The 72,089-nt window shown below is 40.9% G+C and overlaps 9 non-coding genes across 9 annotated transcripts; all 9 read left to right on the forward strand.

Annotated features, from left to right (window-relative positions):
- The first annotated feature begins 12,032 nt into the window (after positions 1-12,032).
- On the forward strand, positions 12,033-12,115 carry TRNAL-CAG (transfer RNA leucine (anticodon CAG)). The gene has a single exon. It is a non-coding gene; the product is annotated as a tRNA-Leu (tRNA).
- A 5,303-nt stretch (positions 12,116-17,418) lies between these two features.
- TRNAR-CCU (transfer RNA arginine (anticodon CCU)) lies at positions 17,419-17,491 on the forward strand. The gene has a single exon. It is a non-coding gene; the product is annotated as a tRNA-Arg (tRNA).
- Positions 17,492-20,990: 3,499 nt separating this feature from the next.
- TRNAF-GAA (transfer RNA phenylalanine (anticodon GAA)) lies at positions 20,991-21,063 on the forward strand. The gene has a single exon. It is a non-coding gene; the product is annotated as a tRNA-Phe (tRNA).
- Positions 21,064-23,138: 2,075 nt separating this feature from the next.
- Positions 23,139-23,221, forward strand: TRNAL-CAG (transfer RNA leucine (anticodon CAG)). Its single transcript has one exon. It is a non-coding gene; the product is annotated as a tRNA-Leu (tRNA).
- Positions 23,222-23,792: 571 nt separating this feature from the next.
- TRNAR-CCU (transfer RNA arginine (anticodon CCU)) lies at positions 23,793-23,865 on the forward strand. The gene has a single exon. It is a non-coding gene; the product is annotated as a tRNA-Arg (tRNA).
- A 31,616-nt stretch (positions 23,866-55,481) lies between these two features.
- Positions 55,482-55,554, forward strand: TRNAF-GAA (transfer RNA phenylalanine (anticodon GAA)). Its single transcript has one exon. It is a non-coding gene; the product is annotated as a tRNA-Phe (tRNA).
- A 6,749-nt stretch (positions 55,555-62,303) lies between these two features.
- On the forward strand, positions 62,304-62,376 carry TRNAR-CCU (transfer RNA arginine (anticodon CCU)). Its single transcript has one exon. It is a non-coding gene; the product is annotated as a tRNA-Arg (tRNA).
- Positions 62,377-66,502: 4,126 nt separating this feature from the next.
- TRNAL-CAG (transfer RNA leucine (anticodon CAG)) lies at positions 66,503-66,585 on the forward strand. Its single transcript has one exon. It is a non-coding gene; the product is annotated as a tRNA-Leu (tRNA).
- Positions 66,586-67,157: 572 nt separating this feature from the next.
- Positions 67,158-67,230, forward strand: TRNAR-CCU (transfer RNA arginine (anticodon CCU)). The gene has a single exon. It is a non-coding gene; the product is annotated as a tRNA-Arg (tRNA).
- The last annotated feature ends 4,859 nt before the right edge of the window (positions 67,231-72,089 follow it).

Below are 72,089 nucleotides of genomic sequence, written 5' to 3' on the forward strand. Positions count from 1 at the left end.
TGGCCTATACCAGAAACTTTTAAACAGATATATTTGTGTCTGAACAGTCAGGGAGACACTATTACTGTTTTTTTTTTACTTAAAAAAAGGCCAAAAGCTGGATAATACAGAGATTTGAACCGTGGAACTGCAGAACCGCAGTTCTTGTTTCCTGGCTTACACCAGCATCTTTTAACCAGATATATTTGTGTCTGAACAGTCAGGGAGACACAATACTGTTTTTTTTTATGGAAAAAAGGCCAAAAGCAGGAAAATACAGAGTTTTGAACCGTGGAACTGCAAAACCACAGTTATAGTTATGTGGCCTACACCAGAATCTTTTAAACAGATATATTTGTGTCTGAACAGTCAGGGAGACACTATTACTGTTTTTTTTATGGAAAAAAAGCCAAAAGCTGGATAATACTGAGATTTGAGCCGTGGAACTGCAAAACCAAAGTTCTAATTATCTGGCTTATACCAGAATCTTTTAACCTGATAAATTTGTGTCTGAACAGTCAGGGAGACACTATTACTGTTTTTTTTACGGAAAAAAGGCCAAAAGTTGGATAATACTGAGATTTGATCCGTGGAACAGAAAAAACACAGTTCTATTTCTCTGGCCTACACCAGAATCTTTTAAACAGATATATTTGTGTCTGAACATCCAGAGAGACACTATTACTGATTTTTTTTACGGAAAAAAGGCCAAAAGCTAGATAATACAGAGATTTGAACCATGGAACTGCAAAACCACAGTTCTAGTTATCTGGCCCACACCAGAATCTTTTAAACAGATATATTTCTCTCTGAACAGTCAGGGAGACACTATTACTGTTTTTTTTACTGAAAAAAGGCCAAAAGCTGGATAATACAGAGATTTGTACTGTGGAACTGCAAAACCACAGTTTTAGTTATCTGGCCTACACCAGAATCTTTTAAACAGATATATTTGTGTCTGAACAGTCAGCGAGACACTTTTACTGTTATTTTTAATGGAAAAAAGGCCAAAAGCTGGATAATACAGAGATTTGAACCGTGGAACTTCAAAACAGATATATTTGTGTCCGAACAGTCAGCGAGACACTATTACTGTTTTTTTTTACGGAAAAAAGGCCAAAAGCTGGACAATACGGATTATACTAAAATTTTAACCATGGAATTGCAAAACCAAAGCTCTAGTTATCTGGCCTACACCAAAATCTTTTATACAGATATATTTGTGTCTGAACAGTCAGCGAGACACAATTTTTTTTTTTTTTTACGGAAAAAAGCCAAAAGCTGGATAATACAGAGATTTGAACCTTGGAATAGCAAAGCTAAAGTTATACTCATCTGGCCTACACCAGAATCTTTTAAACAGATATATTTGTGTCTGAACAGTCAGTGAAACACTATTACTGTTTTTTTTACGGAAAAAAGGCCAAAACCTGGATAATACGGATAAAACTAAGATTTTAACCGAGGAATTGCAAAACCAAAATTCTAGTTATCTGGCCTACACCAGAATCTTTTAAACAGATATATTTGTGTCTGAACAGTCAGCGAGACACTTTTACTGTTTTTTTTAAAGGAAAAAAAGGCCAAAAGCTGGATAATACAGATATTTGAACCGTGGAACTTCAAAACCACAGTTCTAGTTATCTGGCCTACACCAGAATCTTTTAAACAGATATATTTGTGTCTGAACAGTCAGCGAGACAATATTACTGTTTTTATTTCCGGAAAAAAGGCCAAAAGCTGGATAATACTGAGGTTTGAACCGTGGAACTGCAAAACCACAGTTCTAGTTATCTGGCCTACACCAGAATCTTTTAAACATATATATTTGTGTCTGAACAGTCAGCGAGACACTATTACTGTTTTTTCTTACGGAAAAAAGGCCAAAAGCTGGATAATACTGAGATTTGAACCGTGGAACTGCAAAACCAAAGTTCTAGTTTTCTGGCGTACACCAGAATCTTTTAAATAGATATATTTGTGTCTGAACAGTCAGGGAGACACTATTACTGTTTTTTTTTGCGGAAAAATGGCCAAAAGCTGGACAATACTGAGATTTGAACCGTGGAACTGCAAAACCAAAGTTCTAGTTATCTGGCCTACACCAGAATCTTTTAAACCGATATATTTGTGTCTGAACTGTCAGCGAGACACTATTACTGTTTTTTTTTACGGAGAAAAAGGCCAAAAGCTGAATAATACAGAGATTTGAACCGTGGAACTGCAAAACCAAAGTTTTATTTATCTGGCCTACACCAGAATCTTTTAAACAGATATATTTGTGTCTGAACAGTCAGGGAGACTCCATTACTGTTTTATTTATGAAAAAATGGCCAAAAGCTGGATAATACTGAGATTTGAACCGTGGAACTGCAAAACCAAAGTTCTAGTTATCTGGCCTACAACACAATCTTTTAAACAGATATATTTGTGTCTGAACAGTCAGCGAGACACTATTACTGTTTTTTTTTATGGAAAAAAGGCCAAAAGCTGGATAATACTGAGATTTGAACCGTGGAACTGCAAAACCAAAGTTCTAGTTATCTGGCCTACACCAGAATCTTTTAAACCAATATATTTGTGTCTGAACAGTCTGCGAGACACTATTACTGTTTTTTTTTCACGGAAAAAAGGAAAAAAGCTGAATAATACAGAGATTTGAACCGTGGAACTGCAAAACCAAAGTTCTAGTTATCTGGCCTACACCAGGATCTTTTAAAGAGATATATTGGTGTCTGAACAGTCAGTGAGAAATTATTTCTGTTTTTTTTTTACGGAAAACAGGTCAAAAGCTGGATAATTCAGAGATTTGAACCGTGGTACTGCAAATCCACAGTTCTAGTTATCTAGCCTACACCAGAATCTTTTAACCAGATATATTTGTGTCTGAACAGTCAAGGAGACACTTTTACTGTTTTTTTTTACGGAAAGAAGGCAAAAAGCTGGATAATACAGAGATTTGAACCATGGAACTTCAAAACCACAGTTCTAGTTATCTGGCCTACACCAGAATCTTTTAAACAGATATATTTGTGTCTGAACAGTCAGGGAGACCCCATTACTGTTTTTTTTTATGGAAAAAAGGCAAAAAGCTGGATAATACTGAGATTTGAACCGTGGAAATGCAAAACAAAAGTTCTAGTTATCTGGCCTACTCCAGAATCTTTTAAACAGATATATTTGTGTCTGAACAGTCAGGGAGACACTATTACTGGGGATTTTTTTTACGGAAAAAAGGCCAAAAGCTGGATAATACAGAGATTTGAACCGTGGAACTGCAAAACCAAAGTTTTAGTTATCTGGCCTACAGCAGAATCTTTTAAATAGAAATATTTGTGTCTGAACAATCAGGGAGATTCTATTACTGTTCATTTTACTGAAAAAAGACCAAAAGCTGGATAATACAGAGATTAGAACCGTGGAACTGCAAAACCACAGTTCTAGTTATCTGGTCTACACCAGAATTTTTAAATGGATATATTTGTGTCTGAACAATCAGGGAGATACTAGTACTGTTTTTTTATACGGAAAAAAGGCCAAAAGCTGGATAATACAAAGATTTGAACCGTGGAACTGCAAAACCAAAGTTCTAGTTATCTGGCCTACACCACAATTTTTTAAACAGATATAGTTCTGTCTGAATAGTCAGCGAGAAACTATTTTTTTTTTTTTTACGGAAAGAAGGCCAAAAGCTGGATAATACAGAGATTTGAACCGTGGAACTGCAAAACCAAAGTTCTAGTTATCTGGCCTATACCAGAAACTTTTAAACAGATATATTTGTGTCTGAACAGTCAGGGAGACACTATTACTGTTTTTTTTTACTTAAAAAAAGGCCAAAAGTTGGATAATACAGAGATTTGAACCGTGGAACTGCAGAACCGCAGTTCTTGTTTTCTGGCTTACACCAGCATCTTTTAAACAGATATATTTGTGTCTGAACAGTCAGGGAGACACATTACTGTTTTTTTTTATGGAAAAAAGGCCAAAAGCAGGAAAATACAGAGATTTGAACCGTGGAACTGCAAAACCACAGTTATAGTTATGTGGCCTACACCAGAATCTTTTAAACAGATATATTTGTGTCTGAACAGTCAGCGAGACACTATTACTGTTTTTTTTTACGGAAAAAAGGCCAAAAGCAGAATATTACAGAGATTTGAACCGTGGAACTGCAAAACCACAGTTATAGTTATATGGCCTACACCAGAATGTTTTAAACAGATATATTTGTGTCTGAACAGTCAGGGAGACACTAATACTGTTTTTTTTCATGGAAAAAGGCCAAAAGCAGAATAATACAGAGATTTGAACCGTGGAACTGCAAAACCACAGTTCTAGTTATCTGGCCTACACCAGAATCTTTTAAACAGATAAATTTGTGTCTGAACAGTCAGGGAGACACTATTACTGTTTTTTTATACGGAAAAAAAGCGAAAAGATGAATAATACATAGATTTGAACCGTGGAACTGCAAAACCAAATTTCAAGTTATCTGGCCTACACCAGAATCTTTTAAACAGATATTTTTGTGTCTGAACAGTCAGCGAGATACTATTACTGTTTTTTTATATGGAAAAAAGGCCAAAAGATGGGTAATACATAGATTTGAACCGTGGAACTGCAGAACTGCAGTTCTTGTTATCTGGCCTACACCAGAATCTTTTAAACAGATATATTTGTGTCTGAACAGTCAGCGAGACATTATTACTGTTTTTTTTTTATGGAAAAAAGGCCAAGAGCTGGATAATACTGAGCTTTGAACCGTGGAACTGCAAAGCCAAAGTTCTAGTTATCTGACCTACACCAGAATCTTTTAAACAGATATATTTGTGTCTGAATAGTCAGTGAGACACTATTTTTTGTTTTTTACGGAAAAAAGGCCAAAAGCTGGATAATACAGAGATTTGAACCGTTGAACTGCAAAACCAAAGTTACAGTTATCTGGCCTAAACCAGTATCTTTTAAACAGATATATTTGTGTCTGAACAGTCAGCGAGACACTATTACTGTTTTTTTTACGGAAAAAGGCCAAAAGCAGAATAATACAGAGATTTGAACCGTGGAACTGCAAAACCACAGTTATAGTTATGTGGCCTACACCAGAATGTTTTAAACAGATATATTTGTGTCTGAATAGTCAGGGAGACACTATTACTGTTTTTTTTCATGGAAAAAGGCCAAAAGCAGAATAATACAGAGATTTGAACCGTGGAACTGCAAAACCACAGTTCTAGTTATCTGGCCTACACCAGAATATTTTAAACAGATATATTTGTGTCTGAACAGTCAGGGAGGCACTATTACTGTTTTATTTTATGGAAAAAAGGCCAAAAGCAGGATAATACAGAGATTTGAACCGTGGAACTGCAAAACCACTGTTCTAGCTCTCTAGCCTACACCAGAATCTTTTAAACAGATATATCTGTGTCTGATCAGTCAGGGAGGCACTATTACTGTTTTTTTTATGGAAAAAAGGCCAAAGGCTGGATAATACAGAGATTTGAACCGTGGAACTGTGAAACCACAGTTATAGTTATCTGGCCTACATCAGAATCTTTTAAACGGATATATTTGCGTCTGAACAGTCAGGGAGGCACTATTACTGTTTTTTTTTACGGAAAAAAGGCCAAAAGCTGGATAATACAAAGATTTGAACCATGGAACTGCAAATCCACAGTTCTAGTTATCTGGCTTACACCAGAGTCTTTTAAACAGATATATTTGTGTCTGAACAGTCAGGGAGACACTATTACTGTTTTTTTTTACGTAAAAAAGGCCAAAACCAGTAAAATACAGAGATTTGAACCGTGGAACTGCAAAATCACAGTGATAGTTATGTGGCCTACACCAGAATCTTTTAAAACAGACATATTTGTGTCTGAACAGTCAGGGAGACACTATTACTGTTTTTTTTTTTACGGAAAAACGGCCAAAAGCCGTATAATACAGAGATTTGAACAATGGGACTGCAAAACTAAAGTTCTAGTTATCTGGCCTACACCAGACTCATTTAAACAGATATATTGGTGTCTGATCGGTCACAGACACACTCAATTTTTTGGGGGGTGGGGGAATACCAAAAGGTTAATAAGACGCGTATTTGTACAGTTTGACTGAGAAAAAATAAATAAATACAGGATTTAGATGAAAAAAAAAAGGATTTTTCCTGGCCCCTGAGACCAGGGGATAAGTCTAGCAATTTGACCAACAGGAGCACACAGTACTGTAATGCAGTGTTTGTTGGTGTAACCACTGCGTCTCCTATACAGCCTGCCTGCCTGCCCGATATCTGGGATGGATATTAGTCCTGAGAAGGACTGTTTGTTTGATTTGGCAGCCTTTAGAGACCCTACACTACCTATTTCGCACTATATATCTCTCCCTAACTCAGCAGCACTGACCCTACACTCTCTGATCCCGGGCGACTGTGTCCAAGATGGCGGCGCCCAGTTTTAAATACTCGAGGTGACGCTGTGCGTCCAGCCAATCACTGCAATGCACACAAACAACATGGCTGCGGCATTACAGTGACTGGCTGGCAATCCCTGCATGTTCATTGGCTCTGTAAAGAGCGCCAAACGTGCAGGGCGGAGACGCGAGCTCCCGCCCGAGTAACCCGGAAATGCTCGGTGCTCGCCGAACATCCCGAGTAGTGAGATGCTCGGGCGAGTACCGAGCAGTGTCGAGCATGCTCGCTCAACACTAATCTTAGTACAAAATGTAAGGCGAGAAGGTCCAGTTTTATAGTTGTTATCCGCTACTGGAAAATCCCTTTTCAATGCTCTCGGTGTACAGAATAAAAGAAGAAAAAGATGTAAATCCCAAGCAAGCCCAACTTCTTCTTTCCGAGCGCTATGTTACCTGGGGATCGGGTTACTTTGCTTGTCAAGTGAACGCTGCAGCCCATCAGCAGATCAGATAGATTTTCTTTGCTTTCCGATCTGCAGATTACTATGGATCTTCTCCAGAACTGGGAAAAATTCAAAATGATTCCAGCCAAAAAATCTAGTTTTTTGGTTTCATCACAGATTTCCAATTCAGGCCTCAATTTTCCCCTTTGCAACAAAAGAAAGAATTCTGATGGGTGAAAATTTCACCCTGTTTCCATTCGCACCCAGAGTAAGACATGTGAGTGAGACATTGGCCCCATTAGTGCTGACATTTAGCTTTTCCTAAAATTTACACAAAGGAAAATCACTGGAAGGAATAGCAAAAGCAGATTTATTGCCAAACAGCATCTTAATGTTACCTGGATCCCTGCAAATAATTACACTGAAACCAGGAATATTGCTTTTAAAGGGAACCTCTCATCAGGTTTTATACCCCAATCTAATGCTTTCTATACAAAGTGCCCAGAATGCCTGATAATAGGCATGCTATTATTTTGAAAATCTGGGTTTCATTTTAGAGAAATATACTGTTTCATTGTTATGCAAATGAGCCGCAAGTGCAATGGGCGGGCCCTGCACTTACACTGCTGCCTCTCTTCCCTATTCCCTTCCATGGGGAATGATGGCACTGGATCTAGGGTGGGAGAGACAGGTTACCTAATAAATAGTGACCTGCCAATCACTGTCACAAGACAGGCAGTGGGTGTGCAAGGATTTGATTGCATTAACTCAGCCCAGTCATAAAATCTAAAACCTCCTCCAGAAAGGACAGTGAAGCTGGATCAGTCCTTAAAGGGAATCTGTCACCAGGTGGACAACCCCTTTTAGAGGACAAACTATACATACTGTAACTTACAAACCCATGCAAGGAAAGAGGTATCTCCAAGAAGGGAACCAAGGCTTTGTGCATGTCAAGGAACAGGAGCATGACTGCCTGCAGCAATGAATATTCTTGTACCGTCTTAGCCAGTACATAGAAAAATATTAAGATTTGAGAGTCATCAGTGGTTGATACCTTTTAATGGCTAACTGAAAAGATGGTAACAAGTTGCAAGCTTTCGAGACTACTCAGGCCTCTTCATCAGGCATAGTATAACACAAAATCTGAAGAGTCACATATTTATAGACAATGGGACACAGAAATAATGTAATAGGTGAGACAGGTAACATAAATGTCATTCTACATCAACTAAGGAATGTGGTCCTTAGAACTTTGGGGTCATCATAAACCTGGACCAGACTTTAATCATCGGACAATAAAACTTTCACAGTCCTTATCTATGAAATAATCCAATATTTACAGCCAGAACTGTTTATCTTTCTCCCACAGTAACAGCTCTGCTGTATGCTACCTGTCTCATCTATTACATTATTTCTGTGTCCCATTGTGTATAACTATGTGACTGTTATACTATGCCTGATGAAGAGGCCTGAGTAATCTCTGAAGCTTGCAACTTGCTACCATCTTTTCAGTTAGCCATTAAAAGGTATCAACCACTGAGGACTCTCAAATCTTAATATTTTGCAGCAATGAATAGTGGGAAAGACATCGGCTTAACAGCAACCAAGACATCTATGTGGTCCCTGCCAATAATCCCAAATCCAGGATGAGATAAATAGTGAATATTTTGCCAGTAAGGTTAACATCAATATTGATGACAGATATGCGCCTATAATAGGTCAATTAGGTATTGTCCATCCCTGGCTTTTGGCGCACTGAAATGGTTGCTAGTGGTATACTGGGATTGGGCAGAGTGCCAGATTTCAAAACTGTAAAGAAAATCTGGTGAGGGATGAAAACATCAACGAATTCTGTATCATAGCTGGCTGCTGCTTGTTTGTCGGTTTTATAGAATTTAAAGGGAATCTGTGAGCAGTTTTTTGGGGGGCTTTTTTATCTAAGAATAGCATGATATAATAACAATAATCTTTATTTATATAGCGCCAACATATTCCACAGCACTTTGCAATTCAGACGTTCATATACAACAGTCATAAGTAACAGTTAAAGATAATGCAATAATTAAAGCAAAAATAATGACGACCCTGCTCGTAAGAGCTTACAATCTACAATGATGGATAAGAGCCCCTGATTCCAGTAATGTATCACATACTGTGCAGCTTGTTGCAATTTCAATAAAATCAATGTTTTATCAGCAGGAGATTATCACTATAGGACATGTAATTCTAATAACCACACTCAAACCGCTGAATGGCAGCTTTCTGCCTATACAGTGTACTCAGAAAGATGTCAATCAGCAGTTTGGGTGGTTATGCAAAGCTCAGCATTCAGAAAGCTGCTAGATCTGCAGCAGATAAAACAGGGATTTTATCAAAACTACAGCAAGCAGCCCAGCAACTGAAACGTTGCTGAATCAGGGTCTCTGTCCCTACATTATGCTTCTCTCAGATAACAGCAAATACCTGGTGACAGATTCCATTTAAAATCAGCAACAGGGCAAGTTCCAGCCCCATCCTGAATTTTGCCTTTATGGGAGAGAGGACATTGGTGTCTAAATGATGTAAAAATCATGTGCTCCAGCCTAGATGATCATCCTGTTTCCAGAAAGCATGTACATGTGCAGTGTATCATTTAACAGTTGTGATTTATGGCTGTTTTTAAAACCATTAAAGATGACCTATCACCGAGTCAAAAGTTTCCAGTTTTCGCCCCTTGTTTTATTCCCGCTGATCCCCTCATTATTCCTTTTTTTTAACCTGCCATACAGTTCCAGAGATCTGGAATCTTTATGTTACTGCATATTTTTCTGTTCTTTGCCAAAGGGGTGTGGCTCACAGGATTCTCTGTGGGTGTGTCTTTAGGCTGCTCTGCATTATTACCCTGCGAGCAACGCCCCCTTGGTAAAAGACAAAAAATTATCACTAAACAAAAATGCCCATATCTCAGGAACTGGATGGTGAATTTCAAAGAGCAAAAAGCGGTAAACTCAGGGGAACAGTGGGAATCAAATAGGGGCAAAAACTGGTCAGTTCTGACCTTGGGACTGGTCCTCGTGAAGGCGTTTCTCTGTACAGTAAAGTGCAGTATTTGGTCTGTTCTAAATACAATAAAAAGGTCTTATAACAAATTGTGGTTATTTCTACCCTGACTTCTCCACGCTTGTATAATGGTCAATATGCTGCTAGAACTTTCTATATTTCCACTAGGAAAATAAATTTTTAGAACTGCCGGTGATATAACAATATAATTTTCTTTTAGTGAAACTTTTCTAGACCTCAGTTTACATTATCGAAGTTTACAGCTTATCACCAGCCGAAATAGCTCAGTTGGGAGAGCGTTAAGGCCCCGTCACACTAAGCGATACAGCAGCGATCCCGACAACGATACGACCTGTCAGGGATCGTTGCTGCATCACTAATACATTGCTGGTGAGCAGTCAAACAGGCAGGCTCACCAGTGATCAGGGGAGCAGCGACATCGTGGAAAGGATCGTTCCACGATGTCCTGCTCCCGTTACCAGCCTGCTGTTTAAGCAGGAGCAGGCTGGTAACTATGGTAAACATCGGGTTACTAAGTGCGCGTGTGCCCCTAGTAACCCGCTGTTTATCATGGATACGACTCTGCTAGGGTGAACGGTAGCCTCCACACACCGTAGCAGAGTGGTATTCATGGTAAACAGTGTGTTACTAAGTGCGCGCATGCCCCTAGTAACCCGATGTTTACCATGGTTACCAGCCTGATCGTTGGTCCCGCTGGTCACACACAGCGATGTGTGCTGGCCAGCAGGAGGCCAACGACCAAAAATGGTCCAGGACACTTTGCAGCGATCAGCGACCTCACAGCAGGGGCCTGATCTTTGCAAAGTGTCACACATAGTGACATCGCTGGTGAGGTTGCTGGTGAGTCACCAAAACCATGACTCAGCAGCAATCTCGCTAGCGATATTGCTATGTGAGACGGGGGCTTGAGACTGAAGATCTAAAGGTCCCTGGTTTGATCGCAGGTTTTGGCATATGGAGAGGTATTTTTTTAAAGAATAATTTTACATTTTCTATTGCATTGATTTTTTTCCAGGACTCCACAATTCACAGATCATAAAGACACTTAATATCATAATCTTAAAAATGGCAATCATGGTTTACAAATCTGTAATGTGTGCACCTGATACTGACATCTAGTGGACACTAAGACAACTGCAACATTTTATTACTAATTGTTATTTACAAATCAAAACTAAACTAATAAAAAATCCAAAAATGTATATGACACTTTCTCATGCAAGGCTAAAATGCCTATTTTTATTTTTTGCTGATACGTAGATGTCTAGTTTTGTTGGAGTTTTTTTATTACTATTTTGTGTTATAAGGAATATGTATTGCAGCAAAGAAAAAAATATTTTTTAATTTCCTTACTAATTTGAATGGCATAAAAATAAAGGTCCAGACTGTGTTCACATGATGCCTTCCCAATGCATTTTTTGCAGTAAACTTAAAAAATACAGTAAAAGCACATCAGTTTTACTGCGGTGTCATTTTTGTTTGGGAATGCATTGTGTGAACAAGTTCTTAGGGTAAATTCAGTGGTGTTTTTCCAAAATATAGGACCCTCAAAGTCACTTCAAAACTGACTAGGTCTGTGAAAAATAGAACTTGGAAATTTTCTTACATTTTCTTAAAAAAGAAAATTAAATCTTGCTGCTAAATTTTAACCTTTCTAACATCTTAACGAAATAAAAGGAGGTTTGGGAAATGATGCTGACATAAAGTAGACAACTAGGAAATGTTATTTATTAACTTGTTTGGTTGTCTGACTAGTTGATTTTAGGATATAAGCAGTCAAAGTAAAAAAATTGGTAACATTTAAAAATTTTCAGCAAACTTTAGATATTTTCACAAGAAAAACTAAAAACATATTGACCTCAATTTGCCGTTAATATAAAGTACAATGTGTCACGAAAAAACACTTTCAGAATCACGGGGATATGTTAAGCATTACAGTGTTATTATCACATAAAGTGACACGTGTCAGTTTTTAAAAATGTGGCTTTGGTCGTTAAGCTCAAAATTGGCTCCGTCACTAAGGAATTAAAAATGCATATTGAAATAAAATAAATCATGATATATTTCCTTTCATCACAAGTAATGCTCATCTTTCTACTGCTTAGCTTAGAAAGTGTTAATTTACTTAAACCAGCAGAAGTCAGGATAGCCGAGTGGTCTAAGGCGCTGCGTTCAGGTCGCAGTCTCCTCTGGAGGAGTGGGTTCGAATCCCACATCTGACATCAGTTCTTTTCCTTCCTGACATTGTACAGCTTCTCTCCTGTAATTGATTAGTACATGTTAGAACACATAATAACACTGAAATCTTATATAGAATTTATATGGTAACGCAGCATTGAGTCACGGACTTCAGCTGTTTTACTAATTTCAGCCTACAATGATTTCTTAAAGGGACATCTAAGGAATCAAGAATTGGATAAATGTTTATTTGTGTGACAACACCTTCAACCCTTTCCCTGCCGTTGTATATCGTAATGAGAATATGATGAAGCCTAATCATATCTATTCTGTGATCCGACCCCATATCGTGTCGACAATCAGTGACGACCTGTCTGATCACATTCCTTACTTTACAGCGCAGTTATGTGAGCACTAACACCTGTATATACGGGAATATAGATATACAGAGGTTTACTACATTACTGCAAACAAAATAAACCAATCCCTGTGTGGTATTAAAAGAATAAAGGAACATCAGCTAAAAAAACAAAACAATTTGTAAAGAAAAATTGCAGTTGTCACATTGGCCACTAGAGATCAGTATGGTCAGACTAGGATCTTTGGTGTACACAGGTGGAACTGACTCTAGGGGTCACACAACAGCTATATGCAAATATCTTTTTGGCCTTTTCCTCGCTATAGTGGAGGAACAACTGTAAAATACAAAAGGGTGGCAGTGGTGACGTAGGACACAATTACTATCGTTATGCCTAAGGCTCAGGGGCACACTGGGGGCCCACCCGAGGATTCCTTGTTGACCGGTGGGCCAGTCTGAGCCCAGATATCTATACCACATGTAGGTTACAGACTTGTAAACGAATATCAACATTTTTATAGCTTGTGATCAGAGGCGTATCTAGGGCTTTGGTTCAGTGTGGGCAAAACTTCTGAGTGGGCCCCTAACCAGGTAACCCTGATTACAAAAATAGTGGTGCACCCAGATAGTGGATGTAGGAGAACCTCAGCAGATGACAGCACTGTTACTGAAAATAATCTCTATACAAAGACCAGCACTGCTATTACCGCCATATGGTGACATATTGCTAGATTCCAGTCCTGCAGAATATATAAGAGATCACAGCACTGTTATATGTAGTAACTTACAGCTGACGTTCTTTCTGATTAAATTGTTCACTTTTCCCGTCTTTTCCATCTGGCCCAGACTGACACAACGACTTCTCCATCCAGGACTCAGACTCTCAGGTCTGCAGAGATCACAACAAAGACACATTTGACTCCTTACATTTCAGGCCCCGTCCCCATCTAGTCCCAACCTGCACAAACACCTCTTCCTGCTGATACCCCAATACTGAGCCTCTGTTGCTGTACGTGTCCATATTACTGCACCTTCTGTGTGCTCTCAAGATAGTAAAACAACCCTCTAGAATATAGTAATGCCATGTGCAAGTGCCTTAGAAAACAGTGACCAAATTTTGCCCCTTAGAAAGTAATAATGCCCTCTGTGTGCCCCTCTGACAGTCACAATAACCTGAGTTCCCCTATAACGATAAGTGCCCACTTAACATTTAATAATGTACTGAGTCTCCCCCTATATACAGCTCCCTATACACAGTATGATGCTCTCCTATACATAGTATAATGCCCCCTCACTGTATAGTACCCAACACACAGTATACTGACCCCTTAGTAGCCTCCAAACTGATGTCTCCAACACTGTATGATGGACCCCACACTGTGCAAAGACGCCACATTATCTCCCACACTGTATGATGGCCCCCACACTGTGGAAAGACCGCACATTATCTCCCACACTGTATGATGGCCCCCACAATGTGCAAAGATACCACATTATCTCCCACACTGTATGATGGCCCTCACACTGCACAAATACCCCACATTATCTCCCACATTTTATGATGGCCCCTACACTATACAAATGACCCCACATTATCGCCCACACATATGATGGCCCCTACACTGTGCAAAGACCCCACATAATCTCCCACACGGTATGACCCTAACTGTAATCCCCACACTGTACAAATAGCCTTCATATAGTATAATGCGCCAGATAGTCCTCAATATAGTACAGTGGTGGCCAAAAGTATTGGCACCCCTGCAATTCTGTCAGATAATACTCAGTTTCTTTCTGAAAATGATTGCAATCACAAATTCTTTGGTATTATTATCTTCATTTAATTTGTCTTCAATGAAAAAACACAAAAAGAATTGTCCTAAAGCCAAATTGGATATAATTCCACACCAAACCTAAAAAAGGGGGTGGACAAAAGTATTGGCACTGTTTGAAAAATCATGTGATGCTTCTCTAATTCGTGTAATTAATAGCACCTGTAACTTACCTGTGGCACCTAACAGGTGTTGGCATTAACTAAATCACACTTGCAGACAGTTAACATGGATTAAAGTTGACTCAACCTCTGTCCTGTGTCCTTGTGTGTACGACATTGAGCATGGAGAAAAGAAAGAAGACCAAAGAACTGTCTGAGGACTTGAGAAACCAAATTGTGAGGAAGCATGAGCAATCTCAAGGCTACAATTCCATCTCCAAAGACCTGAATGTTCCTGTGTCTTCCGTGCGCAGTGTCATCAAGAAGTTTAAAGCCCATGGCACTGTAGCTAACCTCCCTAGATGTGGACGGAAAAGAAAAATTGCCGAGAGATTTCAATGCAAGATTGTGCGGATGGTGGATAAAGAACCTCGACTAACATCCCAACAAGTTCAAGCTGCCCTGCAGTCTGAGGGTACAACAGTGTCAACCCGTACTATCCGTCGGCATCTGAATGAAAAGGGACTGTATGGTAGGATACCCAGGAAGACCCCACTTCTTACCCCGAGACATAAAAAAGCCAGGCTGGAGTTTGCCAAAACTTACCTGAGAAAACTAAAATGTTTTGGAAGAATGTTCTCTGGTCGGATGAGACAAAAGTCGAGCTTTTTGGGAAAAAGCATCAACATAGAGTGTACAGGAAAAAAAAAGAGGCATTCAAAGAAAAGAACACGGTCCCTACAGTCAAACATGGCGGATGTTCCCTGATGTTTTGGGGTTGCTTTGCTGCCTCTGGCACTGGACTGCTTGACCGTGTGCATGGCATTATGAAGTCTGAAGACCACCAACAAATTTTGCAGCATAATGTAGGGCCCAGTGTGAGAAAGCTGGGTCTCCCTCAGAGGTCATGGGTCTTCCAGCAGGACAATGACCCAAAACACACTTCCAAAAGCACTATAAAATGGTTTGAGAGAAAGCACTGGAGACTTCTAAGGTGGCTAGCAATGAGTCCAGACCTGAATCCCATAGAACACCTGTGGAGAGATCTCAAAATGGCAGTTTGGAGAAGGCACCCTTCAAATATCAGGGACCTGGAGCAGTTTACCAAAGAAGAATGGTCTACAATTCCAGCAGAGCATTGTAAGAAACTCATTGATGGTTACCGGAAGCGGTTGTTCGCAGTTATATTGGCTAAAGGTTGTGCAACCAAGTATTAGGCTGAGGGTGCCAATACTTTTGTCTGGCCCATTTTTGGAATTTTGTGTGTAATGGTCAATGATTTGATTTTTGCTTCATTCTCTTTTGTGTTTTTTTCCTTGCAAGCAAATTAAATGAAGATAATAATACCAAAGAATTTGGGATTGCAATCATTGTCAGGAAGAAACTGAGTATTATCTGACAGAATTGCAGGGGTGCCAATACTTTTGCCCACCACTGCATAATGCACTCCCCATAGGCAGAGTCTGTAGGATAATCCCCCCCATAGGCAGTCTGTAGCATAATACCCCCACCCCCCATAGGCAGTCTGTAGCATAATCCTCCCAGCCCCCCATAGGCAGTCTGTAGCATAATCCCACCCCATCTCCCATAGGCAGTCTGTAGCATAATCCCCCACCCCCTTAGGCTGTCTGTAGCATAATCCCCCCATAAGAAAAAATAAATAAGCACAATACTCACCTCTTTCTCCTCCTAGTTCCCCCGCAGCTCTGAGCACCCGGCCCGCACACATCTTCAGCTCAGGGGGCCGGGTGCCAAGTGATGACATCAGTGACGTCAGACACAGAGGAAGCTATGGGAACTAATGGGAGAGGGAGCTCGCGGTTGCGGTGAATGGTGGGGGGGCCCGATGCTGGCACCGGGGGCCCCCCTCCTGCTCAAGGGCCCCATAGCGGCCGCCAGGCAATGCAGGGACATCGAGTCTCCTTGCTCTGTCCAGAGTGTAACTGTAGCGGCGTGCTGCTCACGCCGCTACAGTTACAATAGTGTAGCTCCGGGTGGGCCCCCTCAGAGTGTGGGGCCCGGGGCAACCGTCCCACCCTGCCCCCGCGGTAGCTACACTACTGCTTGTGATTATTAAGTGTCGTATTGCTCTCCTACCTGAGGTCTAAGTTAGTGACAGCACCTCAAAGATAGATCACCTTTTCATATCTAATGAGCACACATGAATTGGCCAATTTGTGTGCTAAGTACCTAACAATTCATAAGTATAATGTATTTGTGAGTAATGTAGTCTAAAGGGAACCTGAACGACCTTTCCTACCAGTCTCCTTTGCAGCTCGGTTCCTGGTCGCTTCCCCTCATCCGCTGACAATGACTGACAGGTCTCTCCCTATATACACACACTGAGAGAGACATATCATTCCAGAGCAGCGGGCGGGAGGAGCTGCAGGGACCAACCTTTTCTACTAGTCACTCATGAATCCTGGCCCCCGGCTGACTTTTAGGGTAGGGTCACAGGACCATTTTCTCTACATCTGAGAAAAACAGTCCTATTGTTCAGATTCAGACTTTGATCGTTTTCTCCACTCTCTCAGTCCCTGAAAATTGAAGCACACTCAGATGTCATCTGAGTGCGATCTGATTTCTTTCATGGACCTGTACTCGAATGAAAATTGGACATATCTCAGATTTTTTCAGTGGACTACTCAGTCTGGCGAAAAAATTGAACATGTGCACAGCCCCATAGAATATCATACGCACGAGAGCAATCAGTGAAAACCACAGATAGAACTCGTCCAAGAAAATCATTTGTGTGCAAGAGCCCTTATATTAGGTTTTTCTCTGAAATGCTGCAGTGTTTCAGAGTCACAATGTAGTTTTTGTTTCAAATACTTTTCCTTCATGTTTTTTTCACGATATTCGTTTTAATGAGAGCATTTGCCCCAAATGTGATGGAATTTATTATCATTTCCTTCCCTTTTCCATCTACTTTTTTCAGAGAATTCAATCTCGCCTTCTTAGAAGCAGCAGCCGGCCGGGTTTCTGCTTTTAAATATTTTCACTGATTTATGAAATAGAAAAAAGTCCAGGTAATGTGAGCAATCAGCCCCCACTAAGCCCCAGTGGCCTAATGGATAAGGCACTGGCCTCCTAAGCCAGGGATTGTGGGTTCGAGTCCCATCTGGGGTGCTTCATAAACTTTCTCTCCAACATTTTTTTCTTCCTATATTTCTTTATGGTCTCCATTACGTTATGGGTAATGTTTGTATTAAATAAAAGTAACTTTCTTGAATTTTTCCAGTGATTGTCCTTTATCTACTATAAATTCAGGTATTGCTGATTGTATTATCGACTCTTCTACAAAGAGTTAATATCGTGGTAGAAAATGTAAGGCGAGAAGGTCCAGCGGTTTTATAGTTGTCATCCGCTACTGGAAAATCCCTTTCAATGCTCCCAGTATACAGAATAAAAGAAGAAGAAGATGTAAATCCCAAACAAGCACAACTTCTTCTCTCCGAGCGCCGTGTTACCTGGGGATCTGGTTACTTTGCTTGTCAAGTGAACGCTGCAGCCCATCAGCAGATCAGGTAGATTATCTTTGCTTTCCCATCTGCAGATTACTATGGATCGTCTCCAGAACTGGGAAAAATCCAAAATTATCACAGACAAAATAATCTAGTTTTTTGATTTCATCACAGATTTCCAATTCAGGCCTCAATTTTCCCCTTTGCAACAAAAGAAAGAATTCTGATAAAGCCCCCTATATAAAGCCCCTGTAATACTGATTATAGCCATGCTATTATTTTGAAAATCTGGGTTTACATTTTAGAGAAATGCACTGTTTCATTGTTATGCAAATGAGCCGCAAGTGCAGTGGGCGGGGCCTGCACTTACACTGCTGCTGCTCTTCCCTATTCTCTACCATGGGGAATGATGGCACTGGATCTCGGGAGGAAGAGGCAGGTTACTGAATAAATAGTGACCTGCCAATCACTGTAACAAGACTGGCAGCGGGAGTGTAAGTAGTATATTATTCTTAGGAGTAATGTCAATTTGATTGCAGTAACTCAGCCCAATCATGAAAGATAAAACCTCCTCTGGAAAGGACAGTGAATCTGGATCGGTCCTTACAATTCAGAGGTTCATATACAACAGTCATAAGTAACAGTTAGAGATAATACAATAATTAAGGCAAAAAAACTGACGACCCAGCTCGTAAGAGCTTAAAATCTACAATGATATAGGGTAAGAACCCCTGATTCCAGCAATGTATCACTTACTGTGCAGCTTTTGCAATTTCAATAAAATCAGGGTTTTATCAGCAGATTATCACAATAGCACATGTAGTTCTCCTGCTCTGTGTAACCACACCCAAACTGCTGATGGGCAGCTTTCTGCCTATGCAGTGTACACAAAAGCTGTCAATCAGTGGTGTGGGCAGAGTTATACAAAGCTCAGCATTCAGAGCACTGCTAAATCTGCAGCAGATAAAACAGGGATTTTATCAAAACTACAGCAAGCAGCCCAGCAAGTGAAACGTTGTTGAATCAGGATCTCTGTCCCTACATTATGCTGCTCTCAGATAACAGCAAATACCTGGTGACAGATTCCATTTAAAATTAGCCGCAGGCCAAGTTCCAGCCCCTTCCTGAATTGAGCGCTAATGGTTTCCTCTGTGGAAGGGAGGACATTGGCGTCTAAATGATGTAAAAATCATGTGCTCCAGCCTAGATGATCACCCTGTTTCCAGAAAGCATGTACATGTGCAGTGTATCATTTAGCAGTTGTGATTTATGGCTGTTTTTAAAATCATTAAAGATGACCTATCACCGGGTCAAAAGTTTTCAGTTTTTGCCCCTTGTTTTATTCCTGCTGCTCCTCTCATTATTCCTTTATTTTAATCTGTCATACAATTCCAGAGATCTGGGATCTTTACGTTTAGTACAAATTTTTCTGTTCTTTGGCAAAGGGGTGTGGCTCACAGGATTCTCTGTGGGTGTGTCTTTAGGCTGCTCTGCGTTATTACCCTGCGAGCAACGCCCCCTTGATAAAAGACATAAAAAATTATCGCTAAATAAAAATGCCCATATCTCAGGAACTGGATGGTGAATTTCAAAGAGCAAAAAGTGGTAAACTCAGGGGAACAATGGGAATAAAATAGGGGCAAACACTGGTCAGTTCTGACCTTGGGACGGGTCCTCGTGAAGGCGTTTCTCTGTACAGTAAAGTGCAGTATTTGGTCTGTTCTAAATACAATAAAAAGGTCTTATAACAAATTGTGGGTATTTCTACCCTGACTTCTCCACGCTTGTATAATGGTCAATATGCTGCTAGAACTTTCTATATTTCCACTAGGAAAATTAATGTTAAGGCTATGTGCCCACGATGCAGAAATGCTCAGGATTTTTCCTGACCATTTCTGCATCTCCCTGGCAGAAAAAAACGCATGCGGATTGTACATGTGGATTGTACATGCGGATTGTACATGCGGATTGTACATGCGGATTGTACATGCGGATTGTACATGCGGATTGTACATGCGGATTGTACATGCGGATTGCACATGCGGATTGTACATGCGGATTGTACATGTCGATTGTATATGTGGATTGTACATGCGGATTGTACATGCGGATTGTACATGCGGATTGTACATGCGGATTGTATATGTGGATTGTACATGCGGATTGTACATGCGGATTGTACATGCGGATTGTACATGCGGATTGTACATGTGGATTGTACATGCGGATTGTACATGTGGATTGTACATGCGGATTGTACATGCGGATTGTACATGCGGATTGTATATGCGTTTTTCCTGCCAGGGACATGCGGATGTGAAGCGTTCTTCACTTGTATTTCCACATGCGGGTTGACAAGCACTTTCCAAGCGATTTTAGCATCCCTTGGAAAGTGCTTGACAGCTTGGTCACACTATATAAATCCATGCAACCGGCATGGATTTATATACTGTGACCGAAAGAATGGTAAAAAATAAAAAAATATATATATACTTACCCTCTAATGGCCCCCGGTGTCTTGCTTCCCTCCGTTCTCCCTTGCCGGCAGCGGTAGACTAAAGGACCTGCCGACTTCAGCGTCGCGTGACCCGTCACATGACTATGACGTCAGCGCAGGTCCTTCAGTCCATCGCGAACTGCCAGCATGCGAGGAGGAGCGCAGCGCGGGCCGCCAGAAGGTAAGTAAATATTTATTTTTTATTTTATTCTTTTTTTTTACAGTTTTCTATGGTACCCAGGTCCGGAGGAGAGTCTCCTCTCCTCTACACCCGGGTACCATCCGCACATTAGAAAGCATGGAATGCGCATCTACATATACAGTGATGCGTAATCCATGCAATCTAATGCAAGTCAATGGCGGCGAAAACGCAGCGCTTCCGCAAAATAATTGGTAGTGCTGCGTTTTTTTCCGCAATGATAATCCGCAGTGGAAACTTCTGCAGCATGTGCACAGCACATGCGGATTATCATTGGGGAACATGGCAGACCTTCTACCAAGCGTTTGTTAAGCATTTCTGCAGCGTTTTTGCCGCTGCGGAAATGCTTAAAAAACGCATCGTGGGCACACAGCCTTAGAACTGCCGGTGATATAAAAATATAATTTTCTTTTATTGAAACTTTTTTAGACCTCAGTTTACACTGTTGAAGTTTACAGCTCATCACCAGCCAAAATAGCTCAGTTGGGAGAGCGTTAGACTGAAGATCTAAAGGTCCCTGGTTCGATCCCGGGTTTCGGCAAGAGGAAAAGCATCTTTTAAAGAATATTTTTACATATTCTTCTGCATATAAATAAATAAATTTTGAAGCAATGAAAAAAACATTTTTTAATTTCTTTACTAATTTGAATAGCATAAAAATAAAGTTCAAGACTGTGTTCACATGATGCGTTCCCAATGCATTTTCTTTTTTGCAAAATTAAAAAATATAGTAAAAACGCATCAGTTTACTGCATTGTCATTTTTGTTTGGGAATGTATTGGGTGAACAAGTTCTTAGGGTGAATCCAGTGGTGTTTTTCCAAAATATAGGACCCTCAAAGTCACTTCAAAACTGACTAGGTCTGTAAAAAATAGGACTTGGAAATTTTCTTAAATTTTCTTAAAAAAAAAATTAAATCTTGCTGCTAAATTTTAACTTTTCTAACATCCAAACGAAATAAAAGGAGGTTTGGGAAATGATGCTGACATAAAGTAGACAAATACAGTGGGTAAAAAAGTATTTAGTCAGCCACCAATTGTGCAAGTTCTCCCACTTAAAAAGATGAGAGAGGCCTGTAATTGCCATCATAGGTAGACCTCAACTATGAGAGACAAAATGGGAAATCAAATCCTGAAAATCACATTGTCTGATTTGGAAAGAATTTTTTTTTCACATTTTGGTGGAAAATAAGCATTTGGTCAATTACAAAAGTTCTTCTCAATACTTTGTTATATATCCTTTGTTGGCAATGACAGAGGTCAAACATTTTCTGTAAGTCTTCACAAGGTTGGCACACACTGTTGCTGGTATGTTGGCCCATTCTTCCATGCAGATCTCCTCTAGAACAGTGATGTTTTGGGGCTGTCGCTGGGCAACACGGACTTTCAACTCCCTCCAAAGGTTTTCTATAGGGTTTAGATCTGGAGACTAGCTAGACCACTCCAGGACCTTGAAATGCTTCTTACAAAGCCACTTCATTACCTTGGCGGTGTGCTTGGGATCATTGTCATGCTGAAAGACCCAGCCCCGTTTCATCTTCAATCTTCAAGAATTTTTTTCTCGTTACACCGTTTACCGATCGGATTAATTCTTTTTTTATATTGATAGATCGGGTGATTCTGGACGCAGCGATACCAAATATGTGTATGTGTTTTTTTATTATTATTTTATTTTGAATGGCGTGAAAGGGGGGTGATTTAAACTTTTATATATTTTTTATTCTTTTAATATTTTTAAAAACATTTTTTTTTACTTTTTGCATACTTCTATAGTCTCCATAGGATACTAGAAGCAGCAACTGTCCGATCGTCTCTGCTACATAGAGGTGATGAACAGATCACCTCTATGTAGCAGAAATGCTCCTGTGCTTATGAGCACCAACCACTAGGTGGCGCTCATAGCGATCAGTACATGACAACCTCTGGGGTCTGCTGCAGACCCAGGGTTGTCATGCCCACCCATCAGTGACCTGCGATCACGTGAAGGAGTCACCGATGGGCGGGGTAAGTAACGCACTTCCAGCGCGGCGCTGTTAAATGCCGCTGTCAGAGTTTGACAGCGGCATTTAACATTTTAACAGCTGTGGTGGATCGCGATTCCACCCGCGGCTGTTGCGGGCACATGTCAGCTGTAAAAATCAGCTGACATGTGCCTGGTTCAGTGTGGGCTCACCACCGGAGCCCACGCTGAACGGGGGGTGACAGTCTGGTGCATACTATTATGCCCCAGGCTGTAAAGGGGTTAAGGATATAAGCATTCAAAGTTTGAAAATGACAAATTACTCAAACTTTTCAGCAAACTTTAGATATTTTCACAAAAAAAGCTAAAAACATATCGACTTAAATTTACCGCTAACATAAAGGACAATATGTCACAAATAAACGCTTTCAAAATTATTAAGATATGTTGTAGCGTTCCAGAATTATTAACACAAAGAGTGACACTTGTCAGATTGAAAAAAATGAGCTTGGTCGTTAATCTCAAAAGTGGCTCTGTCACTAAGGGGTTAAAGATCAATAATAAAAATAAATTATGCTACATTTCCATTCATGATAAACACTAATCAGCTTGTAGCTGACTGGTTTGGAAACAGTTAATTCACAGCATTTAGCAGCAGTCAGGATGGCCGAGCGGTCTAAGGTGCTGCGTTCAGGTCGCTGTCTCCTCTGGAGGCGTGGGTTCGAATCCCACTTCTGACATCAGTTCTTTTCCTTCCTGACATTGTACAGCTTCTCTCCTGTAATTGATTAGTACATGTTAGAACACATAATAACACTGAAATCTTATATAGAATTTATATGGTAACGCAGCATTGAGCCACGGACTTTCTGCTCTTCTCCCTAAGCTTCTTTTAACTAATTTCAGCCTACAATGATTTCTTAAAGGGACATCTAAGGAATCGAGAATTAAACAAACATTTATTTGTGAGACAACACCTTTAACCCAATCCCTGCCATTGATATGGTATATCGTAATGAGAATATGATGAAGCCTAATCCTATCTATTCTGTGATCCGACCCCATATCGTATCGACAATCAGTGACGACCTGTCTGATCACATTCCTTACTTTACAGCGCAGTTATGTGAGCACTAACACCTGTATATACGGGAATATAGATATACAGAGCTTTACTACATTACTGCAAACAAAATAAACCAATCCCTGTGTGGTATTAAAAGAATAAAGGAACATCAGCTAAAAAACATTTCCACTGATTTATGAAATGTGAAAAAAGTCCAGGTAATGTGAGCAATCAGCCCCCACTAAGCCCCAGTGGCCTAATGGATAAGGCACTGGCCTCCTAAGCCAGGGATTGTGGGTTTGAGTCCCATCTGGGGTGCTTCATAAGCTTTTTCTCCAATATTTTTTTTCTTCCTACATTTCTTTATTGTCTCCATTATGTTAAGGGTAATGTTTGCACTAAGAGCAACTTTCTTGAATTTTACCAGTGATTGTCCTTTATCTACTATAAATTCAGGTATTGCTGATTGTATTATCGACTCTTCTACAAAGAGTTAATATCTTGGAAGAAAACGTAAGGCGGGAAGGTCCAGCGGTTTGGAGCTATGTTCACACATCATGTTTTTTTCAACGTTTTTTGATGCATTTCTTTATGCAAATTTTCAGTTGCGTTTTACAGTACCAGCAAAGTCTATGAGATTCCAGAAATCTCATGCTCATATCATGTTTTTTTTATCAGGATTTTGTGCCTTGGTTGGGTTTTTTGCAAAATATAGCATGTCACTTCTTTCAGTGTTTTTTTCAGCAATTTTTCACCCATTGGAAATAATGGGTGATGAAAAAAATGCTGAAAAAACGCACCAAAAACGCAGGTGTCAGGGTTTTCAGTGTTTTTTCAGCATTTTTTGTGTCAAAACCAGAATGAGACTTTTTTTCACTGAACTTTATGTACATGCATAAAAGAGACAAAAGGACAGTTAAAAAACGCACCAAAAAAAAAGCAAAAAAGCAAGAAAAATCCCGAACAAACCTCCTGGCAAGAGATCAGGTTTTGCTGCAGAATAAAAAGGCAGCAAAAAACGCAATGTGTGAACATACCCTCAAAGGGTTTGTCCACTACTGGAAAATCCCTTTTCAATGCTCTCGGTATACAGAATAAAAGAAGTAAAAACTGTAAATCCCAAACAAGCCCAACTTCTTCTCTCCGAGCGCCGTGTTACCTGGGGATCTGGTTACTTTGCTTGTCAAGTGAACGCTGCAGCCCATCAGCAGATCAGATAGATTATCTTTGCTTTCCCATCTGCAGATTACTATGGATCTTCTCCAGAACTGGGAAAAATCCAAAATGATTCCAGCCAAAATAATCTAGTTTATTGGTTTCATCACAGATTCCAATTCAGGCCTCAATCTTCCCCTTTGCAACAAAAGAAAGAATTCTGATGGGTGAAGATTTCATCCTGTTTCCATTCGCACCCAGAGTAAGACATGTGAGTGAGACATTGGCCCCATTAGTGCTGACATTTTGCTTTTCATAAATTTACACATCGGAAAATCACTGGAAGGAATAGCAAAAGCAGTTTATTGCCAAACAGCATCTTAATGTTACCTGGATCCCTGCAAATAATTACACTGAAATCTGGAATATTGCTCTTAAAGGGAACCTCTCATCAGGTTTTACACCCCAAACTAATGACATTTTTATAAAGTCCCTGTAATGCTGATCACAGAAATACCATTATTTTGAAAATCTAGGTTTACATTTTAGAGAAATGTACTGTTTAATTGTTATGCAAATGAGCAACAAGTGCAGTGGGCGGGGCCTGCACTTACACTGCTGCCTCTCTTCAGAGACAGTGGACAGTGAAGCTGGACCACTGAGCAACAGTCCAGGTCTTTTTCTCCTTGGCCCAGGTAAGACGCTTCTGGCGTTGTCTATTGGTCATGAGTGGCTTGACACAAGGAATGTGGCACCTGTAGCCCATGTCCTGGATACGTCTGTGTGTGGTGGCTCTTGAAGCAATGACTACAGCAGCAGTCCACTCCTTGTGAATCTCCCCCAAATTTTTGAATGGTCTTTTCTAAACAATCATTTCAAGGCTGCGGTTATCCCGGTTGTTTGTGCACCTTTTTCTACCACACTTTTTCCTTACACTCAACTTTCCATTAATATGCTTGAATACAGCCCTCTGTGAACAGCCAGCTTCTTTAGCAATGACCTTTTGCGGCTTACCCTCCTTGTGGGGTGTGTCAATGACTACGTTCTGGACATCTGTCAAGTCAGCAATCTGCCCCATGATTGTGGAGCCTACTGAAATAGACTAAGGGACTTTTTTTTAAACACCTAGGAAGCCTTTGTTGGTATTATTTGTTAATTATTCTCATTTTCTGAGATAATGACTTTTGTGTTTTCATTGGCTGTAAGCCATAATCATCAACATTAACAGAAATAAACACTTGAAATAGATCACTCTGTTTGCAATGACTCTATATAATATACGAGTTTCACTTTTTGTATTAAAGAACTGAAATAAATTAACTTTTTGATGATATTCTAATTTTGTGAGAAGCACCTGTACATACTGTAATAGGTCAATTAGGTATTGACCATCGCTGGCTTTTGGCGCACTGAAATGGTTGCTAGTGGTATACTGGGATTGGGCAGAGTGTCAGATTTCAAAACTGTAAAAAAATCTGTTGAGGGATGAAGACATCAGCGAATTCTGTATCATAGCTGGCTGCTGCTTGTTTGTTGGTTTTATAGAATTTAAAGTGAATCAGTCAGCAGTTTTTTTTTATCTTAGAGTAACATGATGTAATAATAATATTCTTTCTTTATATAACGCCAACATATTCCAGAGCACTTTACAATTCAGAGGTTCATATACAACAGTTATAAGCAACAGTTAAAGATAATACAATAATTAACCACTTCGCGCCAGAGCCTGTTTTTGCCTTCGTGACCGGGCCAATTTTTTCAATTCTGACCACTGTCACTTTATGAAGTAATTACTCTGAAACGCTTCAATGGATTCCCCTGATTCTGAGACTGTTTTTTCGTGACATATTGTACTTCATGATAGTGGTAAAATTTCTTTGATATCACTTGCGTTTATTTGTGAAAAAATCATAAATTTGGCAAAAATTTTGAAAATTTTGCAATTTTCAAACTTTGAATTTTCATGCCCTTAAATCAGAGAGATATGTCACACAAAATAGTTAATAAATAACATTTCCCACATGTCTACTTTACAGCAGCACAATTTTGGAACCAAAAGTTTTTTTTGTTGGGAAGCTATAAGGGTTAAAAGTTGACCAGCAATTTCTCATTTTTCCAACAAAATTTACAAAACATTTTTTTAGGGACCACATCATATTTGAAGTCACTTTGAGAGGTCTTTATGACAGAAAATACCCAAAAGTGAACCATTATAAAAACTGCACCCCTCAAGGTGCTCAAAACCACATTCAAGAACTTTATTAACCCTTCAGGTGCTTCACAGGAATTTTTGGAATGTGGAAGAAAAAAATTAACATTTAACTTTTTTCACAAAAATGTTACTTTAGACCCAATTTTTTTTATTTTTGCAGGGGTAACAGGAAAAAATGGACCCCAAATTTTTTTGTGCAATTTCTTATGAGCGCGTTGATACCCCATATGTGAGGGAAAACCACTGTTTGGGCGCACGGCAGGGTTCGGAAGGGAAGGAGCGCCATTAGACTTTTTGAATGTAAAATTTGTTTGAATAATTAGCAGACGCCATGTTGCATTTGGAGAGCTCCTGATGTGCCTAAACAGTGGAAACCCCCCACAAGTGAGACTATTTTGGAAACTAGACCCCTTAGGGAACTTATCTAGATATGTGGTGAGCACCTTGAACCTCAAGGTGCTTCACAGAAGTTTATAATATTGAGCTGTAAAAATAAAATTTTCACATTTTTACCACAAAAATGTTTTTCATCCCCTAATTTTGCATTATCATAAGGGTAATAGGATAAATTGCACCATGAAGTTTGTTGTGCAATTTCTCCTGAACACGCCGATACCCCATATGTGGAGGCAAACCACTGTTTGGGCGCACGGCAGGGTTTGGAAGGGAAGGAGCGCCATTTGACTTTTTGAATGTAAAATTTGCTTGAATAATTAGCGGACGCCATGCTGCATTTGGGGAGCCCCTGATGTGCCTAAACAGTGGAAACCCCCCACAAGTGACACCATTTTGGAAACTAGACCCCTTGGGGAACTTATCTAGATGTGTGGTGAGCATATTGGGAGATATAATAAACAAATCAGTAGCAGGTGAAGAATTGGTTTTATTTATTTTTTACGTCGTTCCTTGTGCGGTATAAGTGATGAGATTACTTTATTCTTCGGGTCGGTGTGCTAACAGCGATACCAGATTTATATCGGGTTTTTATGACTGACAGCTGTCACACACTAAAAGACACTATTTTTTGCAAAATCTAGTTTTTGCATCGCCATATTTTGAGAGCTATAATTTTTCCATATTTCGGCCAACAGAGTCATGTGACAGCTTGTTTTTTGCGGGACGAGTTGACATTTTTATTGGTACCATTTTTGGGTACGTGACATTTTTTGATCGCTTTCTATTCCGTTTTTGGGAGGTAAACTTAACAAAAACCAAAAACAATTCAGGAATTGTTTTTTGGGTTTTTTTTTATGCCGTTCTGCGTGTGGTAAAAGTGATAAGGCAGCATTATTCTTCGGGTCAGTACGTTTACACCGATACTACACTTACTGTATATTTTTTTATGTTTTGGCGCTTTTACACAATAAAACAATTTTATAGAAAAAATATTTTTTTTGCATCGCTTTATTCTGAGCTATAACTTTTTTATTTTTCGGCTGATGGAGCTGTATGGTGGCTTTTTTTTGTGGGACAAGATGATGTTTTCAGCGGTACCATTTTTATTTCCATTTTGCTTTTTGATCGCATTTTTTTCCACTTTTTGTTTGGCGATATGATGAAAAAGCATAGTTTTTTGCTCCGTTTTTTTTTTATTTTTATTACGGTGTGCACAGAAGGAGTTAATTAATGTGACAGTTTTATAGATCAGGTTGTTTCGGACGCGGCGATACCAAATATGTGTACTTTTTTTTGTTTTTGCATAAATATACGGATTTATCGGTTTAATATTTTATTTATTTATTTTTATTTATTTTGTGATTTTTTTTAACAGTTTGAAAACATTTTTTGACCTTTTTTTTACATTTTTACTTAGTCCCTCTATGGGACATTAATTTTTATTTTTCTGATCACTGATCTCATGTAATGTAATAGACATATATTACAATGTATTAGACCACTGCTGACAGTTTCACACTGTGTCTCCTGCTGGACTCAGCTTGCAGGCTGAGCCTAGCAGGACACCATATATGGCAGATCTGGAGGCGGTCATGTGACCTCCAGCTGCCATAACAACGGCAGGTCCTGGAAGGTATCAGGGGTCGTCAGAGAGGTAAGTAGACGATCCCCTCTCCTCTCACTATCTTCTATATGCCGCGATCACTATAGATCGCGGCATATAGAAGATAGCAAAGGGTTAACATCATTGGGACCTGATCCAATCAGGTCCTGATGATGTTCCCTGTCAGAGCTATCGCTCTGCACCGCACCCGCAGTGTTTTAAGGACCTAAGGGATCCTGAGCGCTGCGGAACCACCCACCATTTTTAAACGTCGGCGCTGCACAGAGCCCAGGCAGCGCCAACGTTTATATACAGTGGGCGGTCGGGAAGCAGTTAAAGCAACAATAATGATGACCCTGCTCGTAAGAGCATCTACAATGATGTAGTGTAAGAGCCCCTGATTCCAGTAATGTATCACTTACTGTGCAGATTGTTGCAATTTCAATAACATCAGTGTTTTATCAGCAGGAGATTATCACTATATGACATGTAGTTCTCTGCTTCGCATAACCAGACCCAAACCACTGACTGGCAGCTTTCTGCCTATGCAGTGTACACAGAAAGCAGCCAATCAGTGGTGTGGGTGGGGTTATACAGAGCTCTGCATTAGAGAACTGCTAGATCTGCAGTAGATAAAACAGGGATTTTATCAAAACTACAGCAAGCAGCCCAGCAAGTGAAACGTTGCAGAATCATGATCTCTGTCCCTACATTATGCTGCTTTCAGATAACAGAAAATACCTGGTGACAGATTCATTTTAAAATTAGCAGCAGGCCAAGTTCCAGCCCCATCCTGAATTGTGCCCTAATGGTTTCTTCTGTGGGAGAGAGGACATTGGCGTCTAAATGATGTAAAAATCATGTGTGCCAGCTTAGATGATCATCCTGTTTCCAGAAAGCATGTACATGTGCAGTGTATCATTTAGCAGTTGTGATTTATGGCTGTTTTTAAAACCATTAAAGATGACCTATCACCGGGTCAAAAGTTTCCAGTTTTCGCCCCTTGTTTTATTCCCGCTGCTCCCCTCATTATTCCTTTTTTTTGAACCTGTCATACAATTCCAGAGATCTGGGATCTTTATGTTAGTGCATATTTTTCTGTTCTTTGCCAAAGGGGTGTGGCTCACAGGATTCTCTGTGGGCGTGTCTTTAGGCTGCTATGCATTTTTACCCTGCGAGCAACGCCCCCTTGGTAAAAGACATTAAAAAATTATCGCTAAATAAAAATGCCCATATCTCAGGAACAGGATGGGGAATTTCAAAGAGCAAAAAGCGGTAAACTCAGGGGAACAGTGGGAATAAAATAGGGGCAAACACTGCTCAGTTCTGACCTTGGGACGAGTCCTCGTGAAGGTGTTTCTCTGTACAGTAAAGTGCAGTATTTTGTCTGTTCTAAATACAATAAAAAGGTCTTGTAACAAATTGTTTGTATTTCTACCCTGACTTCTCCACTCTTGTGTTATTGTCAATATGCTGCTAGAACTTTTCTATTTTTCCACTAGGAAAATTAATTTTTAGAACTGCGGTGATATAACAATATAATTTTCTTTTATTGAAACTTTTTTAGACCTCAGTTTACACTGTTGAAGTTTACAGTTGATCACCAGCTGAAATAGCTCAGTTGGGAGAGCGTTGGACTGAAGATCTAAAGGTCCCTGGTTTGATCATGGGTTTTGGCATATGGAGAGGTATTTTTTTAAAGAATAATTTTACATTTTCTATTGCATTGATTTTCTTCCAGGACTCCACAATTCACAGATCATAAAGACACTTAATATCATAATTTTAAAAATGGCAATCATGGTTTACAAATCTGTAATGTGTGCACCTGATACTGACATCTAGTGGACAATGTGACAACTGCAACATTTCATTACTAATTGTTATTTCCAAATCAAAACTAAACTGATAAAAAATCCAGAAATGTATATGACTCTTTCTAATGAAAGGCTAAAATGCCTATTTTAATTTTTTTCTGATACGTAGATGTCTAGTTTTGTTGGAGTTTTTTTATTAGTATTTTGTGTTATAAGGAATATGTATTGCAGCAAAGAAAAAAATATTTTTTTAATTTCTTTACTAATTTGAATGGCATAAAAATAAAGTTCAAGACTGTGTTCACATGATGCGTTTCCAATGCATTTTTTGCTGTAAACGTAAAAAATATTGTAAAAGCACATCAGTTTTACTGCAGTGTCATTTTTGTTTGGGAATGCATTGTGTGAACAAGTTCTTAGGGTGAATCCAGTGGTGTTTTTCCAAAATATAGGACCTCAAAGTCACTTCAAAACTGACTAGGTCTGTAAAAAATAGAACTTGGAAATTTTCTTAAATTTTCTTAAAAAGAAAATTAAATCTTGCTGCTAAATTTTAACCTTTCTAACATCCTAACGAAATAAAAGGAGGTTTGGGAAATGATGCTGACATAAAGTAGACAACTAGGAAATGTTATTTATTAACTTGTTTGGTTGTCTGACTAGTTGATTTTAGGATATAAGCAGTCAAAGTAAAAAAATTGGTAACATTTAAAAATTTTCAGCAAACTTTAGATACTTTCACAAGAAAAACTAAAAACATATTGACCTCAATTTGCTGTTAATGTAAAGTACAATGTGTCACGGAAAAACACTTTCAGAATCACGGGGATATGTTAAGCATTACAGTGTTATTATCACATAAAGTGACACGTGTCAGTTTTAAAAAATGTGGCTTTGGTCGCTAAGCTCAAAATTGGCTCCGTCACTAAGGAATTAGAAATGAATATTGAAATAAAATAAATCATGATATATTTCCTTTCATCACAAGTAATGCTCATCTTTCTGCTGCTTAGCTTAGAAAGAGTTAATTTACTATAACCAGCGGAAGTCAGGATAGCTGAGCGGTCTAAGGCGCTGCATTCATGTCGCAGTCTCTCCTGGAGGCGTGGGTTCGACTCCCACTTCTGACATCAATATTTTTTTCAAGAAATTGTACAGCTTCTCTCCTGTTATTGATTAGTTGTGGGTCCTCTATTGGCGGCAATCTCAAAATCGATCACTAAAAGTAGAATATTTCGAGAGGTATAGTTTTTAGTGATGAGCGAGCACTAAAATGCTCGGGTACTTGTTGCTCGGGTAGAGCAAATTGGAATACTCGGGTGCTCAACCCGAGCAACGAGCCGAATGTCAGTCTATGGGAAACTCAAGCATTTTTCTGGCGGCTCCCCCTGGCGGTCTGCAGAGGGCCTAAAAATTGCCCAAATCGATGGGAACAGTGCTCAAATGACATGGGAACAGCATGGGGAAGACCCCTGGAAGCATTTCTGACTCCCAGGTCACTGCTGTTAACAACGTTGTCAGAGTATTACGCTACTTTTACGGACTCACAATAACACATACAAAAACGAAACCAAAATGGATTTTCCTGGTAAATATGTTAAGGAACATACTTTCCAGGGTAATGACTTGTATAGAAGGCAAAATAAATAACCAAAACCAAAAATACTCCTCCACACCTTGGGCTATGTTCACACGTTGCGTTTTTGATGTGTTTTTGCACTTTTGCATTGTTTTCAACCAAGACAAATGCATTCACCAGGAAATGTAATTTTAACATTTTACAACCTTATCTGGCCATGTGGTGTGTGACACATCATCAGACACATGCATACAGTGCTGAAAAGACATGGGAACAGCATGGGGAAGACCTCTGGAAGCATCTCTGACTTCCAGGTCACTGCCTAAAAGTGTGCCTATAATAAGTGATCCTTGGCGCATGCGAAGATGCCTCCCGCCATGCACCTGTCGTTGCAGACTTGCAACAATCACCATCCACGTACTTGTCCCACTGCAGCGTTCAGTTGTCCCTACCCCATTCCTTGGAATGCAAGCACAAGTAAGCAGGCAGCCAGCCACCGACCCACAGGCCGGTGGCGGCCGAGTGTCCATACTCGGTCCCCAGTCGCCACTATTTTTCCCGGTATCGCCTCCGCCTTCCACAAACACGGGTCCCACAACATTACCCGTGCCCTCCTCAGTGCACTTACTGGGAAGGACCACCTAACCACAAACACGTGGACAGGTGAATGTGGCCAGGGACGGTACGGAGCCAGTCCACAACTTTTTTTTGCTGACAGTTGTCTTTAGCTCGGTGAAAGGACCGGCATAGAGGGAAACCCTATCTAGCCTGCATGTCATTTCTCACAGGAAGTCCTGTAATGAAGCTTGTTGCAGAAGCAATGGCAGCCCGTCCAACATCAATTCGCCCTTGTCGGTGGTGCTTTGACACACACACACACACACATCTTTCTTTGCGCATTTATTTTCTTGAATACAGAGTTGGACAATGGCTTGATCTGTAATGCGGTTTGAGAAATAACATGCATAAGCATGGCCGATCCACATTAAAAAAGCAGCTATAGAGTGTCCGGGAACCTTCCCCCACACTTTTCTTAGCCAGGGCTGCTTTTCGGCAAGGGTTAAACGGGCCCACCAGAGAAACGGAGACTCCTCCGGCGGGCCCTGGCTTCTCCTTCAGGAGAGTTCATAGTGCCGAGGTGAGGCCATGATGATGATCGAGGCCACCATCTGCTTAGTTTTATGTTACTTGGAATGCAAGTGCAAGTATGCAGCACTTACTGGGAAGGACCACCTAACCACAAACACGTGGACAGGTGAATGTGGCCAGGGATGGTACGGAGCCAGTCCACAACTTTTTTTGCTGACAGTTGTATTTAGCTCGGTGAAAGGACTGGCATAGAGAGAAACCTTATCTAGCCTGCATGTCATTTCTCCCAGGTAGTCCTGTAAAGCCGCTTGCACTTGAAATGTGGCTTTTTAGGCCCATGGAGGCGGAAGCTTTTCACAACCACATGCCTCGTGTCCATACTCGGTCCCCAGCCGTCACTATTTCTCCCGGTGTTGTCTCCGTCTTCTACATGCACGGGTCCCTGAACATTACTGCTGGTACTTTTCTGGGGGAATTTGCTTGCCTCCTACCAGCCTGGAATATTTCCAGAAAACTATGGTACGACGCCATGGTATTAGCACTGCCCCCAGAACCAGTAGCAAAGCCATCCCCAATTTCCTTCTCAGGAATTTTATTTGGTAGACTGAGTGGCTGCCCAAATACATTTTCTCATAAAGGAGCTAAAGATAGAGTGGCAGCAGGTGCAAGTTTCTCCTGCCTGTTAAATATTGGAGGGAGAACAACAGCACATCGGATCAGTGGTTAGTACTGAAGACTTGCAGTGCTGGGAGCCTGGGTTCAAATCCCAGAAAGGACAACATCTGCAAGGACTTTGTTTGTTCTCCCCATGTTTGCATGGGTTTCCACCTCTGTAAAAAAGCAGCCATAGCATGTCCAGGAACCTTTCCACACACTTTTCTTAGACAGGACTGCTTCTCGGCATGGTTGGACGGTCCCACCAGAGAATCCTCTGGTGAGCCTTGGCTTCTGCCTCAGGAAAGTTCATGATAGAGCTAACTTTGCAGCTGCCATGGGGCTCTTGAGCAGGGGAGAAAGGTTAGCCCTCAGAATCAAATCTTTTGGTTGGCACAATGTTTTTCAATCTGAAACAGCTTCTCAGTGGGAGTTGTATTTCACCACAGCCATATTCTTTAGCTCGGTGAAAGGACTGGCATAGAGGGAAACCGTATCTACCCCGGCTGTAATTTCTCCGTCACCAGGTTCCGCCCATTGTCACACCCGACCATGTCTGGCTGTATGTTCAGCGGTGAGAGCCACAGATCAGGCTGCTGTGTTACAGCTTTCAACAACTCTGCAGCGCTGGGTGGTTTGTCAATTAAGCACTAAGCATGTTATCTTCAGCACAGCCAGTTGCCGCTTGGCCAAGGCAGTGCTGTCACCTTGTGACTGATGTGGTCATTTCGGAGATGGAGAAGGAGGTGCTTGAGCTGAACAATGTGATTACATTGTTGTTAAATGGGTGACACTGTTTTTTATAATAAAGAAAGATCCTATTGTTTTGTTTTTTTTTTAAGTTTTTTTTTTAAGACAAATGCATTCACCGGGAAATGTCATTTTAACATTTTACAACTTTATCTGGCAATGTGGTGTGTGACACATCATCAGACACTTCCTGTTTTATTTATGATGGAGGGACTCTGAAAGTCATAAAGCCTATTTTTATAGGGACATCAGATGGCCCTTACTATTCTTAAAAGGCCAGCAGTTGGCCCTAGCTATTGTTAGAGAGCCATAAGCCGGCTATACTTTGTTGTTCCCATTAATAACAAGTGGGTCTCCTATACTGTTATTGCATATCCAGTGACTGCAAGGTCTGCCAAAAATTTGGACGCAACCCAATACGCCTTTGAAGAGACATAGAGGAGGGTCTCAGTAAAAAAAATGTTCCCATTATAAAGGAGAGGGTTTCCTATAAGTGGTAATGCTCATGCTGTGACTGCAAGGGCTCTCAAAATTTGGGAAAAACCCTCCTAAGAATTTAAAGACACATAGAGCAGGGCCACAGTAATAAGGTACGACATGTTCCCATTAGAAAGGAGAGGGTCTGCTATACAGTTATAGGGTATGCAGTGAGTCTAACGGCTGACAATTTTAGGAAAAACCCCACTAACAATTTAAAGACACACAGAGCAGGGCCACAGTAAAGGTACGACATGTTCCCAATAGAAATGAGAGAGTCTGCTATGCAGTTATAGGGTATGCAGTGAGTCCAACGGCTGACAATTTTAGGAAAAACTCCACTAAGAATTTAAAGACACATAGAGCAGGGCCACAGTAACAAGTACGACATGTTCCCATTAGAAAGGAGAGAGTCTGCTATACAGTTATAGGGTATGCAGTGAGTCCAATGGCTGACAATTTTAGGAAAAACCCCACTAAGAATTTAAAGACACATAGAGCAGGGCCACAGTAACAAGTACGACATGTTCCCATTAGAAAGGAGAGGGTCTGCTATACAGTTATTGGGTATGCAGTGAGTCCAACGGCTGACAATTTTAGGAAAAACCCCACTAAGATTTTAAAGACATATAGAGCAGGGCCATAGTAACAAGTACGACATGTTGCCATTAGAAAGGAGAGAGTCTGCTATACAGTTATAGGGTATGCAGTGAGTCCAACGGCTGACCAATTTTAGGAAAAACCCCACTAAGATTTTAAAGACATATAGAGCAGGGCCACAGTAACAAGTACGACATGTTGCCATTAGAAAGGAGAGAGTCTGCTATACAGTTATTGGGTATGCAGTGAGTCCAACGGCTGACAATTTTAGGAAAAACCCCACTAAGATTTTAAAAACATATAGAGCAGGGCCATAATAACAAGTACGACATGTTCCCATTAGAAAGGAGAGAGTCTGCTATACAGTTATAGGGTATGCAGTGAGCCAAACGGCTGACAATATTAGGAAAAACCCCACTAAGAATTTAAAGACACATGGAGCAGGGCCACAGTAACAAGTACGACATGTTCCCATTAGAAAGGAGAGAGTCTGCTATACAGTTATAGGGTATGCAGTGAGTCCAACGGCTGACAATTTTAGGAAAAACCCCACTAAGAATTTAAAGACACATGGAGCAGGGCCACAGTAACAAGTACGGACATGTTCCCATTAGAAAGGAGAGAGTCTGTTATACAGTTATAGCGTATGCAGTGAGTCCAACGGCTGACAATTTTAGGAAAAACCCCACTAAGAATTTAAAGACACATAGAGAAGGGCCACAGTAACAAGTGCGACATGTTCCCATTAGAAAGGAGAGGGCCTGCTATACAGTTATAGGGCATACTGTGAGTCCAACGGCTGACAATTTTAGGAAAAACCCCACTAAGAATTTAAAGACACATGGAGCAGGGCCACATTAACAAGGTACGACATGTTCCCATTAGAAAGGAGAGGGCCTGCTATACAGTTATAGGGCATACTGTGAGTCCAACGGCTGAAATTTTAGGAAGAGCCCCACTAAGAATTTAAAGACACATGGAGCATGGCCACAGTAACAAGTACGACATGTTCTCATTAGAAAGGAGAGAGTCTCCTATACAGTTATAGGGTATACAGTGAGTCCAACGGCTGACAATTTTAGGAAAAACCCCACTAAGAATTTAAAGACACATAGAGCAGGGCCACAGTAACAAGTGCGACATGTTCCTATTAGAAAGGAGAGGGTCTGCTATACAGTTATAGCGTATGCAGTGAGTCCAACGGCTGACAATTTTAGGAAAAACCCCACTAAGAATTTAAAGACACATAGAGCAGGGCCACAGTAACAAGTGCGACATGTTCCCATTAGAAAGGAGAGGGTCTGCTATACAGTTATAGCGTATGCAGTGAGTCCAACGGCTGACAATTTTAGGAAAAACCCCACTAAGAATTTAAAGACACATGGAGCAGGGCCACATTAACAAGGTATGACATGTTCCTATTAGAAAGGAGAGGGTCTGCTATACAGTTATAGGGTATGCAGTGAGTCCAACGGCTGACAATTTTAGGAAAAACCCCACTAAGAATTTAAAGACACATGGAGCAGAGCCACAGTAACAAGTACGACATGTTCCCATTTGAAAGCAGAGGGTCTGGGGGCGTGTCCAGCCACTGAGGGAGACCGTCGCATCTGAAGGAGCTCCTGTGCCTATTTTTAAATCCCCCTCAATCCCCTTGTTTACCGGGGTTCTTTCTCCCTTCTAGACCCATCCACATGCTCTGGAAGTCTCTAAGGGCTCATCTGGCTCTAAATGGAGACCATTTTTTTGTAAATTGACCCCACACAGATGATTCGGGCCTACTGGGAAGGCTGAGGCCGCTGCCTTTCCCGCTGGTACGCGCAGACCTAGAGAGCACTTCCTTATATAGCGAGCTCACACCAAGCTCTAAAGCGGGGCGGACGTCACCTGACTTGGCCCCGGAACCTGGACGCAAGCCGACGGTGAGTCGCTGCAGTGAAGTGGTCCAGCCTCCGGACAGGGCCGAGAACCCGGACGACCGCACCGGAGGAGGAGACCTGACACGTGCTGCGCAACCATCTGCAGCTTTAGCCGGATCGCAGCAGAGACCCGTGGTGAACCGCGACACCGGACCGGGTGAGGACCGCCGGACCTGGTGAAGACCGCGACCCCTCCATAAGGTACCGCAGCCCCCTGTCTGCAGCACCCACCGCTACTCCTGGACCTAAAAAAGAAAGGCTTATTTTACTTACCGGCCTGGGTCCTGCTGCTGAGGGTGCCCACATCGCGGTTGCTGATCTGACGGCCTGCCTGGGGATTTGGGGACTGCTGCTCCTTCGGTCCTGGGCCTGGGAGTCCCGCAGGTCTGCTTGGCCTACCCTGGTCCTGCTGTTAGGAGCTTCCCCCCTGCGGGAGCCACCATCTCGGTTGCAGTGTGTCCCAGAGGAGAGACGACGTGTCTGGAGACAGGAGCTGGGACTCACTCTGCTACCTCTGCTACCTTTGCTAATACAGCACAGAGCAAGATAAAAAGAGAGTGAAGGGGTATAACAGAAGTGGATGCACATTCCTTCTTAACCTATGATTCTACAATTCTATATTTCTACAATTTTATATTTATAACCCACATAATTCTACAGCTCCTTCCAAGATATATATTGACTTTCTCCTTCACTAATTTGAAATAGCATTTGTCTTGAAATATTGAAGAATTAACATTATTCCTCTAAAGTAGTCTACTCTAATTAACAAATGAACAATAGCGACATCTAGTGGCTGAAGAACAGAATTACAACCCACAACGCTATTTACAATAACTTTCTGCAGCTGACCTAACCTTGGCGATGTAAGGGTTTAAGCACCAAAACTGTTCATCTTCAAACCCCCCGACCTACTCACTTACTTATATTGTCTCGACATATAACATGTAAATTCTACAAGATACTCAACACAGAACTCTAAATTTAAATCTATATCTAAGGATCTTCTGCAAAATGGTCAAAATAGGGGGAGGTCCCTGTAGAGACACAAGCTTGCAATAAAAAAATCCGAAAGGGGAAATTGAAAAATGTATTAAAGAAAAAAACATTCCTCCCTCTATCTCTTCAAATAAAACTCCCCTTCCTTCAAAAAACTCTACTCCAACCTTAAAAAGCTCCTCAAATGAAGAGCAGTACAGTGATACAGAAGACACGATGCATGACACAAGACTAGTGTTGAGCGAGCACTAAAATGCTCGGGTGCTCGAAGCTCGGGCCCAGCTTGCCGTGATACTCGGGTGCTCGACCCGAGCAACGAGCCCAATGTTAGTCAATGGGAGACCCGAGCATTTTTGCGGCGGCACCCCCGGCAGTCTGTAGAAAGCCTAAAAAGTGCCCAAAACGATAGAGACAGTGTTCAAATGACATGGGGACAGCATGGGGATTGCCCCAGGAAGCATTTATGACCCCCAGGTCACTGCTGTCAACAACGTGGTCAGAGGTATTAAGCCACTTTTACGGGCTCACAATAAAACGTTCAAAAGCAAAACTGAAACGGTGGCCGGGTGTCCACGCTTGGTCCCCAGCCACCAGGGGGCGGCCGGGTGTCCATACTCAGTCCCCAGCTGCCCACGGCCGGGTGCCCACACACGGTCCCCAGCCGCCTGGGGGCGGACGGGTGCCCACAAATGGTGCCAAGCCGCCTGGGGGTGGCCGGGTGTCCATAAATTGTCCCTAGCCCCTATTTTAAGGACAGCCTAACCACAAACATGTGGACAAGTGAATGTGGCCAGGGATGGTGCATCTGACTGACGCCTTCACACTGGGATAATATTGTGGAAGCCGGGACACAGTTGGAAACTGGGATGCAACACGTCCTCCAGACATAGAGGATTGTGGGTCCTGGGTCAATCAGGCTTCAACACTAAGTTCAGAAGGTAGACAGCAGCAGTGGTCGGCCTCCTACACAACGAGTAAACTATTCATGATCATGAGGCCATCCATCTCTTTAGCTTTCTGTTCCTTGGACTGCAATCGCATGTATGTAGTAGCGGCTAGGCCTGAGGTGGTCAGCGTTTTGGCGCATATCCTACCTCCTCCAAGGATTGCTGGACGTTTTCCTGCTACTATCCCAGTTCTATGACTCCCGTTAAAACAAAGCTTCAGGTGATGAATGATGGATGAGGTGGTGGCAAAGGAGAAAGAGCAGGAGGAACAGGGACCATTCACATCATTATCAGGCCAGTCAACCACACATGTCTTGTAGGATATGTTTCTGTACCAAAATGAGCGGTTCGGCTGCACAGAATTAGGGCATACAGTGAGTGCAATGCCTACCAAAAATTTTGAGGCACTCCAATGCCCCTTGGAAGTGACATGGAGGTCAGAGGGCCTTAACTAAACTGTTTTTTCCATTTACAGCAACTGGGTCTCCTGTACACTGTTGGCCTAAGCAGTGAATGGAAGACTTTCCAAAAATTATGAGGAACTGCAATGTCCCTTGAAACAGATGTGGATTACAGCGTACTAAAAACCTTCTACCCATTATTGGGGAGTGGGTCTCTCTTAGTTTTCGCCTATGCCTTCCAAGCAAAAGCTGCCAAAAATTAGGACGGAGGGACTTGCAATGCTGGCAACACGGACCACTGTCACCCTGCTGGTATAGTGGTGGTGGAGGTTGAGGATAAAGAGAAGAGCAAAATACAGCCGAAATGAGGAAGTGTATACCCATGTGTGGGTGTGAAGCGGTGCATGGGAATACACCTCCCAAAATAACAGAGTGGATTTGACTTTATGTTACTCTGCTGTCATTTGGTGGTGATGAGAAGTCTGGCCCAATCCAACCCTTGTTCATTTTGATAAGGGTCAGCTTGTCAGCATTGTCAGTTGACAGGCAAGTGCGCTTATCAGTTATAATTTCCCCAGCGGCACTAAAAACACTCTCCGATAACACTGTAGCGGCAGGGCAGGACCTCCAAGGCGTACAGAGCGAGTTCATTTCAAGTGACCAGCTTGGATACCCAATAATTAAAAGGCACAGAGGAATCATGGAGGACGCTGGTACGGTCGGCAAGGTACTCCCTCATCATCTTTTGAAACTTTCCACTCCTTGTAAGAGTACCCCGCGCCTCAGGGCCCGTACGCTAGGCGGGTCTCAGAAAACTGTCCCAGTACGTTGACAGTGTTCCCCTGCCTCTGCTAGATTGGAGTTGCGTCTCTCTCACCTGTACACCTTGGTTGGGCAACGAACTGTGACCTCTGCCGCTAGAGTGTTCAGATGGGAATTTTTTTAACAGTTCTGCAGCAAGGGTCTTCTGATACTGCCCCATTTTTGTAGACCTCTCCACCTCAGGAATAAGAGAGTGAAAGTTCTCCTTGTAGCGGGGGTCTAAAAGTGTCACCAACCAGTAATGACTGTCACCCAACATTTTGACAATGCGAGGGTAACGGTTAAGGCAGCGTAACATAAAGTCAGCCATGCGTGCCAGACTGGTAACGGGCAAGACTTCCGTGTCCTCACCAAGATGACGACTGACCATGCTCTCCTCCTCCTCCTCCAACTCCACCTCTGTCTTCAGGCCACCCACGCTGAACCGACGCTATGACAGTTGTACAGGTACTACCGTCTACAGCGCATGATACGAGCTCCTGTTCTTCCTCCTCCTCCTCCTCTCCCTCATTGCCCCCCAATGCACGTTGGGATGAGATGAGGCTGGACTGTGTGTAATTGCCCGCTACGGCATCTTGATCCATCTCATCATACTCTGGCTGCAATGCCTCCTCTTTAATTCTCTGCAGAGAGCGTTGCAAAAGACAGACAAGTGGGATGCTGACGCTAATGATGGCATCATCGCCACTCACCATCTTGGTGGACTCCTCAAAGTTTGTCAGGATGGTACATATGTCAGACATCCAGGTCCACTCCTGAGGTCTTATGTGTAGAGTCTGACCTGAATATCGACGGCCTTGTTGCAGCTGGTACTCCACAACTGCTCTCTTCTGCTCACAAATCCTTTGCAACATGTGGAGGGTAGAGTTCCCAATGTGTGGGGACATCACACACCAGTTGGTGTGCCGGAAGCTGCAAACGCTGCTGCAACACAGCAAGGGTGGCGGAAGCTGTAGCCGACTTCCGAAAATGAGCTGACAGGTGGCGTACTTTGATGAGCAGATCTGGCAACTCGGGATACAATTTAAGAAACCGATGAACCACAAGGTTAAGCAAATGAGCCAGGCATGGTACGTGTGTGATCTCACCTCGCCTCAGAGCTGCCACCAGGTTACGGCCATTGTTACACACGACCATGCCTGGATGTAGGTTCAGCGGTCTCAGCCACAGATCTGCCTGCTCTTTCACAGCTGTCCACAACTCACAAGCAGTGTGAGCTTTATCACCTAAGCTTATGAGTTTCAGCACAGCCTGTTGCCGCTTGGCTGAGGCAGTACTGCAGTGTTTTCAGCTTGTAACTGATGTGGTGATATCTGAGATGGAGGCTGAACAGGAGAAGGAGGAGGAGGATGATTCGCAGGAGCTGTACACTGTGGGGGCAACTCTGACTGACATAGGGCCCACAATCCTCGGCTGGGGACCGAGTACCGAGGGACGGCCACCGCCATAAGGTTGCAGAAGGATTACGTCTCCACCAGCCTAAAAGGCAGCATTTCCAACGCAAGCAGTCGTGAAATGTGCGAATTTACGACTGTGGCCTGTGGGGCGTTGGCTGCGAATTTGCTCTTTCGTTCAAATGTCTGCGATATGGACAATTGAATGCTGCGGTGGGACGTGGACGTGGATGTTGTTTCTTGAGAAACTTCCATAACAAGTGAAGACTGAGAGGAGGGGGCATCTTTGCATGCAGTATGGACAGGAGATTACCTTTCACGCACAACAGGGGGTTCTCTTAAACGCACAACAGCGGAAGAAGCAGTGGTGACACATGCTGACACTGGTCGTGGACCCTGGTGTTCACCCCACAAATTCGGGTGCTTTGCTGACATGTGCCTGATCATGCTGGTGGTGGTCAGGCTGGTAGTTTTGTCACCCCTGCTGATGCTGGCATGGCAGGTGGTACAAATGGCCTTTATGGGGTTATCAGCAGAGTCGTTAAAAAAATTCCAGACTCTGAAAGACCTACCAGTTGCACTGGCAACGTCCATCGTGTTGGTGTTACGGGGAACTGTTACCCGCCTTCTGTGTGTGGCCACCACACTGCTTCTTCCTGCCTGTTGGGGTACTCTGCCTCCCTCCCCCTGTGTGCTGCTGGCTTCGCTCTGCGTGTCCTCCTGCCATGTTGCGTCAGTTACTAGATAACCACCACCTCCTCCTCTTCCACTTGAGCACCACGATCCTCCACCTCACTTCGTGGCAATTGTGTCTCGTCATCGTCCACCTCTTGTGAAAAATTGCCAGCATTGACTTTCTCAGGCCGTTGCTGTTCAAATATTTGGGCATCGCTACATGGGATCTCCTCTTCCGCCACATCAAGCGGAGCAGGCTAGGGGCACAAATATGGCAATGGACCAGTGAACAGCTCTTCTGAGTGTCCAACTGTGGGATCAGTTGCTGTCTGACGACACTCGGCATGGTGGGAGGAAGGAACATCAGGGTGAGGAGGAGTATGCAGTCGAGACTCACGGCTACTAAAACTTGACCGTGTGGAAGACAGACCGGAGGTGGTGGTGCCCAGGTAACTGGAAGTATTATCTGCTATCCAATTAATAACCTGTTCACACTGACCAGTTCGCAATACTGGTGTTGTAGTGTGCTTCCCTAGTAATTCTGTCAAGAAGTGGGAGCGAGAAGATGTGGCTGTTGGTTGTGGCGCATTTTCACCTTGGCCACGGCCCCATCCTCTACACGCACCATCACCAGAACGTCCAGGTCCACGTCACTTGCAACGTGCCTGGCCCATTGTAAATTAAGTAAAATAGCTAACACACTCGCACTATCAATGAAAAAAGGGTAATAGAAAGGAGATTAGAACAGTGGAAGAGGAAATCCACAGTTCTATTTCTCTGGCCTACACCAGAATCTTTTAAACAGATATATTTGTGTCTGAACAGTCAGCGAGACACTATTACTGTTTTTTTTTTTATAAAAAAAAGGCCAAAAGCTGGATAATACCGAGATTTGAACCGTGGAAATGCAAAACCACAGTGCTAGTTATCTGGCCTACACCAGAATCTTTTAAACAGATATATTTTTTTCTGACCTGTCAGGGAGACACTATTACTGTTTTTTTTTTAAGGAAAAAAGTCCAAAAGCTGGATAATACAAATATTTGAACCGTGGAACTGCAAAAATAAAGTTCTAGTTTTCGGGTCAACACCAGAATCTTTTAAATAGATATATTTGTGTCTGAACAGTCAGGGAGACACTATTACTGTTTTTTTTTACGGAAAATAGGCCAAAAGCTGGAAAATACAGAGATTTGAACCGTGGAACTGCAAAACCACAGTTCTAGTTATCTGGCCTACACCAGAATCTTTTAAACAGATATATTTGTGTCTGAACAGTAAGGGAGACTTTATTACTGTTTTTTTTACAGAAAAAAGCCCAAAAGCTGGATAATACAGAGATTTGAACCGTGGAACTGAAAAACCAAAGTTCTGGTTATCTGGCCTACACAAGAATCTTTTAAACAGATATATTTGTGTCTGAACAGTCAGCGAGACACTATTACTGTTTTTTTTTACGGAAAAAAGGCCAAACGCTGGATAATACAGAGATTTGAACCGTGGTACTGCAAAACCATAGTTCTAGTTATCTGGCCTACACCAGAATCTTTTAAACAGATATATCTGTGACTGAACAGTGAGCGAGACACTATTACTGTTTTTTTTTACGGAAAAAAGGCCAAAAGTTGGATAATACTGAGATTTGTTCCGTAGAACAGCAAAACCACAGTTCTATTTCTCTGGCCTACACCAGAATCTTTTAAACAGATATATTTGTGTCTGAACAGTCAGGGAGACACTATTACTGTTTTTTTTACGGAAAAAAGGCCAAAAGCTGGATAATACTGAGATTTGAGCCGTGGAACTGCAAAACCAAAGTTCTAATTATCTGGCTTATACCAGAATCTTTTAACCAGATAAATTTGTGTCTGAACAGTCAGGGAGACACTATTACTGTTTTTTTTTACAGAAAAAAGGACAAAAACTGGATAACACAGAGATTTGAACCGTGGAAATGGAAAACCAGATTTCTAGTTATCTGGCCTACACCAGAATCTTTTAAACAGATATATTTGTGTCTGAACAGTCAGAGAGACACTATTACTGTTTTTTTTTACGGAAAAAAAGGCCAAAAGCTAGATAATACAGAGATTTGAACCGTGGAACTGCAAAACCACAGTTCTAGTTATCTGGCCTACACCAGAATCTTTTAAACAGATATATTTCTGTCTGAACAGTCAGGGAGACACTATTACTGTTTTTTTACTGAAAAAAAGGCCAAAAACTGGATAATACAGAGATTTGTACTGTGGAACTGCAAAACCACAGTTTTAGTTATCTGGCCTACACCAGAATCTTTTAAACAGATATATTTGTGTCCGAACAGTCAGGGAGACACTATTACTGTTTTTTTTTATGGAAAAAAGGTTAAAAGCTGGATAATACTAAGATTTGAACCATGGAACTGCAAAACCAAAGTTCTAGCTATCTGGCCTACACCAGAATCTTTTAAACAGATATATTTGTGTCTGAAAAGTCAGCGAGACACTATTTTTTTTTTTTGTTACGGAAAAAGGCCAAAAGCTGGATAATACTGAGATTTGATCCGTGGAACTGCAAAACCAAAGTTCTAGTTATCTGGCCTACACCAGAATCTTTTAAATAGATATATTTGTGTCTGAACAGTCAGGTAGATAATATTACTGATTTTTTTTACAGAAAAAAGGCCAAAAGCTGGATAATACTGAGATTTGAATCGTGGAACTGCAAAACCAAAGTTCTAGTTATCTGGCCTACATCAGAATCTTTTAAACAGATATATTTGTGTCTGAACAGTCAGCGAGACACTATTACTGTTTTTTTTTTACAGAAAATAGGCCAAAAGCTGAATAATGCAATCATTTGAACTGTGGAACTGCAAAACCACAGTACTAGTTATCTGGCCTAAACCAGATTCTTTAAAACAGATATATTTGTGTCTGAATAGTCAGGGAGACACTATTACTGATTTTTTTTTACGGAAAAAAGGCCAAAAGCTGGATAATACGGATAATACTAAGATTTTAACCGTGGAATTGCAAAACCAAAGTTCTAGTTATTTGGCCTACACCAAAATCTTTTATACAGATATATTTGTGTCTGAACAGTCAGCGAGACACTAATACTGTTTTTTTTTACGTAAAAAAGTCCAAAAGATGGATAATACTGAGATCTGAACCGTGGAACAGCAAAACCAAAACTCTAGTTATCTGGCCTACACCAGAATCTTTTAAACAGATATATTTGCGTCTGAACAGTCAGCGAGACACTATTACTGTTTTTTTTTATGGAAAAAAGGGCAAAAGCTGGATAATACTGAGATTTGTACCGTGGATCTTCAAAACCACAGTTCTAGTTATCTGGCCTACACCAGAATCTTTTAAACAGATATATTTGTGTCTGAACAGTCAGCGAGACAATATTACTGTTTTGATTTCCGGAAAAAGGCCAAAAGCTGGATAATACTGAGATTTGAACCGTGGAACTGTAAAACCACAGTTCTAGTTATCTGGCCTACACCAGAATCTTTTAAACCTATATATTTGTGTCTGAACAGTCAGCGAGACACAATTTTTTTTTTTTTTTACGGAAAAAAGCCAAAAGCTGGATAATACAGAGATTTGAACCTTGGAATAGCAAAACTAAAGTTTTACTCATCTGGCCTACACCAGAATCTTTTAAACAGATATATTTGTGTCTGAACAGTCAGTGAAACACTAGTACTGTTTTTTTGTTACGGAAAAAAGGCCAAAAGCTGGATAATACAGAGATTTGAACCGTGGAACTGCAAAACCAAAGTTCTAGTTATCTGGCCTACACCAGAATCTTTTAAATAGATATATTTGTAACGGAACAGTCAGGGAGACACTATTACTCGGGTTTTTTTTACGGAAAAAAGGCCAAAAGCTGGATAATACAGTGATATGAACCGTGAAACTGCAAAACCAAAGTTTTAGTTATCTGGCCTACACCAGAATCTTTTAAACAAATATATTTGTGTCTGAACAGTCAGTGAGACACTATTACTGTTTTTTTTTACGGAAAAAAGGTCAAAAGCTAGATAATACTGAGATTTGAAACGTGGAACTGCAGAACCAAAGTTCTAGTTATCTGGCGTACACCAGAATCTTTTAAATAGATATATTTGTGTCTGAACAGTCAGGGAGACACTACTACTGTTTTTTTTTTACGGAAAAAAGGCCAAAAGCTGGATAATACTGAGATTTGAACCGTGGAACTGCAGAACCAAAGTTCTAGTTATCTGGCCTACACCAGAATCTTTTAAACCGATATATTTGTGTCTGAACAGTCAGGGAGACACTATTACTGTTTTTTTTTTTACGGAAAAAAGGCCAAAAGCTGAATAATACAGAGATTTGAACCGTGGAACTGCAAAACCAAAGTTTTATTTATCTGGCCTACAACAGAATCTTTTAAACAGATATATTGGTGTCTGAACAGTCAGGGAGATACTATTACTGTTTTTTTTACAGAAAACAGGCCAAAAGCTGGATAATTCAGAGATTTGAACCGTGGTACTGCAAAACCACAGTTCTAGTTATCTGGCCTACACCAGAATCTTGTAAACAGATATATTTGTGTCTGCACAGTCAGGGAGACACTATCACTGTTTTTTTTTTTACGGAAAAAAGGCCAAAAGCTGAATAATACAGAGATTTGAACCGTGGAACTGCAAAACCAAAGTTTTATTTATCTGGCCTACACCAGAATCTTTTAAACAGATATATTGGTGTCTGAACAGTCAGGGAGATACTATTACTGTTTTTTTTACAGAAAACAGGCCAAAAGCTGGATAATTCAGAGATTTGAACCGTGGTACTGCAAAACCACAGTTCTAGTTATCTGGCCTACACCAGAATCTTTTAAACAGATATATTTGTGTCTGAACAGTCAGGGAGACACTTTTACTGTTTTTTTTTACGGAAAAAAGGCCAAAAGCTGAATATTACAGAGATTTGAACCGTGGAACTGCAAAACCAAAGTTCTAGTTATATGGCCTACACCAGAATCTTTTAAACAGATATATTGGCGTCTGAACAGTCAGGGAGACACTATTACTGTTTTTTTTTACGGAAAACAGGTCAAAAGCTGGATAGTTCAGAGATTTGAACCATGGTACTGCAAATCCACAGTTCTAGTTATCTAGCCTACACCAGAATCTTTTAATCAGATATATTTGTGTCTGAACAGTCAGGGAGACACTTTTACTGTTTTTTTTTACGGAAAGAAGGCCAAAAGCTGGATAATACAGAGATTTGAACCATGAAACTGCAAAACCACAGTTCTAGTTATCTGGCCTACACCAGAATCTTTCAAACAGATATATTTGTGTCTAAACAGTCAGGGAGACCCCATTACTGTTTTTTTATGGAAAAAAGGCCAAAAGCTGGATAATACTGAGATTTGAACCGTGGAAATGCAAAACAAAAGTTCTAGTTATCTGGCCTACTCCAGAATCTTTTAAACAGATATATTTGTGTCTGAACAGTCAGGGAGACACTATTACTGGGGGGTTTTTTTACGGAAAAAAGGCCAAAAGCTGGATAATACTGAGCTTTAAACCGTGGAACTGCAAAGCCAAAGTTGTAGTTATCTGGCCTACACCAGAATCTTTTAAACAGATATATTTGTGTCTGAATAGTCAGCGAGACACTATTTTTTTTTTTTTACGGAAAAAAGGCCAAAAGCTGGATATTACAGAGATTTGAACCGTGGAACTGCAAAACCAAAGTTTTAGATATCTGGCCTACACCAAAATCTTTTAAATAGATATATTTGTGTCTGAACAGTCAAGGAGACACTATTACTGGGATTTTTTTTATGGAAAAAAGGCCAAAAGCTGGATAATACAAAGATTTGAACCGTGGAACTGCAAAACCAAAGTTATAGTTATCTGGCCTAAACCAGTATCTTTTAAACAGATATATTTGTGTCTGAACAGTCAGGGAGACACTATTACTGTTTTTTTTATGGAAAAAAGGCCAAAAGCTGGATAATGCAGAGATTTGAACCGTGGAACTACCACAGTTCTAGTTATCTGGCCTACACAAGAATATTTTAAACAGATACATTTGTGTCTGAACAGTCAGGGAGACACTATTACTGTTTTTTTATACGGAAAAAAGGCCAAAAGATTGATAATACAGAGATTTGAACATTGGAACTGCAGAACCGCAGTTCTTGCTATCTGGCCTACACCAGAATCTTTTAAACAGATATATTTGTGTCTGAACAGTCAGGAAGACACTATTACTGTTTTTTTTTATGGAAAAATGGCCAAAAGCTGGATAATACAAAGATTTGAACCGTGGAACTGCAAAACCACAGTTATAGTTATGTGGCCTACACCAGAATCTTTTAAACACATATATTTGTGTCTGAACAGTCAGCGAGACACTATTACTGTTTTTTTACGGAAAAAAGGCCAAAAGCAGAATAATACAGAGATTTGAACCGTGGAACTGCAAAACCACAGTTATAGTTATGTGGCCTACACCAGAATGTTTTAAACAGATATATTTGTGTCTGAACAGTCAGGGAGACACTATTACTGTTTTTTTTCATGGAAAAAGGCCAAAAGCAGAATAATACAGAGATTTGAACCGTGGAACTGCAAAACCACAGTTCTAGTTATCTGGCCTACAACAGAATGTTTTAAACAGATATATTTGTTTCTGAACCGTCAGGGAGGCACTATTACTGTTTTATTTTACGGAAAAAAGGCCAAAAGCAGAATAATACAGAGATTTGAACCGTGGAACTGCAAAACCACAGATATAGTTATGTGGCCTACACCAGAATGTTTTAAACAGATATATTTGTGTCTGAACAGTCAGGAAGGCACTATTACTGTTTTTTTACGGAAAAAAGGCCAAAAGCAGGATAATACAGAGATTTGAACCGTGGAACTGCAAAACCACAGTTCTAGTTATCTGGCCTACACCAGAATCTTTTAAACAGATATATTTGTGTCTGAACAGTCAGGGAGGCACTGTTACTGTTTTTTTTATGGAAAATAGACCAAAGGCAGGATAATACAGAGAGTTGAACTGTGGAACTGCAAAACCACAGTTCTAGCTCTCTAGCCTTCACCAGAGTCTTTTAAACAGAAATATTTGTGTCTGAACAGTCAAGGAGGCACTATTACTGTTTTTTTTATGGAAAAAATGCCAAAGGCTGGATAATACAGAAATCTAAACCTTGGAACTGCAAAACCACAGTACTAGTTATCTGGCCTACAGCAGAATCTTTTAAACAGATATATTTGTGTCTGAACAGTCAGGGGGACACTATGAAAGTTTTTTTTTACGGAAAAAAAGCCAAAATCAGGATAATACAGAGATTTGAACCGTGGAACTGCAAAACCACAGTCCTAGTTATCTGGCCTACACCAGAATCTTTTAAACAGATATATTTGTGTCTGAACAGTCAGGGAGGCACTATTACTGTTTTTTTTTACAGAAAAAAGGCCAAAAGCAGGATAATACAGAGATTTGAACCATGGAACTGCAAAACCACAGTTCTAGTTATCTGGCCTACACCAGAATCTTTTAAACAGATATATTTGTGTCTGAACAGTCAGGGAGGCACTATTACTGTTTTTTTTACGGAAAAAAGGCCAAAAGCATGATAATACAGAGATTTGAACCGTGGAACTGTGAAACCACAGTTATAGTTATCTGGCCTACATCAGAATCTTTTAAACTGATATATTTGTGTCTGAACAGTCAGTGAGGCACTATTACTGTTTTTTTTTACGGAAAAAAGGCCAAAAGCAGGATAGTACTGAGATTTGAACCGTGGTACTGCAAATCCACAGTTCTAGTTATCTGGCCTACACCAGAATCTTTTAAACAGATATATTTGTGTCTGAACAGTCAGGGAGACACTATTACTGTTTTTTTTTTACGTAAAAAAGGCCAAAACCAGTAAAATACAGAGATTTGAACCGTGGAACTGCAAAATCACAGTGTTAGTTATGTGGCCTACACCAGAATGTTTTAAACAGATATATTTGTGTCTGAACAGTCAGGGAGGCACTATTACTGTTTTTTTTTAATGGTAAAAAGGCCAAAAGCAGGATAATACAGAGATTTGAACCGTGGAACTGCAAAACCACAGTTCTAGTTATCTGGCCTACACCAGAATCTTTTAAACAGATATATTTGTGTCTGAACAGTCAGGGAGACACTATTACTGTTTTTTTTTACGGAAAAACGGGCAAAAGCCGTATAATACAGAGATTTGAACAATGGAACTGCAAAACCAAAGTTCTAGTTATCTGGCCTACACCAGACTCATTTAAACAGATATATTGGTGTCTGATCGGTCACAGACACACTCAATTTTTTGGGGGGTGGGGGAATACCAAAAGGTTAATAAGACACGTATTTTTACAGTTTGACTGAGGAAAAAAAATAAATACAGGATTTAGATGAAAAAAAAAGGATTTTTCCTGGCCCCTGAGACCAGGGGATAAGTCTAGCAATTTGACCAGCAGGAGCACACAGTACTGTAATGCAGTGTTTGTTGGTATAACCACTGCGTCTCCTATACAGCCTGCCTGCCTGCCTGATATCTGGGATGGATATTAGTCCTGAGAAGGACGGTTTGTTTGATTTGGCAGGCTTTAGAGACCCTACACTACCTATTTCGGACTATATATCTCTCCCTAACTCAGCATCACTGACCTTACACTCTCTGATCCCGGGCGACTGTGTCCAAGATGGCGGCGCCCGGTTTTAAATACTCGAGGTGACGCTGTGCATCCAGCCAATCACTGCAATGCCCACAAACAACATGGCTGCGGCATTACAGTGACTGGCTGGCAATCCCTGCATGTTCATTGGCTCTGTAAAGAGTGCCAAACGTGCAGGGCGGAGACCCGAGCTCCTGCCCGAGTAACCCGGAAATGCTCGAACATCCCGAGTAGTGAGATGCTCGGGAAAGTACCGAGCAGTGTCGAGCATGCTCGCTCAACACTAATCTTAGTACAAAATGTAAGGCGAGAAGGTCCAGCGGTTTTATAGTTGTTATCCGCTACTGGAAAATCCCTTTTCAATGCTCTCGGTGTACAGAATAAAAGAAGAAAAAGATGTAAATCCCAAGCAAGCCCAACTTCTTCTTTCCGAGCGCCATGTTACCTGGGGATCGGGTTACTTTGCTTGTCAAGTGATTGCTGCAGCCCATCAGCAGATCAGATAGATTTTCTTTGCTTTCCGATCTGCAGATTACTATGGATCTTCTCCAGAACTGGGAAAAATTCAAAATGATTCCAGCCAAAAAATCTAGTTTTTTGGTTTCATCACAGATTTCCGATTCAGGCCTCAATTTTCCCCTTTGCAACAAAAGAAAGAATTCTGATGGGTGAAGATTTCACCCTGTTTCCATTCGCACCCAGAGTAAGACATGTGAGTGAGACATTGGCCCCATTAGTGCTGACATTTAGCTTTTCCTAAAATTTACACAAAGGAAAATCACTGGAAGGAATAGCAAAAGCAGATTTATTGCCAAACAGCATCTTAATGTTACCTGGATCCCTGCAAATAATTACACTGAAACCAGGAATATTGCTTTTAAAGGGAACCTCTCATCAGGTTTTATACCCCAATCTAATGCTATCTATACAAAGTGCCCAGAATGCCTGATAATAGGCATGCTATTATTTTGAAAATCTGGGTTTCATTTTAGAGAAATATACTGTTTCATTGTTATGCAAATGAGCTGCAAGTGCAGTGGGCGGGGCCTGCACTTACACTGCTGCCTCTCTTCCCTATTCCCTACCATGGGGAATGATGGCACTGGATCTAGGGTGGGAGAGACAGGTTACCTAATAAATAGTGACCTGCCAATCACTGTCACAAGATAGGCAGTGGGTGTGCAAGGATTTGATTGCATTAACTCAGCCCAGTCATAAAATCTAAAACCTCCTCCAGAAAGGACAGTGAAGCTGGATCAGTCCTTAAAGGGAATCTGTCACCAGGTGGACAACCCCTTTTAGAGGACAAACTATACATACTGTAACTTACAAACCCATGCAAAGAAAGAGGTATCTCCAAGAAAGGGAACCAAGGCTTTGTGCATGTCAAGGAACAGGAGCATGACTGCCTGCAGCAATGAATATTCTTGTACCGTCTTAGCCAGTACATAGAAAAATATTAAGATTTGAGAGTCATCAGTGGTTGATACCTTTTAATGGCTAACTGAAAAGATGGTAACAAGTTGCAAGCTTTCGAGACTACTCAGGCCTCTTCATCAGGCATAGTACAACACAAAATCTGAAGAGTCACATATTTATAGACAATGGGACACAGAAATAATGTAATAGGTGAGACAGGTAACATGAATGTCATTCTACATCAACTAAGGAATGTGGTCCTTAGAACTTTGGGGTCATCATAAACCTGGACCAGACCTTAATCATCGGACAATAAAACTTTCACAGTCCTTATCTATGAACTAATCCAATATTTACAGCCAGAACTGTTTATCTTTCTCCCACAGTAACAGCTCTGCTGTATGCTACCTGTCTCATCTATTACATTATTGCTGTGTCCCATTGTGTATAACTATGTGACTGTTATACTATGCCTGATGAAGAGGCCTGAGTAATCTCTGAAGCTTGCAACTTGCTACCATCTTTTCAGTTAGCCATTAAAAGGTATCAACCACTGAGGACTCTCAAATCTTAATATTTTGCAGCAATGAATAGTGGGAAAGACATCGGCTTAACAGCAACCAAGACATCTATGTGGTCCCTGCCAATAATCCCAAATCCAGGATGAGATAAATAGTGAATATTTTGCCAGTAAGGTTAACATCAATATTGATGACAGATATGCGCCTATAATAGGTCACTTAGGTATTGTCCATCCCTGGCTTTTGGCGCACTGAAATGGTTGCTAGTGGTATACTGGGATTGGGCAGAGTGCCAGATTTCAAAACTGTAAAGAAAATCTGGTGAGGGATGAAAACATCAACGAATTCTGTATCATAGCTGGCTGCTGCTTGTTTGTCAGTTTTATAGAATTTAACGGGAATCTGTGAGCAGTTTTTTGGGGGCTTTTTTATCTAAGAATAGCATGATATAATAATAATAATCTTTATTTATATAGCGCCAACATATTCCACAGCACTTTACAATTCAGAGGTTCATATACAACAGTCATAAGTAACAGTTAAAGATAATACAATAATTAAAGCAAAAATAATGACGACCCTGCTCGTAAGAGCTTACAATCTACAATGATGGATAAGAGCCCCTGATTCCAGTAATGTATCACATACTGTGCAGCTTGTTGCAATTTCAATAAAATCAGTGTTTTATCAGCAGGAGATTATCACTATAGGACATGTAATTCTAATAACCACACTCAAACCGCTGAATGGCAGCTTTCTGCCTATACAGTGTACTCAGAAAGCTGTCAATCAGCAGTTTGGGGGGTCATGGAAAGCTCAGCATTCAGAAAGCTGCTAGATCTGCAGCAGATAAAACAGGGATTTTATCAAAACTACAGCAAGCAGCCCAGCAACTGAAACGTTGCTGAATCAGGGTCTCTGTCCCTACATTATGCTTCTGTCAGATAACAGCAAATACCTGGTGACAGATTCCATTTAAAATCAGCAACAGGGCAAGTTCCAGCCCCATCCTGAATTTTGCCTTTATGGGAGAGAGGACATTGGTGTCTAAATGATGTAAAAATCATGTGCTCCAGCTTAGATGATCATCCTGTTTCCAGAAAGCACGTACATGTGCAGTGTATCATTTAACAGTTGTGATTTATGGCTGTTTTTAAAACCATTAAAGATGACCTTTCACCGGGTCAAAAGTTTCCAGTTTTCGCCCCTTGTTTTATTCCCGCTGATCCCCTCATTATTCCTTTTTTTTAATCTGCCATACAGTTCCAGAGATCTGGAATCTTTATGTTACTGCATATTTTTCTGTTCTTTGCCAAAGGGGTGTGGCTCACAGGATTCTCTGTGGGTGTGTCTTTAGGCTGCTCTGCATTATTACCCTGCGAGCAACGCCCCCTTGGTAAAAGACAAAAAATTATCACTAAACAAAAATGCCCATATCTCAGGAACTGGATGGTGAATTTCAAAGAGCAAAAAGTGGTAAACTCAGGGGAACAGTGGGAATAAAATAGGGGCAAAAACTGCTCAGTTCTGACCTTGGGACGGGTCCTCGTGAAGGCGTTTCTCTGTACAGTAAAGTGCAGTATTTGGTCTGTTCCAAATACAATAAAAAGGTCTTATAACAAATTGTGGGTATTTCTACCCTGACTTCTCCACGCTTGTATAATGGTCAATATGCTGCTAGAACTTTCTATATTTCCACTAGGAAAATAAATTTTTAGAACTGCCGGTGATATAACAATATAATTTTCTTTTAGTGAAACTTTTCTAGACCTCAGTTTACATTATCGAAGTTTACAGCTTATCACCAGCCGAAATAGCTCAGCTGGGAGAGCGTTAGACTGAAGATCTAAAGGTCCCTGGTTTGATCGCGGGTTTTGGCATATGGAGAGGTATTTTTTTAAAGAATAATTTTACATTTTCTATTGCGTTGATTTTTTTCCAGGACTCCACAATTCACAGATCATAAAGACACTTAATATCATAATCTTAAAAATGGCAATCATGGTTTACAAATCTGTAATGTGTGCACCTGATACTGACATCTAGTGGACACTAAGACAACTGCAACATTTTATTACTAATTGTTATTTACAAATCAAAACTAAACTAATAAAAAATCCAAAAATGTATATGACTCTTTCTAATGAAAGGCTAAAATGCCTATTTTTATTTTTTGCTGATACGTAGATGTCTAGTTTTGTTGGAGTTTTTTTATTACTATTTTGTGTTATAAGGAATATGTATTGCAGCAAAGAAAAAAATATTTTTTAATTTCCTTACTAATTTGAATGGCATAAAAATAAAGGTCCAGACTGTGTTCACATGATGCCTTCCCAATACATTTTTTGCAGTAAACTTAAAAATTATAGTAAAAGCAGATCAGTTTTACTGCGGTGTCATTTTTGTTTGGGAATGCATTGTGTGAACAAGTTCTTAGGGTAAATTCAGTGGTGTTTTTCCAAAATATAGGACCCTCAAAGTCACTTCAACACTGACTAGGTCTGTGAAAAATAGAACTTGGAAATTTTCTTAAATTTTCTTAAAAAAGAAAATTAAATCTTGCTGCTAAATTTTAACCTTTCTAACATCTTAACGAAATAAAAGGAGGTTTGGGAAATGATGCTGACATAAAGTAGACAAATAGGAAATGTTATTTATTAACTTGTTTGGTTGTCTGACTAGTTGATTTTAGGATATAAGCAGTTAAAGTTAAAAAATTGGTAACATTTAAACATTTTCAGCAAACTTTAGATATTTTCACAAGAAAAACTAAAAACATATTGACCTCAATTTGCCGTTAATATAAAGTACAATGTGTCACGAAAAAACACTTTCAGAATCACGGGGATATGTTAAGCATTACAGTGTTATTATCACATAAAGTGACACGTGTCAGTTTTTAAAAATGTGGCTTTGGTCGTTAAGCTCAAAATTGGCTCCGTCACTAAGGAATTAAAAATGAATATTGAAATAAAATAAATCATGATATATTTCCTTTCATCACAAGTAATGCTCATCTTTCTACTGCTTAGCTTAGAAAGTGTTAATTTACTTAACCCAGCCGAGCGGTCTAAGGCGCTGCGTTCAGGTCGCAGTCTCCTCTGGAGGCGTGGGTTCGAATCCCACTTCTGACATCAGCTCTTTTCCTTCCTGACATTGCACAGCTTCTCTCCTGTTATTGATTAGTACATGTTAGAACACATAATAACACTGAAATCTTATATAGAATTTATATGGTAACGCAGCATTGAGTCACGGACTTCAGCTGTTTAACTAATTTCAGCCTACAATGATTTCTTAAAGGGACATCTAAGGAATCAAGAGTTGGATAAATGTTTATTTGTGTGACAACACCTTTAACCCTTTCCCTGCCGTTGTATATCGTAATGAGAATATGATGAAGCCTAATCCTATCTATTCTGTGATCCGACCCCATATCGTGTCGACAATCAGTGACGACCTGTCTGATCACATTCCTTACTTTACAGCGCAGTTATGTGAGCACTAACACCTGTATATACGGGAATATAGATATACAGAGCTTTACTACATTACTGCAAACAAAATAAACCAATCCCTGTGTGGTATTAAAAGAATAAAGGAACATCAGCTAAAAAAACAAAACAATTTGTAATGAAAAATTGCAGTTGTCACATTGGCCACTAGAGATCAGTATGGTCAGACTAGGATCTTTGGTGTACACAGGTGGAACTGACTCTAGGGGTCACACAACAGCTATATGCAAATATCTTTTTGGCCTTTTCCTCGTTATAGTGGAGGAACAACTGTAAAATACAAAAGGGTGGCAGTGGTGACGTAGGACACAATTACTATCGTTATGCCCAAGGCTCAGGGGCACACTGGGGGCCCACCCGAGGATTCCTTGTTGACCGGTGGGCCAGTCTGAGCCCAGATATCTATACCACATGTAGGTTACAGACTTGTAAACGAATATCAACATTTTTATAGCTTGTGATCAGAGGCGTATCTAGGGCTTTGGTTCAGTGTGGGCGAAACTTCTGAGTGGGCCCCTAACCAGGTAACCCTGATTACAAAAATAGTGGTGCACCCAGATAGTGGATGTAGGAGAACCTCAGCAGATGACAGCACTGTTACTGAAAATAATCTCTATACAAAGACCAGCACTGCTATTACCGCCATATGGTGACATATTGCTAGATTCCAGTCCTGCAGAATATATAAGAGATCACAGCACTGTTATATGTAGTAACTTACAGCTGACGTTCTTTCTGATTAAATTGTTCACTTTTCCCGTCTTTTCCATCTGGCCCAGACTGACACAACAACTTCTCCATCCAGGACTCAGACTCTCAGGTCTGCAGAGATCACAACAAAGACACATTTGACTCCTTACATTTCAGGCCCCGTCCCCATCTATTCCCAACCTGCACAAACACCTCTTCCTGCTGATACCCCAATACTGAGCCTCTGTTGCTGTACGTGTCCATATTACTGCACCTTCTGTGTGCTCTCAAGATAGTAAAACAACCCTCTAGAATATAGTAATGCCATGTGCAAGTGCCCTAGAAAACAGTGACCAAATTTTGCCCCTTAGAAAGTAATAATGCCCTCTGTGTGCCCCTCTGACAGTCACAATAACCTGAGTTCCCCTATAATGATAAGTGCCCACTTAACATTTAATAATGTCCTGAGTCTCCCCCTATATACAGCTCCCTATACACAGTATGATGCTCTCCTATACATAGTATAATGCCCCCTCACTGTATAGTACCCAACACACAGTATACTGACCCATTAGTAGCCTCCAAACTGATGTCTCCAACACTGTATGATGGACCCCACACTGTGCAAAGACCCCACATTATCTCCCACACTGTATGATGGCCCCCACACTGTGAAAAGACTGCACATTATCTCCCACACTGTATGATGGCCCCCATAATGTGCAAAGATACCACATTATCTCCCACACTGTATGATGGCCCCCACACTGTGAAAAGACTGCACATTATCTCCCACACTGTATGATGGCCCCCATAATGTGCAAAGATACCACATTATCTCCCACACTGTATGATGGCCCCCACACTGTGAAAAGACCGCACATTATCTCCCACACTGTATGATGGCCCCCATAATGTGCAAAGATACCACATTATCTCCCACACTGTATGATGGCCCTCACACTGCACAAATACCCCACATTATCTCCCACATTTTATGATGGCCCCTACACTATACAAATGACCCCACATTATCTCCCACACATATGATGGCCCCTACACTGTGCAAAGACCCCACATAATCTCCCACACGGTATGACCCTAACTGTAATCCCCACACTGTACAAATAGCCTACATATAGTATAATGCGCCAGAAAGTCCTCAATATAGTACAGTGGTGGCCAAAAGTATTGGCACCCCTGCAATTCTGTCAGATAATACTCAGTTTCTTTCTGAAAATGATTGCAATCACAAATTCTTTGGTATTATTATCTTCATTTAATTTGTCTTCAATGAAAAAACACAAAAAGAATTGTCCTAAAGCCAAATTGGATATAATTCCACACCAAACCTAAAAAAGGGGGTGGACAAAAGTATTGGCACTGTTTGAAAAATCATGTGATGCTTCTCTAATTCGTGTAATTAATAGCACCTGTAACTTACCTGTGGCACCTAACAGGTGTTGGCATTAACTAAATCACACTTGCAGACAGTTAACATGGATTAAAGTTGACTCAACCTCTGTCCTGTGTCCTTGTGTGTACCACATTGAGCATGGAGAAAAGAAAGAAGACCAAAGAACTGTCTGAGGACTTGAGAAACCAAATTGTGAGGAAGCATGAGCAATCTTAAGGCTACAATTCCATCTCCAAAGACCTGAATGTTCCTGTGTCTTCCGTGCGCAGTGTCATCAAGAAGTTTAAAGCCCATGGCACTGTGGCTAACCTCCCTAGATGTGGACGGAAAAGAAAAATTGCTGAGAGATTTCAACGCAAGATTGTGCGGATGGTGGATGAAGAACCTCGACTAACATCCCAACAAGTTCAAGCTGCCCTGCAGTCCGAGGGTACAACAGTGTCAACCCGTACTATCCGTCGGCGTCTGAATGAAAAGGGACTGTATGGTAGGATACCCAGGAAGACCCCACTTCTTACCCCGAGACATAAAAAAGCCAGGCTGGAGTTTGCCAAAACTTACCTGAGAAAACTAAAATGTTTTGGAAGAATGTTCTCTGGTCAGATGAGACAAAAGTCGAGCTTTTTGGGAAAAAGCATCAACATAGAGTGTACAGGAAAAAAAAAGAGGCATTCAAAGAAAAGAACACGGTCCCTACAGTCAAACATGGCGGATGTTCCCTGATGTTTTGGGGTTGCTTTGCTGCCTCTGGCACTGGACTGCTTGACCGTGTGCATGGCATTATGAAGTCTGAAGACCACCAACAAATTTTGCAGCATAATGTAGGGCCCAGTGTGAGAAAGCTGGGTCTCCCTCAGAGGTCATGGGTCTTCCAGCAGGACAATGACCCAAAACACACTTCCAAAAGCACTATAAAATGGTTTGAGAGAAAGCACTGGAGACTTCTAAGGTGGCCAGCAATGAGTCCAGACCTGAATCCCATAGAACACCTGTGGAGAGATCTCAAAATGGCAGTTTGGAGAAGGCACCCTTCAAATATCAGGGACCTGGAGCAGTTTGCCAAAGAAGAATGGTCTACAATTCCAGCAGAGCATTGTAAGAAACTCATTGATGGTTACCGGAAGCGGTTGTTCGCAGTTATTTTAGCTAAAGGTTGTGCAACCAAGTATTAGGCTGAGGGTGCCAATACTTTTGTCTGGCCCATTTTTGGAGTTTTGTGTGAAATGATCAATGATTTGATTTTTGCTTCATTCTCTTTTGTGTTTTTTTCCTTGCAAGCAAATTAAATGAAGATAATAATACCAAAGAATTTGGGATTGCAATCATTTTCAGGAAGAAACTGAGTATTATCTGACAGAATTGCAGGGGTGCCAATATTTTTGTCCACCACTGTATAATGCACTCCCCATAGGCAGAGTCTGTAGGATAATCCCCCCCATAGGCAGTCTGTAGCATAATACCCCCACCCCACATAGGCAGTCTGTAGCATAATCCTCCCAGCCCCCCATAGGCAGTCTGTAGCATAATCCCACCCCACCTCCCATAGGCAGTCTGTAGCATAATCCCCCACCCCCTTAGGCTGTCTGTAGCATAATCCCCCCCATAAGAAAAAATAAATAAGCACAATACTCACCTCTTTCTCCTCCTAGTTCCCCCGCTGCTCTGAGCACCCGGCCCCCACACATCTTCAGCTCAGGGGGCCGGGTGCCAAGTGATGACATCAGTGATGTCAGACACAGAGGAAGCTATGGGAACTAATGGGAGAGGGAGCTCGCGGTTGCGGTGAATGGTGGGGGGGCCCGATGCTGGCACCGGGGGCCCCCTCCTGCTCAAGGGCCCCATAGCGGCCGCCAGGCAATGCAGGGACATCGAGTCTCCTTGCTCTGTCCAGAGTGTAACTGTAGCGGCGTGCTGCTCACGCCACTACAGTTACAATAGTGTAGCTCCGGGTGGGCCCCCTCAGAGTGTGGGGCCCGGGGCAACCGTCCCACCCTGCCCCCGTGGTAGCTACACTACTGCTTGTGATTATTAAGTGTCGTATTGCTCTCCTACCTGAGGTTTAAGTTAGTGACAGCACCTCAAAGATAGATCACCTTTTCATATCTAGTGAGCGCACATGAATTGGCCAATTTGTGTGCTAAGTACCTAAGAATTCATAAGTATAATGTATTTGTGAGTAATGTAGTCTAAAGGGAACCTGAACGACCTTTCCTACCAGTCTCCTTTGCAGCTCGGTTCCTGGTCGCTTCCCCTCATCCGCTGACAATGACTGACAGGTCTCTCCCTATATACACACGCTGAGAGAGACATATCATTCCAGAGGAGCGGGCGGGAGGAGCTGCAGGGACCAACCTTTTCCACTAGTCACTCATGAATCCTGGTCCCCGGCTGACTTTTAGGGTAGGGTCACAGGACCATTCTACATCTGAGAAAAACAGTCCTATTATTCTGATTCAGACTTTGATCATTTTCTCCACTCTCTCAGTCCCTGAAAATTGAAGCACACTCAGATGTCATCTGAGTGCGATCTGATTTTTTTCATGGACCTGTACTCGAATGAAAATTGGACATATCTCAGATTTTTTCAGTGGACTACTCAGTCTGGGGAAAAAATTGAACATGTGCACAGCCCCATAGAATATCATACGCACGAGAGCAATCAGTGAAAACCACAGATAGAACTCGTCCAAGAAAATCATTTGTGTGCAAGAGCCCTTATATTAGGTTTTTCTCTGAAATGCTGCAGTGTTTCAGAGTCACAATGTAGTTTTTGTTTCAAATACTTTTCCTTCATGTTTTTTTCACGATATTCGTTTTAATGAGAGCATTTGCCCCAAATGTGATGGAATTTATTATCATTTCCTTCCCTTTTCCATCTACTTTTTTCAGAGAATTCAATCTCGCCTTCTTAGAAGCAGCAGCCGGCCGGGTTTCTGCTTTTAAATATTTTCACTGATTTATGAAATAGAAAAAAGTCCAGGTAATGTGAGCAATCAGCCCCCACTAAGCCCCAGTGGCCTAATGGATAAGGCACTGGCCTCCTAAGCCAGGGATTGTGGGTTCCAGTCCCATCTGGGGTGCTTCATAAACTTTCTCTCCAACATTTTTTCCTTCCCACATTTCTTTATGGTCTCCATTACGTTATGGGTAATATTTGTATTAAATAAAAGTAACTTTCCTGAATTTTTCCAGTGATTGTGCTTTATCTACTATAAATTCAGGTATTGCTGATTGTATTATCGACTCTTCTACAAAGAGTTAATATCGTGGTAGAAAATGTAAGGCGAGAAGGTCCAGCGGTTTTATAGTTGTCATCCGCTACTGGAAAATCCCTTTCAATGCTCCCAGTATACAGAATAAAAGAAGAAGAAGATGTAAATCCCAAACAAGCACAACTTCTTCTCTCCGAGCGCCGTGTTACCTGGGGATCTGGTTACTTTGCTTGTCAAGTGAACGCTGCAGCCCATCAGCAGATCAGGTAGATTATCTTTGCTTTCCCATCTGCAGATTACTATGGATCGTCTCCAGAACTGGGAAAAATCCAAAATGATTACAGACAAAATAATCTAGTTTTTTGATTTCATCACCGATTTCCAATTCAGGCCTCAATTTTCCCCTTTGCAACAAAAGAAAGAATTCTGATAAAGCCCCCTATATAAAGCCCCTGTAATACTGATTATAGCCATGCTATTATTTTGAAAATCTGGGTTTACATTTTAGAGAAATGCACTGTTTCATTGTTATGCAAATGAGCCACAAGTGCAGTGGGCGGGGCCTGCACTTACACTGCTGCTGCTCTTCCCTATTCTCTACCATGGGGAATGATGGCACTGGATCTCGGGAGGAAGAGGCAGGTTACTGAATAAATAGTGACCTGCCAATCACTGTAACAAGACTGGCAGCGGGAGTGTAAGTAGTATATTATTCTTAGGAGTAATGTCAATTTGATTGCAGTAACTCAGCCCAATCATGAAAGATAAAACTTCCTCCGGAAAGGACAGTGAATCTGGATCGGTCCTTACAATTCAGAGGTTCATATACAACAGTCATAAGTAACAGTTAGAGATAATACAATAATTAAGGCAAAAAAACTGACGACCCAGCTCGTAAGAGCTTAAAATCTACAATGATATAGGGTAAGAACCCCTGATTCCAGCAATGTATCACTTACTGTGCAGCTTTTGCAATTTCAATAAAATCAGGGTTTTATCAGCAGATTATCACAATAGCACATGTAGTTCTCCTGCTCTGTATAACCACACCCAAACTGCTGATGGGCAGCTTTCTGCCTATGCAGTGTACACAAAAGCTGTCAATCAGTGGTGTGGGCAGAGTTATACAAAGCTCAGCATTCAGAGCACTGCTAAATCTGCAGCAGATAAAACAGGGATTTTATCAAAACTACAGCAAGCAGCCCAGCAAGTGAAACGTTGTTGAATCAGGATCTCTGTCCCTACATTATGATGCTCTCAGATAACAGCAAATACCTGGTGACAGATTCCATTTAAAATTAGCCGCAGGCCAAGTTCCAGCCCCTTCCTGAATTGAGCGCTAATGGTTTCCTCTGTGGAAGGGAGGACATTGGCGTCTAAATGATGTAAAAATCATGTGCTCCAGCCTAGATGATCATCCTGTTTCCAGAAAGCATGTACATGTGCAGTGTATCATTTAGCAGTTGTGATTTATGGCTGTTTTTAAAATCATTAAAGATGACCTATCACCGGGTCAAAAGTTTTCAGTTTTCGCCCCTTGTTTTATTCCTGCTGCTCCTCTCATTATTCCTTTATTTTAATCTGTCATACAATTCCAGAGATCTGGGATCTTTACGTTTAGTACAAATTTTTCTGTTCTTTGGCAAAGGGGTGTGGCTCACAGGATTCTCTGTGGGCGTGTCTTTAGGCTGCTCTGCATTATTACCCTGCGAGCAACGCCCCCTTGATAAAAGACATAAAAAATTATCACTAAATAAAAATGCCCATATCTCAGGAACTGGATGGTGAATTTCAAAGAGCAAAAAGTGGTAAACTCAGGGGAACAGTGGGAATAAAATAGGGGCAAAAACTGGTCAGTTCTGACCTTGGGACGAGTCCTCGTGAAGGCGTTTCTCTGTACAGTAAAGTGCAGTATTTGGTCTGTTCTAAATACAATAAAAAGGTCTTATAACAAATTGTGGTTATTTCTACCCTGACTTCTCCAGTCTTGTATCACTGTCAATATGCTGCTAGAACTTTCTATATTTCCACTAGGAAAATTAATGTTAAGGCTATGTGCCCACGATGCAGAAATGCTCAGGATTTTTCCTGAGCGTTTCTGCATCTCCCTGGCAGAAAAAAACGCATGCGGATTGTACATGCGGATTGTACATGCGGATTGTACATGCGGATTGTACATGCGGATTGTACATGCGGATTGTACATGCGGATTGTACATGCGGATTGTACATGCGGATTGTACATGCGGATTGTATATGCGTTTTTCCTGCCAGGGACATGCGGATGTGAAGCGTTCTTCACTTGTATTTCCACATGCGGGTTGACAAGCGCTTTCCAAGCAATTTTAGCATCACTTGGAAAGTGCTTGACAACTTGGTCACACTATATAAATCCATGCAAACGGCATGGATTTATATACTGTGACCGAAAGAATGGTAAAAAAATAAAAAAATATATATATACTTACCCTCTAATGGCCCCCGGTGTCTTGCTTCACTCCGTTCTCCCTTGCCGGCAGCGGTAGACTAAAGGACCTGCCGACTTCAGCGTCGCGTGACCCGTCACATGACTATGACGTCAGCGCAGGTCCTTCAGTCCATCGCGAGCTGCCAGCATGCGAGGAGGAGCGCAGCGCGGGCCGCCAGAAGGTAAGTATATATTTATTTTTTATTTTATTCTTTTTTTTTACAGTTTTCTATGGTACCCAGGTCCGGAGGAGAGTCTCCTCTCCTCTACACCCGGGTACCATCCGCACATTAGAAAGCATGGAATGCGCATCTACATATACAGTGATGCATAATCCATGCAATCTAATGCAAGTCAATGGCGGCGAAAACGCAGCGCTTCCACAAAATAATTGGTACTGCTGCGTTTTTTTCCGCAATGATAATCCGCAGTGGAAACTTCTGCAGCATGTGCACAGCACATGCGGATTATCATTGGGGAACATGGCAGACCTTCTACCAAGCGTTTGTTAAGCATTTCTGCAGCGTTTTTGCCGCTGCGGAAATGCTTAAAAATATACCAAATATGTGTATGTGTTTTTTTATTATTATTTTATTTTGAATGGCGTGAAAGGGGGGTGATTTAAACTTTTATATATTTTTTATTCTTTTAATATTTTTAAAAACATTTTTTTTTACTTTTTGCATACTTCTATAGTCTCCATAAGATACTAGAAGCAGCAACTGTCCGATCGTCTCTGCTACATAGAGGTGATGAACAGATCACCTCTATGTAGCAGAAATGCTCCTGTGCTTATGAGCACCAACCACTAGGTGGCGCTCATAGCGATCAGTACATGACAACCTCTGGGGTCTGCTGCAGACCCAGGGTTGTCATGCCCACCCATCAGTGACCCGTGATCACGTGAAGGAGTCACCGATGGGCGGGGTAAGTAACGCACTTCCAGCGCGGCGCTGTTAAATGCCGCTGTCAGAGTTTGACAGCGGCATTTAACATTTTAACAGCTGTGGTGGATCGCGATTCCACCCGCGGCTGTTGCGGGCACATGTCAGCTGTAAAAATCAGCTGACATGTGCCTGGTTCAGTGTGGGCTCACCACCGGAGCCTGCGCTGAACGGGGGGTGACAGTCTGGGGCATACTATTATGCCCCAGGCTGTAAAGGGGTTAAGGATATAAGCATTCAAAGTTTGAAAATGACAAATTTCTCAAACTTTTCAGCAAACTTTAGATATTTTCACAAAAAAAGCTAAAAACATATTGACTTAAATTTACTGCTAACATAAAGGACAATATGTCACAAATAAACGCTATTATATGTTGTAGCGTTCCAGAATTATTAACACAAAGAGTGACACTTGTCAGATTGAAAAAAATGAGCTTGGTCGTTAATCTCAAAAGTGGCTCTGTCACTAAGGGGTTAAAGATCAATAATAAAAATAAATTATGCTACATTTCCATTCATGATAAACACTAATCAGCTTGTAGCTGACTGGTTTGGAAACAGTTAATTCACAGCATTCAGCAGCAGTCAGGATGGCCGAGCGGTCTAAGGCGCTGCGTTCAGGTCGCAGTCTCCTCTGGAGGCGTGGGTTCGAATCCCACTTCTGACATCAGTTCTTTTCCTTCCTGACATTGTACAGCTTCTCTCCTGTTATTGATTAGTACATGTTAGAACACATAATAACACTGAAATCTTATATAGAATTTATATGGTAACGCAGCATTGAGCCACGGACCTTCAGCTCTTCTCCCTAAGCTTCTTTTAACTAATTTCAGCCTACAATGATTTCTTAAAGGGACATCTAAGGAATCGAGAATTAAACAAACATTTATTTGTGAGACAACACCTTTAACCCAATCCCTGCCATTGATATGGTATATCGTAATGAGAATATGATGAAGCCTAATCCTATATCATACTGTGATCCGACCCCATATCGTATCGACAATCAGTGACGACCTGTCTGATCACATTCCTTACTTTACAGCGCAGTTATGTGAGCACTAACACCTGTATATACGGGAATATAGATATACAGCGTTTTACTACATTACTGCAAACAAAATAAACCAATCCTGGTGTGGTATTAAAAGAATAAAGGAATATCAGCTAAAAAACATTTCCACTGATTTATGAAATGTGAAAAAAGTCCAGGTAATGTGAGCAGTCAGCCCCCACTAAGCCCCAGTGGCCTAATGGATAAGGCACTGGCCTCCTAAGCCAGGGATTGTGGGTTTGAGTCCCATCTGGGGTGCTTCATAAGCTTTTTCTCCAACATTTTTTATCTTCCTACATTTCTTTATTGTCTCCATTATGTTAAGGGTAATGTTTGCACTAAGAGCAACTTTCTTGAATTTTACCAGTGATTGTCCTTTATCTACTATAAATTCAGGTATTGCTGATTGTATTATCGACTCTTCTACAAAGAGTTAATATCTTGGAAGAAAATGTAAGGCGGGAAGGTCCAGCGGTTTGGAGCTACGTTCACACATCATGTTTTTTTCAACGTTTTTTGATGCATTTCTTTATGCAAATTTTCAGTTGCGTTTTACAGTACCAGCAAAGTCTATGAGATTCCAGAAATCTCATGCTCATATCATGTTTTTTTTATCAGGATTTTGTGCCTTGGTTGGGTTTTTTGCAAAATATAGCATGTCACTTCTTTCAGTGTTTTTTTCAACAATTTTTCACCCATTGGAAATAATGGGTGATGAAAAAAATGCTGAAAAAACGCACCAAAAACGCAGGTGTCAGGGTTTTCAGTGTTTTTTCAGCATTTTTTGTGTCAAAACCAGAATGAGACTTTTTTTCACTGAACTTTATGTACATGCATAAAAGAGACAAAAGGACAGTTAAAAAACGCACCAAAAAAAAAGCAAAAAAGCAAGAAAAATCCCGAACAAACCTCCTGGCAAGAGATCAGGTTTTGCTGCAGAATAAAAAGGCAGCAAAAAACGCAATGTGTGAACATACCCTCAAAGGGTTTGTCCACTACTGGAAAATCCCTTTTCAATGCTCTCGGTATACAGAATAAAAGAAGTAAAAACTGTAAATCCCAAACAAGCCCAACTTCTTCTCTCCGAGCGCCGTGTTACCTGGGGATCTGGTTACTTTGCTTGTCAAGTGAACGCTGCAGCCCATCAGCAGATCAGATAGATTATCTTTGCTTTCCCATCTGCAGATTACTATGGATCTTCTCCAGAACTGGGAAAAATCCAAAATGATTCCAGCCAAAATAATCTAGTTTATTGGTTTCATCACAGATTCCAATTCAGGCCTCAATCTTCCCCTTTGCAACAAAAGAAAGAATTCTGATGGGTGAAGATTTCATCCTGTTTCCATTCGCACCCAGAGTAAGACATGTGAGTGAGACATTGGCCCCATTAGTGCTGACATTTTGCTTGTCATAAATTTACACATCGGAAAATCACTGGAAGGAATAGCAAAAGCAGATTTATTGCCAAACAGCATCTTAATGTTACCTGGATCCCTGCAAATAATTACACTGAAATCTGGAATATTGCTCTTAAAGGGAACCTCTCATCAGGTTTTACACCCCAAACTAATGACATTTTTATAAAGTCCCTGTAATGCTGATCACAGAAATACCATTATTTTGAAAATCTAGGTTTACATTTTAGAGAAATGTACTGTTTAATTGTTATGCAAATGAGCATCAAGTGCAGTGGGCGGGGCCTGCACTTACACTGCTGCCTCTCTTCAGAGACAGTGGACAGTGAAGCTGGACCACTGAGCAACAGTCCAGGTCTTTTTCTCCTTGGCCCAGGTAAAACGCTTCTGGCGTTGTCTATTGGTCATGAGTGGCTTGACACAAGGAATGTGGCACCTGTAGCCCATGTCCTGGATACGTTTGTGTGTGGTGGCTCTTGAAGCAATGACTCCAGCAGCAGTCCACTCCTTGTGAACCTCCCCCAAATTTTTGAATGGTCTTTTCTAAACAATCATTTCAAGGCTGCGGTTATCCCGGTTGTTTGTGCACCTTTTTCTACCACACTTTTTCCTTACACTCAACTTTCCATTAATATGCTTGAATACAGCCCTCTGTGAACAGCCAGCTTCTTTAGCAATGACCTTTTGCGGCTTACCCTCCTTGTGGGGTGTGTCAATGACTGCCTTCTGGACATCTGTCAAGTCAGCAATCTTCCCCATGATTGTGGAGCCTACTGAAATAGACTAAGGGACTTTTTTTTAAACACCTAGGAAGCCTTTGTTGGTATTATTTGTTAATTATTCTCATTTGCTGAGATAATGACTTTTGTGTTTTCATTGGCTGTAAGCCATAATCATCAACATTAACAGAAATAAACACTTGAAATAGATCACTCTGTTTGCAATGACTCTATATAATACACGAGTTTCACTTTTTCTATTAAAGAACTGAAATAAATTAACTTTTTGATGATATTCTAATTTTGTGAGAAGCACCTGTACATACTGTAATAGGTCAATTAGGTATTGTCCATCCCTGGCTTTTGGCGCACTGAAATGGTTGCTAGTGGTATACTGGGATTGGGCAGAGTGTCAGATTTCAAAACTGTAAAAAAATCTGTTGAGGGATGAAGACATCAGCGAATTCTGTATCATAGCTGGCTGCTGCTTGTTTGTTGGTTTTATAGAATTTAAAGTGAATCAGTCAGCAGTTTTTTTTTATCTTAGAGTAACATGATGTAATAATAATATTCTTTTATATAACGCCAACATATTCCAGAGCACTTTACAATTCAGAGGTTCATATACAACAGTTATAAGCAACAGTTAAAGATAATACAATAATTAACCACTTCGCGCCAGAGCCTGTTTTTGCCTTCGTGACCGGGCCAATTTTTTCAATTCTGACCACTGTCACTTTATGAAGTAATTACTCTGAAACGCTTCAATGGATTCCCCTGATTCTGAGACTGTTTTTTCGTGACATATTGTACTTCATGATAGTGGTAAAATTTATTTGATATCACTTGCGTTTATTTGTGAAAAAATCAGAAATTTGGCAAAAATTTTGAAAATTTTGCAATTTTCAAACTTTGAATTTTCATGCCCTTAAATCAGAGAGATATGTCACACAAAATAGTTAAAAATAACATTTCCCACATGTCTACTTTACAGCAGCACAATTTTGGAACCAAAAGTTTTTTTTGTTGGGAAGCTATAAGGGTTAAAAGTTGACCAGCAATTTCTCATTTTTCCAACAAAATTTACAAAACATTTTTTTAGGGACCACATCATATTTGAAGTCACTTTGAGAGGTCTTTATGACAGAAAATACCCAAAAGTGAACCATTCTAAAAACTGCACCCCTCAAGGTGCTCAAAACCACATTCAAGAACTTTATTAACCCTTCAGGTGCTTCACAGGAATTTTTGGAATGTGGAAGAAAAAAATTAACATTTAACTTTTTTCACAAAAATGTTACTTTAGACCCAATTTTTTTTATTTTTGCAGGGGTAACAGGAAAAAATGGACCCCAAATTTTTTTGTGCAATTTCTTATGAGCGCGTTGATACCCCATATGTGAGGGAAAACCACTGTTTGGGCGCACGGCAAGGTTCGGAAGGGAAGGAGCGCCATTAGACTTTTTGAATGTAAAATTTGTTTGAATAATTAGCAGACGCCATGTTGCGTTTGGAGAGCTCATGATGTGCCTAAACAGTGGAAACCCCCCACAAGTGAGACTATTTTGGAAACTAGACCCCTTAGGGAACTTATCTAGATGTGTGGTGAGCACCTTGAACCTCAAGGTGCTTCACAGAAGTTTATAATATTGAGCTGTAAAAATAAAATTTTCACATTTTTACCACAAAAATGTTTTTCATCCCCTAATTTTGCATTATCATAAGGGTAATAGGATAAATTGCACCATGAAGTTTGTTGTGCAATTTCTCCTGAACACGCTGATACCCCATATGTGGAGGCAAACCACTGTTTGGGCGCACGGCAGGGTTTGGAAGGGAAGGAGCGCCATTTGACTTTTTGAATGTAAAATTTGCTTGAATAATTAGCGGACGCCATGCTGCATTTGGGGAGCCCCTGATGTGCCTAAACAGTGGAAACCCCCCACAAGTGACACCATTTTGGAAACTAGACCCCTTGGGGAACTTATCTAGATGTGTGGTGAGCATATTGGGAGATATAATAAACAAATCAGTAGCAGGTGAAGAATTGGTTTTATTTATTTTTTACGTCGTTCCTTTTGCGGTATAAGTGATGAGATTACTTTATTCTTCGGGTCGGTGTGCTAACAGCGATACCAGATTTATATCGGGTTTTTATGACTGACAGCTGTCACACACTAAAAGACACTATTTTTTGCAAAATCTAGTTTTTGCATCGCCATATTTTGAGAGCTATAATTTTTCCATATTTCGGCCAACAGAGTCATGTGACAGCTTGTTTTTTGCGGGACGAGTTGACATTTTTATTGGTACCATTTTTGGGTACGTGACATTTTTTGATCGCTTTCTATTCCGTTTTTTGGGAGGTAAACTTAACAAAAACCAAAGACAATTCAGGAATTGTTTTTTGGGGTTTTTTTTATGCCGTTCTGCGTGTGGTAAAAGTGATAAGGCAGCATTATTCTTCGTGTCAGTACGCTTAGATGATCATCCTGTTTCCAGAAAGCATGTACATGTGCAGTGTATCATTTAGCAGTTGTGATTTATGGCTGTTTTTAAAACCATTAAAGATGACCTATCACCGGGTCAAAAGTTTCCAGTTTTCGCCCCTTGTTTTATTCCCGCTGCTCCCCTCATTATTCCTTTTTTTTGAACCTGTCATACAATTCCAGAGATCTGGGATCTTTATGTTAGTGAAAATTTTTCTGTTCTTTGCCAAAGGGGTGTGGCTCACAGGATTCTCTGTGGGCGTGTCTTTAGGCTGCTATGCATTATTACCCTGCGAGCAACGCCCCCTTGGTAAAAGACATAAAAAAATTATCGCTAAATAAAAATGCCCATATCTCAGGTACTGGATGGGGAATTTCAAAGAGCAAAAAGTGGTAAACTCAGGAGAACAGTGGGAATAAAATAGGGGCAAAAACTGTTCAGTTCTGACCTTGGGACGGGTCCTCTTGAAGGCGTTTCTCTGTACAGTAAAGTG

The sequence above is a fragment of the Phyllobates terribilis genome, unplaced genomic scaffold (assembly GCF_046119375.1).
Source record: "Phyllobates terribilis strain yellow unplaced genomic scaffold, ASM4611937v1 Scaffold_65__1_contigs__length_7625178, whole genome shotgun sequence".
In the NCBI taxonomy this organism is placed as follows: Eukaryota; Metazoa; Chordata; class Amphibia; order Anura; family Dendrobatidae; genus Phyllobates; species Phyllobates terribilis.